Here is a 71,200-nt window from a genome sequence, read left to right as displayed (position 1 = left end):
ATGTACAGAAGAGAAAAAGAGTTGATTAGTTTTAAGTTAAAAAAATTATGACCTATTTTGAATGTAATTCGGATGAAATTTTTTGTTAATTGTAGTTCAGTGACTAGGTATCCATATCAGCTTACTATCTTATATTAGCATGATAAGTCAACTTCTACTTTTCTATATACCGAATTTACCCATAACAATATTACTCAAAACAATCAATAATTTATGAGTCAATTAATTGAGAGTTAATGCTGTTTTTCAGTTAACTTGGTATTACCATACCAATTATAATATGTCATCAACATAACAAAACCCTTAATTGATGCATCGTCATTAAAAAAAATTATAACTTAAATAAAATGATCATACCTTACCATCATTTTTCTATGAGAAGTTTTATGTCCACATCCCTATTTACTAGATACACACCCCAAATTTTTTTTGTCCATGTTCTTCTTCAAACTTCCTCTTCTACCCTTTTTTTATTTGGAAAAATTTATTTACACATATCTAATTACTTGATACTGAAAACCTGATACTATTATATGACCTTCCATGTACGGCCATCACTCACTACATGTTCTTCTAGTTTCAAAGAAGGTGAAAACGCAAAGGTTCTGGAGTGAAGTTAAAGGAGCAAATATACAATTGACCTTCACAACTATATCAAATTATCATACAAACACAATTAATAGAGTGAGGAATTGAGGAGATACTTGTTGTTGTCAGCATTTGTTTAATGATCTATCAAACATATCAATCCAATTGTTGTATTATTCTCTATTTATGTGTGGATCAAAATTAACCCAGAGATGTATCTATGAAGATTGAAACCTAGAGATGGACTCTATTCCATCCAATTTACATTCAACAATGTGAACAACTGGCGGTGGGTGGTATGGTAGAGGTAATGCGAGGATGAGGTGGATGGTGGTCAATTTAATGAATTGATTCAAGGGGCCGTAACCACTTACCCAATTTTAGTCTAAAAATTGCCCACTTACTCCAGCAAGAGTTTTTTAACCCCATTTACCCAATCTAACGGTGTTTGACAGTATTGCCCTCATTTTAATTTATAAATTACACTCATATATATATATATATATATATATATATATATATATATCTCTCTCTCTCTCTCTCTCTGCCATGGCAGCTCCAGCGCTCCACCACCGGCTTCGGGCCAACACATCCATCAAGTCTCCGCAGCCATCAGAGACAATCTCAACCGTCATGGATCCCACCCCAAGCTAGCCCCAAGATCGGAGCACTGCATCCGGATCCGAATTGAACCTCTGAGCGCCGCCGTCACCCAAACCACCGATCCAACGCCCATTGCCACAACTCAGACCCAACGGGGATCCGATTTCAATCCCAGCCCAATTCGACTCCGCTTCCCTTACACAACCACGCCCCGACCACTCCTTCCAACCGAGAAAGACGAACACGACCCGACTCTAGTATCCCAGCTTGAGATAAGCCAATCACCGGCTAATTCTCCAACCCCCGGTCACATCTTCCGCCTCCCAATCCAGACACGACCTCCAATCTGCCTCCGGGGAAGCACCGGCGAAAAAACCAGCTGGCCTCACAATCCGATGGGTGCCCAGAGCACTTTTTTTTTTTTTATATATACTTTGAGCTCCGAGAATGAGGAAGGAAAAAAAAAAGTGAACGTGTACAATTAAACATATAAATTGATCAATTGTATCTGTAGTGTATTCTTTTTGATTTTGGGAGTTTATGCAATTCACTTGAGGGCAATAATATGATTATTGGTGGGCAATAATAAGATTACTGAGGGGCAATAAAATGTTTATTGGGGCAATAATAAGATTATTGGGGGGCAATAATAAAATTATTTATTTGGATAAACCTCCGAAAGCTTTCAAAATTCAAAACATCTTCATTTTTCACTAATTATTGATCCCAATAACAAGTTTATTGGGGAGCAATAATATGATTATTGGGGGGCAATAATATGATTACTAAGTATTATTGGGGGGTAATAAAATCAGATGCTGGAATCTGGTTACCATTTCGGCAGTCGGATTCGGGATTCCGGTAACTGGTTGTCGGATTCCTGTCACTGGACGCCGAAGACCGCAGACGGCCACTGGTCACCGGAGCACAACAAGGTGGAGGATGACTTCTCTCTCTAAGTGAGAAAGAAGGAGAGGGCAAAAAAGTCCCAAAAATAAATAAAAAGAATAAAAAAGAATTAATTGGGTATTAGGGAAATAATCTCTTAGAGTGTTTTGGGTAAATGGAGTTAAAAAACTATTAGTGGAGCAAGTGGGCAATTTTTAAGCTGAAATTGGGTAAATGATCATTTCCCCTTAATTTAAAAGATGAAGTTTAAAAGGAAAATTGGATAAAAACATAAGGAAATAGATATGTGTAAAAAAAATTCCTAATAAGAAAGAAGGGCAAAAGAGGAAGTTTAAGGAAGATGATGTAAATATATATATATATATATATATATATATATATATATATATTGGTGTGTATCTAGTAAATAGGGATGTGTATATAAAACTTCTCTTTTTCTACACCCTATATATATCTTGTCTCTTTTCTTCTTCTTTATTTTCATCACTTTCCTCTTGTTTTTACACATTCATTATAGAATTGTCATGTTGTTCAACTTCATTATACAATCAAATAGATATTTCATATGGGTATTCATAAGAAGGTTTTGATCCATCTAAAGAGGTAATATTCTACATTGTGCATATCTACCTTTTCACCTTAAGATAAATCGTATAAAGGAGAGATATTTTGGAAAGGGAGATGCATTTTTCATATCTTAAGGGAAAGGCAAGTTGTTATGGTTCTTTTTTTTTCCATACCTTTTGATTAGGAACAATGTTAAAACTAAGTTGATCTTTTTTCATTACCTTGTGCATAGATAGTGAGGTACAAGTTCATATTTCGTAAGCTTGAACAATTGTCAGTCAACAAAATGGCTCTCTGCCTCTCTCTATCTTTGCTAAACCCTAGCCACCATGGCCGGGGGCTCTATCAATGGTGCACAACGCCAACACCAAGCAGATCGACCCTCTCTGCCCCTCGCTGCCTCATCGCGGCAATCCAACTCCGACTTTGTTCGACGAATTTTCATTCGATTATTCTCTCCATTGAGAATTATCAAAATGAGTTCGGAGCAAAGTACGGGGGTACAGCTGCTGGTCTCTCCAGCAAGATGGCGGAAGATCGAATTTGATCCCGGCCAGGCAGGAAGCTACTGAAGGAGTAGATACAGGCGATTTGATCGGGGTAAAAGCATGGCCTTTGTACTTGGAGAAGAGTGGTGGCGAACCCTGCAGAGGGGATGGCGCTGACCAAAGCACCCCGTGGTGTGAAGATGAAGGCCAACCGCCGAGTTGGAGTGACGATCCGATCGGAGCCCCTATCTATGGCTGTTTTGGAGAGCATCATTGATCACCGATCTATTGGTCGAATGAAGGTGAGGATGTTGGTGATGGTCTGGAAAGTGGATCCTGCCAGAGAGGAGCTCCAATCTCAGATGTTGACGACCGGAAAGGCTACTTCCCAAGTGAACAATATCCTGACGATTGTGATGCTGCACAGAAGGGCAGATCAGCGAATAACCTCTTCCGATGACTGGCATTTCGATCTGCTACAAAAGAAGATGGTCTCAAGATGTCGATCTGTAAGCTCGTCGGAGAGGTCTACTAGTCGCGTGCATTACACGACGGCAATGGTGGTCGTGACCGGGACAAACGCCGGTGACGGAAAGGCAGTGGTGCCCAGTTCTTGTTGGGTGCCAAAATCACTTATGGGGCCCATATCAAATTGGGAGCCCAAAGAGAGTGGGAGGCCATGGCTAAGGGCCTGGAGGTAGGCTCAACGATGGACTCAAAGCTAGACCTGGGCTCTTTCATGGGTCAATCTGATGGATTCCTATTCTCTAAGATTTTGAATATGGGATCCTGGTGGTTTTGATCCAGCAAAATATGTTTACCTAAATATTTTTGGTACTAGCAAATCTTCTGGAATAGTACTAAGAGAGGATTCAAGCTATTTAGTATTGGCGGAGCACTGGTTGTTCAATGAGTTGACCTATCTCTATGTACCACCGTGAGTACTACCACATCTTCTTGTCTTAGCCTTAGATGATAGCAGAAGGGTATGTAATGGCCACTTTGGCTTGAGGCTAGCACAAATTTCAAATCATTTGTTAATACTCCTAGAACTTTTCTGGATGAATTACAATACGATTGTAACCGACTCTTTGAGTCTTTCTATTATATGAAGATAATTCCCTTATTCAAAAAAAAAAAAAAAAAAAAGACTTGTGCATAGATATGTTTACAATTTTGATCTTGTATAAAGGTAATTTCTTAAGGGGAAAGGCAAGCTACAATGATTCTTTTTTTTTTCCTACCTTTTTATTGGGAACCATGTTTTTTTTTTTTTTTTTTTAAATAAAGACCTGGTGCGGCTGCTCTCAAGCCTTGATTAATGAAAATGTCGAATACAAGGGGAAGACATAGAGCCTAAAACCCTAATTACAATAAACATCTAGAGTATGTCTTGAAATAATATCAGGAATCTCTACAAAGTACATGTATTCTAACAAGCACCAACTAGCAAAGAGTGCTCGACTGGTTACTCCATTTGCTTTGACATAACGGAAAGATAACTCGATATGTAACCCGATTACAATGTAGCATAATTACCAATTTCACAGCTTTCCTACGATGTTGCCGCCGAAAGAAAAATCCGACAACACTTAGTTTCACCCTGCCACTAGGAGGCAAGGACCATTTGACCAAGCAAGGAACTCGCCGCCTACCTAGAGCAGACACATTGCTGCAACTACGAGGTTGCGACCATTTGCCAAAGTAAGGAACTCGCCACCTATCTAGAGCAGACAAGACACACAAGGTGCAAACACCTAGACCAAGCCCACTGCGTTCTACCAAAAAATGGTAGTAACTTATTAAAACAACTACTACTATGAAAGCCAAACAACTAAATATTTTAAAATAAAAAACAAACCCTCTTCCACCTGGAGAAGTACCCCAGGCCCAACATAGCCCACCAGCGAACTAGGGCCAGAAGGGTCCAAAACAGGATCCCAGCCTAAGACATCTTCTGCCCAAGCAGCTCGAACACCTCCAGCCCTCCGCCACAACAGTCGCGCTGCCGTTCTACGACCCTGACCGCCATCGAACAACCTTCGTTGATAGAGCACTAGCAGATTACCCCTACCAGCACTGCCCTACCCCTTGGCATTCTAATTCCAGGATGGCAAACCAACCCAGAACCGCGCCGTCCTCCTCCATCACCCTCTGCTGCAAGATCCAATTTTAGTTCATCCCCAATCTCCAATGGATTCACGACAAGATCTGATCTGATCCAACCACAGACCCACAAACTAGATTAGGTGTGAACTCCAGCTACACAACCGGTCTCCACCATATGCCGCGATCCCAATTCCTGTGCAGCCACCGCCTCCTACTGATATCGAGGTAGAAAGAACCAACTCAGCCCCAATCGCCAATCAACAGATCAAACACCAATGCCAACATCCCGTCCGGCAGCACATGACGCCCTCCACCGAGGCCAAAAGCCTGCACCAGCGGCGCGGCGCAGCTAGACGAGCACAAGTAAGAAGAGTGACAAGGGTTTTTTTTTCTAGCGCGTGGAGCGCGTTTCTGATGAAACTTATTAGGAACCATGTTTAAACTACCTTGCTCTTTTTTCATTACCTTGTGCATAAAAGATTGCACTTTTCATACGTATTACAAAGGTAGAGTAGTATTAATTTATTTTTCCCTACATATTAAGTAGGAATAATATAAAAACTCAACCATAGACTAGTCTATTACTATATCTCAAAGTATTGCTATGTCAACGAAGCTACTTTTTTTTTTTTTTTTTTAAAGGGTGGCTGGTGCAGCTGCTCTCAAGTGTTGATTAATGAAATTGCATAATACAAGGGGGGAACGTAGAGTATGAACCCCATATTACAATAAGTATATAGAGAACATCCTGAAATAATACCAAGACTCTCCACAAAATCTATGTATTGTAACAAGCACCAATTAGCAAAGAGTGCACGAATAGCTACTCCATTTGCTTTGATATTGCGGTGACATACTGAAAAGATAACTCTATCACGAAGAACCATCATTATAAATAGCACAGTTTTCCCACTTGTTGCCGCACGGAATAAATCCGGCGACACTCAATTTCATCCTGCCACTAGGAGGTTACGTCCATTTGATCAAAGATGCTACTTTGTTTGTCTTATTTTTTTTCTTTTTTGACTCTATGATATAGAATATAGATACATTACATTGTTTGAGAATTTATTGACCTTTCATGTAGGTATATATGATATGTTTACATAGGTTTATTTGCCATATTATTCATTATAATTTCCTTGAGTAGATTTTAGAAATTTGAAATTCAAAATTTAAATATTTAAACTGAAAACAAAGTCCCCAAATTATGAGATTTTGATTTGTGTCCTATATTTACCTTGAGGAGCAAAATAGACAACGAAAAAAGTTGTTGGACCTCAACTAAAAATAATAAAGTGGCCGGATTACAATGAAAATTGATGTAGCAAATTGGACCTTGATTAAAATACCTCTTAGTTGAGTTTGGTTAGGGCTCATCGTGTCTTGTCGATGTTGCATGTGAAGAGATAGAATTTGAAACTTTGGGGGAGGGGAACATTTTAATATACAAAATCCCAATATTAATATTTAGCAACAAAGTACTAAATTCGAAGTTTTATGTATTTTTCTGTCCAAAAAAAGAAAAGTTCTATTTTGCACGCCTCATAATTTTCAAAAAATTCTAAATATTCAATTGAAGAAAATAATAAGGGTTAAATACTGTTTACTCCCAGAACTTTCAAGGAAAAAACAGTTCAGTCCCTCCCTTTTTAATTTCACACGTTTACTCCCTTATCTCTCAATTTTGGATCAATAGGTCCATCCGTTAAGTCTCCGTCCAATTTTGACGTTAAATCAAGGGTAAAAATGTCTTTTTCCTCTCTTCTCTCTCTCCATAAACAAATTCCCCTTTTTTTTTTTTTTTTTTAGGTCTGATCCCACCTCGGTGAGCTCGATGGTGGCGGAGTTGTACTCTTCATTGTCTTCCTTAGCCTCTTATGGCACAGAAGACTTGTAATCTCTTCATCCGCCTCAAGGACCTCGAAGAAGCCGCCCTAGCCTCTACACGCGCCACTCCATCCGCCACCACCATGCCCCCAAAATCAAAACCCCAAAACCAATAATCATTCCCACACTGGAAAACCCAACCCGGAAAACTGCAACAAGTCTTCTCTAAACCCAGATCGATTATACAAAAAGAAAAGAAAACCAAAACAATTCCATCAACAACCCATGAGCTCCCTGCATTACCCTGCTCAAAACCTTCTTTGAAAACCCCATTACCATCAAATCCCAATCTCAGGCCAAACAACTCCATGCCCAATCCACACGCCATCACCAATGCCACTGCTCCGCCGCCCAAAACCTTAATTCCCCACTTCTCCAATGGCCATCACAAAACCTTCAAATTAAACTTCCAAAATCAACAAACAAAAATTCTAATTCCAAAATTGATAAAAAAAAAAAAACCAAACTTCTAACCAAGACCAAAACTTGACCACTCAAATCGAATACACATGGGAGAGATTGGTGTATATGGTCTTGGCTTTGAAGCTCTGCTGCCAAGCAAGAATCAAGCAGAGAAGAGCAGTTTCCCTGTTCCGGTGGAGAATGAAGGTACAGATGCTGCCGTAGATGTAACCGGCAAGACGAGAAAGCAAATCCCAGCTGGCTAGCGGGGACGAGGCAGATGCAACCGACACCTGGTAGAAGTGACCTGATTGAGCGGATGAGACGGTGTGGGTCTCGATCTGGGTATCGAGGCAGGAGGCAAGGGGGAGAAATTGTCTACTTTGGCTTGCCAAAAAGTCATGGAGAACGCTGGAGAATATCGATATGGGTCTCGATCTGGGTGTCGACGCGGAGGCGAGGCGGTATCTGATATTCTGATGGTAGGGTGTGTGAGGAATTCGGATTCAGATGGGGTGTTTCAGCTTTACAAGGAGTTGAAGGAGAAGTTGGGAGGGGAGGTGGAGGATGGAGTTGTGGTTTAGGATCCACCCAATCCTATCGGTGGTGGAAGAGGAAGAAGATAGAGAGAAAAGCAGAAAACTCGGGACTTTGTGATCGGCAAACCTCCAAGTCTTCTTGGGATTCTCCCTGAGACGATAACCGAATTGCTCTTTCGGCCCGAAATCCAAAGACGAAAGCTTTGCAGTCCTAGTAACTCTAGCAAACTCGTCTTCTTCCATCTCCTGTTCTTTTTCCCGAGTTGGTTTCTAAGGGAAGAGAGAGAGATCGGTGGTGGAAGAGGAAGAAGAGAGAGAGAAAAGCAGAAGGGAAGAGAGAGAGAGAAAGGAAAAAAATAAATTAATTAAAAAAAAAGAATTGAGGGGTATATGAGACATTTTGACGTGGAAAGGATAACCACATCAGTGACTTAACTGAGAAATTGGACGGAATAGACCTATTGGTCCAAAATTGAGAGATGAGGGAGTAAACGTGTGAAATTAAAAAGGGAGGGACTGAACTGTTTTTTCCCTGAAAGTTCAGGGAGTAAACAGTATTTAACCCAAATAATAATGATGTCGAATAGACATTTCCAAAACCTTCTAAAATATATGTTAGGATTCTTATTTATTTTTTTATTTTTTCAATAAAGGGCTAGTGGCCTGATGCGGCTGCCATCAACCTTGATTAATGAAACTATCGAATACAAGGGAGCGACATGGAGCCTAAACCTCTTATTATAATAAGCATCTAGAGTATGTCTCGAAAGGATATCAAGAATCTCTACAAAGTACAAGTATTCTAACAAGCACCAACTAGCAAAGAGTGCTCTATTGGCTACTTCATTTGATTTTATATAGTGTGACATGATGGAAAAATAACTTGATATGTAACCCGATTACAACGTAGCATAATTACCAATTGCACAGCTTTCCTACTTTGTTGTCATCTGGATTGTTATCCCACGACGCTTAGTTTCACCCTACCACTAGTACGCTGCAACCATTTGACCAAGCAAGGAACTCGCCACCTACCTAGAACAGACACATTACTGCAACTAGGAGGTTGCAACCAGTTGCCAATGCAAGGAACTCGCCACCTACCTAGAGTAGTCAAGGCACACAAGGTGCTAGATCGGCACAAAGCCCACTGCATCCTACCAAAACATGACAGAGACTTATTGTCAAAAAAATAATAACTGTAAACAAGCACTTAAAAACTAAACAATTAGAAATCAAAGACCACTAGCAAGGACCTAAAGCAAAGGCCCGACCTAACCACCACTTCCCCCAAGGACCCAACACTGCAGCCCACCAAACTTGCTGCCAACGCCTTCCGGTGTCACCACGCCTCCTCCTTGCACTACTACATTGCCGCGCTGTAGCCCTACCTCACCGAACCTCAGCATCACGTCGCAGAACAGTCCAAAACCTGATCCCAAAAAGAGCCAGACCCTCTCAGGGCTCGTCACTGCCATGAGATCGAGATCCCAACCATTGCACAAATACCAATTGCAGCAGTGATGTTGCCAGCAAGCTACGCCCTGGCACTGCACCTTATCTGCTCTCACCCACGATCTAGGAAGAACATATTGAAATCGATCTACCCACTTCGAGATCAAGCCTCCATTCTCCAACCTTGGACCATGCTTCTGCCATAGAACCATGCTACAATCTCGGACCACCATCTTCTCTTGGACCGGAACGCAAGTGGGAGAGTGTCGGCAGCGTTCGGCCGGAAGAGATCACACGCACAAACTCTATTGTCTTTTCTCTCGCACATGGGGTGCATTCTAACAACTTAACCTAGTGTTTAATGATAATACGTATACCCTAGGATTCTTATTATATATAGCAAATTACTCATAAGTGTCTTTCTAAAACTTATGTTATTGATTAAGCCACCATATCTTTTTATCCATATAAGTGAGCAAAAAGTAAAAACATATGATTCACTACTGCATAAAATTAGTCTACTCTACCAAAATTAATGTATATTCATATGGTAATGTATGTAAAATTGGCCTGGACTTGTAATAATGCCACATCAAGTTTTTCATTTCCTCCACGATAATTCAATTTCTTGCATAACACACCACATCATGCTTAATCATACTGATCGACATTTCACAATCGGATGCCATCATCATTGGCACAAGTCTCTTTTCTAAGACCAATTCTGAGACAGCCTTGATTGCAAGAAGCTCAATCACTTGCCGCGAGTGGCCATTGCCTTACAGCTTCCTGCTTGGTGTTGCACATGGTAGCAATGGGAGATGTGGTGTTGTCATTGTTTTCGATACTGATATCGTCGTCTTTTTTCATGAGCATTTAATTGTAGTACTTTTTTATTGTACACGCCATGAGCGCATCGAGAAGACATTTTTAAAACAAGAATTGGTTATTAAATGTTTTTTTTTTTTTTTTAAACTGATGGCTTGGGCGAGATGTCCAACGCAAAGTGCAGTGGGATCTTCGATCAAAGAAAGCAGTAGCGGCAAGATACTCAGATCTCAGTTCTAAGATGGTTACGGCGATGATCGTCGTGCACTGCTCTGCAAATGCAACCATGGCGTCGAGTTCGGCGGTGGGGAAAACAGGTCACTCTGAAGGGGCAATCTGGTCTGAGGACCTGGCTGCGAGCAGTTCGACAGTAAGTGGACGATGGACGGCGGCAGCGTCGGCCTTGATGGGCAACAAGGCAGAAGTGGGGGTGCCCAGATCAGTGGCGGAGCCAGGAATTGAAGTTTACTAGGGCATAAAAAATATACAAAATTTTTAAATATAATTTCTATCTATTACAATGGTAATTATCCTTGACGAGATTTCATATTTTGAAATCGTTGCATGATAGTCTCATCATCTATACTAGTACAAATATTTTTCTCAATATATGAAATCAAACAATTATTCATAAACTCGTGATCACCCATTCGACTGCATAAACGAGTCTTCACAATGTTCATAGCAGAAAATACTCTTCACAAAAAGAATTAGTTGAGACTTGAGAATCATTACTTGACGACACACACACACATGTTATTGATATAATAAGATATTTTTTTAATCGTTTCTGTATTGGACTTGAAAATCTATAAGTAATAACGAAATAGGAATCATTAACTATAACCAATTGTATTATTGATGTTAAAAGAATTTGGGAAAGAAAAATATTATATAAAATATTAATAGTGATTAATTATCAATGTTAATTAGGAGGCTGGTCCGTCTCCTCAAACCCAAAAAAAAAAAAAGAGCACGTGAGCGTGCATCAGCATTAGTTAAAGTTAAAAAATTAATTTAAAAATATATTAAAAAAAAATCATTTTCTAATATAATATTAACATACTATATAAATAATATATATATTTTTTACAAAAACTAAGTGGGACACGGGACCCACTGGGCCCCTGCCTCCCTTTGCCCCTGGCTCAGATCATTTTGGGGGCCCAATTGGATTTGGTGGCCTGAATTAGTCTGGGTGCCCAAATCAAAAGGGTTTGGAGTGTTCAATGCTGATAAGAGTACCCTTTGGTTGTGGGCTCTTTGGTGGACCAAGCTGTTGGGCTCGGGTTCTTCAGGGTTTCGGCTTTGGGATCCAGGAGGATCGACTTAGAAAATCACTTCTACATTCCTTCCAAACCTCCTAGCCCAAGTGTTATGGGCAAAGAGAAAATTTAGTTTAGTTTTATTTCTGAACTTTGTCTAATTGCTATGTGTTAATTTTCATAGTTCTTAGGCTCACTGAATAAGTGAGCACTGGTTGTCTAATGAGTGGTGCTAGCATACCATGTCCTAAACTTGCCCTTGAGTTTGGCAAGAGAAAATATGTATCCGTGCCATTCTGACTTGAGATGAATGAATTACTTGGTTCAAAAAAAAAATTAAATAAATAGAAGAGGCTTTGTTAGCTAAAATTGAAAATTTTAACATATTTAACCTTGAAATATTAAAAAACTTTGAGAATAAATTAAATCACAAGAATAAATATGACAATTATAAAATAGATTTTTATTAAGAAAATTAAAAAGAAATGATTTCATAACTCCCCACTTTTCTCTCCCACTATTTTCTCTCTGCAATAACTATCAGTGAATCTATTTCTTCTGCAATAATTACCAGTGAATCTATTTCTTCTGTAATAACTACCCTTTTTTTTTTTTTTAAAACGAAAATTTTTCGTACACATGTAGAACATGTGATTGCAGACTAGTTTCATTTAATAAAAAGAAGTTATACATAATAATCACTCATATGAGCCGCTTCCTAAACAACCTCACATCTTCATACTACTGATACAAAAAGTCCTAACATTGCATGAAGGCCCGTCAAAAAATAGCCGCCCACAGCGACTACGAGAGCAGAAGCACCATTGGTAGGGACCTTAATAATGCAGTTAAATGAGTACCTAATTGGGCGGTGTTGGTTTAATATTATAATACCTAGTTGGTGGACAGATTATTGCTGATGGTTTCCGGATGCGTATGCTTTTCATCACTAATGTATGCTTTAATATCTGGTTCGTGATCTCTATTTCAATAGTACGTACTTATGCATTTTATATAACTAACAGTTACACATCAATTCTCTAGATCATACATATGTTACTGTCAAGCTTTATTATGAAATATGAACAGTACAGTTACCTTGAAAAGGCACTTTCTTGGATACAATTGTGGACCTTAATATAGTTGGGTGCCGTTGATGTAGCACAAAATCAAGGTTGATGCAAACCCAGGGCATTATCTTTTGACTAAACTAAATATGAATATTTTTCTTTTAATATATGGTTCGCGTGCAAATCATAAGCCCTTGCTTGCAATGTTTAGCTAGGTTTCCGACGTTCATTCGTAATTAAGCTGCCAACAATTATTTGAGTCTGATTATCCATTGTCTCTAAACCGGATATTATTCACAGAGCACGCATGCAAATCAACAAAGCCGTTTATTCGAACCATTAGAACCACCCAAAGAGCAAGTGGATCTCGGAGTTTATTCACTAATTCACAAACAGAAACCCCGGCAGAGTTCCTTTGGAACTATATTGAATGTTTTCTTACCCTTGTAAAGTTTAAATTAGACAGAATAAAACTTATAAATACAACACTATATTGTGTATACCTTTAAGGAAATGTGACGGCATGTCTATTGTAGGGGTGGGCGTGGGCCAGGATGACCATGATCCCAAACCCAAATCCGAATCTAACAACGGTACCGGATGTGATTGCTTTTTAAAAAAAAAAAAATTAATCCCGTCCTGTCCTATCCCTTTCAATTTCGAGTTCATTCAGGATAATTTAAGATTAGTACATTTTTAAATAATCTGATATAACTTGTATAATTCAACTTAGCATCAAATCATTCATGATCGATCATTCAAAGTTCAAAATAATCAAACACCAATATATATGATCATTATCCATACAAAACCATCAATCCAAGCTTTATGGCTTTACAACGCTTGAAAGATGTTCAAAGAAGTCCAAGCAAATTGAGTAATTAGCAAATATAAATATTTTAATAAAATTATCACAAGAGTTTTTATCACCACTAGGGTCAAAACTATCTTGCACCGCACAAAATGATACCAAACTTTCAAAAGTGATCAAAATAATACCTAAATTTTTAAAAACAAAATAACTCAATACCCAACTTTCATAAGTGATCAAAATGATATCTAAAATTTTAAAAACAAATCAACTTGATACCTCGGTTTATTTTTTCTAACTTCTTTGTTAAATCAAATGAAAAATCAAGCCCAAAAATTGAAGTGATTTGTGGTCAGAGACCCATCAACCATCTATAACTTAATCTTCTTCTTCTATAGAATTAAAAAAATCTTCCATTCAATTTCAATTTCTACCATCGATCGTAGAAACAAATAAAATTCAGATGTTTCCCAACTTCTAAAGAAACAAAGAAAAATGGGAAGAGAGAGAGAGAGAGAGTAGAGATAGAAGAAGAGAATTAACAAAATAAAATAAAAAATAATTGAAAAACAGTTTTTGTGTAAAATATTATTATAACCCAACAAAACACCGCACCACACGTGATCAATTTTAACAAAAAATAAACCGAGGTATCAAGTTGTTTTGTTTTTAAAACTTTAGGTATCATTTTGATCACTTATGAAAGTTGGGTATCAAATTCATTTGTTTTTAAAAATTTAGGTATCATTTTGATCACTTTTGAAAGTTGGGTATCATTTTGTCCGATGCAAAAAAGTTTTGACCCTAGTAGTTACCACATACAAGCTATAAAAAATTGACACATATTAAAATTTTAATTTTAATTATAAATATAAATATTTCAGGATGAGACGGATCAGCTTGGGATTGAAATTACAATCCCATTCTAATCTCGAAGTCTACGGAACCATCCCGATCACTAAAACAAAAATAGTGATTACGTCCCATATCACCTGGGACTGGATGAGACGGGGTTCAGAATTTCGGGTTCAAATGCTCACCCCTAGTTGCAGTGGCAAACTTTCCATACCTTGCCATAAATAACATTTGCTGAAGTATAGTTTTAGTCTTTGGCTACCCCCATGCGACGACATATTTACTCAGTCGTAAGACTTGCGATGGCATATCTTCGCCGAAGCGAAATGCCAGCCTTTGGTTAGCAAACTGCCGAAACCATTGCAATTCATTTTTATTGTGGGTTTCAATGGCGATCTTTATCGTCAATCACAACTCCAATCGGTGCGGTTTCTTTGTCCTTCAAGGGGAAGAAGGTGCGCCCCTCATACGGCATCGAATGCTGGCCTTCTAGGGCAAGACTCATGTGTCGCTCCCTAATCGACACGGACGCCTTGCTTCCAGGAGCAAGAAAGGTGCGTTGAAACTAGAGGGGGAGTGCAATAGCAGCCACCACTCATGGATCAAGTCTTTGATCTAATTGAATTTAGAAGAGATGAATTATCAGGCTAGATCCAGCCTCTCGAGATGGGACTTGTGGGCAGGGGAGGACATCCTAAGTAGAGGACATCCTAAGACCCCTGGAGATCGTAAAGTCATGCTTGATCGATCGGTCTTTCGAGATCTTAACTACGGATGCGGCTGTGCTTAAGTGTGGCACATGGTGGTTCTATTTGCAGGTTTGGGATGTGGTCGGATTTTCTCCTTGAGACTTGATCTCACGGAGTCACAGCGGAGCCATCCATCTTCTGGCTATAAGCTGGTGGCTGAGAAGCAGAGCAGGGCGTTGTATGATAGAATCTTGCTATGCTTAGAAGGTTGGCAGGCGCCGATGATGGTGATGGTGGGATGACCGTAACAATGCATTAATAAAAGAGGATTCAAGTGATTTTATATTGTAGGGAATGACTTTACGTAGTCATATAGGATCTTGATTAATTGAGCTTCAATGTACTAGTGATCGGTCCTAATTTTTCCTTATTCAGCCACTGATTTAGGATACAAGTGCATAGGGATCTATCGTATGTGTGATGTGTCGTCCTGACCTTCAGATTAATGAAATTTATATCTCGATTCAAAAAAAAAAAAAAAGTTTTAGGAAAGTATATGCTACCATGCCACATGAAAGGATAAAAATTCTAATTTGAAAACCAGACTCTTAGTTATCTCACATTTTGCATGTTGAAATTTTCTGAGTCCATACTCTTCTCGCATTTGACCCACTCACAGTGAAGCAATGAAGACATGGGAAACGCTTCTACCGATAGCTTTATTAGTGAGATTCAACTTCAGATTTTATTATAAATTATTATAATAGGAATATGTTTGTATATCTAATTTTCAATTTCGTTAATTTCGATTCTTTTTGATAAGAGGATGGTCACATTACTCTTTCCGCCTTCCCTACCTCCGTTTATTTTGTAACGTTTCCTTTTCATAAACTCTCCTCTCCATGAATCAATTGGCTGGCCATTTGATAGGTACAACTGTTTTTAATCTCCAAGGCGGGTTGCACTTTCCATTCACACACCTTAAAGTCGTCTTCCGTCTTCAACTTAAAAAGTGGGAAAAAGAATTAAAATAAACACATGAAAAAAGGAAAAGAATAATCATAAGAAAACCAGCTTTTTCATTTGGCAAGATACTCGGACAACAAGCCAATACAACATTTTTAATTATGCAATTCAACAATGCTAATGTTACAATCTAGGCTACACCAATTCCTAACTATCAAACTATGCAACTCAAAACTACATAATGAAAGTTAAAATCTAGGCAAGCCAATACATTAACATCCCTAACTATGCAATTCAAGACTAGATACTAAAAGTTAAAATATAGTGCCAAGAACAAGAAGTCTCCAGAGTAATACCTAATAAGCTTGACATCCCTTCTCCGAAGGAATTCAACAAATCTCAGCATGGGTTTACCACCCATCCAAGAAAACTAAGAATGTAGATAAGACTCAAGGCCTATCTCAATGGGACCAAAGCTGCCTTCTCAAAATCAGAACGTGTGTTCTTAATGCTTTCATTGATAGCATCCACACTCAACTGCAAGCCAGCAATGTCACGCTCTTTAGCCCCTATCTCTGCCTGGATCGATGCATGCTTCTCCTTTAACTCAATTATTTTTTTCTCGATGCAATCAGCCTCATCTTCAAGTTTTGATTTCTCTTGAGTTTGCTCCACCATCTTACTTTCCACGTCTTTTGATTCTCCCTCAAACTGTCCATGCCTTTGTTTGATAGACAAAAGTTCGTTCACACGCCCACGTAAAACGGAAACATTGAATCCATATTTTTCCAAGTCAAAAAGACTCTCCAGAATGCTATCAAAAACCTGTATAGGGTCATCAAAATGCAGACTCGATATCTTCTCCACCAAACTGGAAAAGGTCACCATATTGCCAATAGCAAATCCCTCGCGATATTCCTCTTTACATTTAACCAAGGGACGAAAATGTGGATTTTGTGGCATTATTCTGAATACGTCAAATGATTCAATTGCTTTCCAGATTGGGGAGCTCTTCACAAATGGCATAATTTGGTTATCATCTGGCACAGTGTCACTGACTGAATCAACTGGAGTAGAATCTCTGGCAAGCTCAACTTGTTCAACAGTTTTACCTGGGTATGGTCCAAAAAAGATAACAGATAAAGTCAAATTGGTTACTAGAAAAACGGACACAATCAATATATGAAGTAGCTTACTTAATTCATCCATGTTTGCTGGACCCTGTATTCCTCCAAACCATGTGGAGAGAGGTTGGTCATCTTCATCTATATTTTCCGATGCTTGAACACGGGTCCTAGCAGCTTCATTTGGTACGCCCCTTGTTCCAGGAACATCAGCTGTATTTCTCCTAGACGCATCTTGTGAATCTACACAAATGCCAGATATGATTTCAGAACGCAAGGTCAAAAGAATAAAAAAGCAATGCCTCTTTGGTTCTAACTATTCATCTGAGGGAGGAGAGTTCGATCCTGGCTCAGGATGAACGCTGGTAGCATGCTTAACACATGCAAGTCAGATGGAAAGGTTTTTATATATTACTTTTTTGGTTTCCCTTTTTTTATTCAAAGAGAAAATAGTTCTGTTACATTATGCAGATACTTATTGTCTATCAGAAACAACAGAGACATGGTCGTTCTCTTTGTTAACCACAAAGAGAGATGTTTTCTGGGCTAAGAGGAGACTTCTTTATCTTTTCTATTGACCAAAGTTCTAAATTTCAGATAATGTTTCCAAAGTATCTGGTGCTTCATGTCCTTCCTCTCTTCTATGAAAAAAATTCAAGTTGCTCCAAATACTAGAGAACAGCCAAATCATATAGCTCATCTGCGCTTTTCATGACTGGTAGGCTGAATATGAAATCAACTTACACACTCATACCTGAAGCATCTCTCCCTCCGGGCAAATGCAAAGCAACTTCATCAAGTCTCTGATCTTCTACAGCACTTTTGTCAGCAACATTTCTTGATCCATTTAGTTCCCTGACTGCAATTTTTTTTTTTTTGGATATCAGAAACAAACTTATATCACCATAAATATATACATTACATAGCAAGGCACTGATATCTATAACAAACTGAAAAACATATAAAAAGCATTAACAAGGTAAAACGGAAACTGAAAATGCCAAAAGCTCAACAGCATTACAATAAAAAAAAATAGCATTAAAATATATTTATAAATAAATAAACTCTCAACTTTGAAGAAACTGTTTCAAACCATCTCACAATTTTATCAATCTCCTCACCCCAAAGCTCCTGTAAGGACCTTCCTATTCTGCTCCATCCACCACCCAAAAGATTGCCAACACAGTACATCCTCCCAACACCAATCCTTTCTTGCTACTTAAAGGAAACATAAACCTCTGGCACAATAAGACAGTTCAACAAATTTGAACATATCATCTCACAATAAGCTCCATACCATCTTACATTAGACTCCATAACTATTTCTGCCACAAAGATGTAGCAATGGGGCAGTGGCGGAGCAGATGATCTGAGCTCTCAGCAAAGGAAATATTCACAAAGCATTGTTGTCGATGCAAAAATCCATTGGTCGAATTCAAATTAATAGGCAAAGAAATACCAATTTTAACCCCTATAGGAGGCTCACAGTTTGATTATGATCCATCTCATTTCAATGCGAACAATGCCAACCATATATAACTTGTATCACGGAATCAGGTTCATGTCATAATGGAGTAGGTAGTTCAATCACAACTTGTAGGTGTCTGTTTTTTGTTTTTGCTTTCGTCTTTACAAAAAGAAAAAACAAAAAACAAAAAACAAAACAAAGAACAATTTTGTATATTTGAATGCATCAATGTTGTTCATCTTACTATGTCCAATAACTTCTCCAAATGGAAGAAAGGATCCCCAAAATCTAAGATGATCTGAAGTTTACATGGGGCTGAATTTGCACCCAATTCATGGTTCCTCTAATTGGAAACTCTAGGATTAAATATTGATTAAATTGCAACAAGATGGGCCAATTTGACACAAAAGAAACTATATGGCTGACATAGTTCCAAAAACGCAAAAGGTACCAAATTTCAACTTTAGCAAAGTAGATGGGTACATATTTTAGCGCCGAATCTGAAAGATCACTCAAATGATTTAGAGTTCAAGTAATGTTTACCTCCCTGTGCGGCTTGTGTGATTACGATAAAGTTTTTAGGAACCTTTCTAGGTCTGCCCCTCTTTCTTTTGTGGCTGCTTCCTTCAGTTGGTTGCTGCTTAAAATCCTGCGCAAATAAACACAAACATCCATAGGCAATACCATTGAGATAATTTAGAACAAAAAGATGTAGACAAAAGATAAATTGTTACAGTGGATCTCTCACTCCATGATTATACCATGTCTGGAAAAAGAACCAGGCTACGGAGAAGGTTATCCAAAACTGGATCACTGCCATGTTCAGCTGACGTAACCTGGGTGTTGATAGCTTATTTTAGATAATATCCAATTATTGTTGATAGCTTAAGTCTGTAGAGCTTCATGTTCCACCTCTTCCCAACATATTTAACCAACAGTGCTTACTAGATAACTAATTAAATAGAATCTTAACATCTCCCAGCACAATGGCATTTTTAGCTTTTCATCATATATACTTTTTTCTTTAGCTAGCTTAATTGATTTGTGATCTCATTCATTTAATCAACTTACTGTCCAGCTATGCATGACCAAGTCCAAACACCAATATACTTCTCAAACCATCCAAATGAATTACCAAAATAAGTTCGAATTCATGTTTCCCTCTCTGGCAGAATCCACCTTGGAGTTTGATTTACAATTGCTCTTAATAACTTATTTTGACTTCTAGGGGACCAATTCTATAATGCTTACCGTGCTGTTTTCTTGTGCTGGACCATTTGCATTCTTCTTCTGATCTCTCACGAGCTTCAGCAAATCTTCGTTGGGAATCTGACATGGATATTCAGCTGATGAATCCTGCTTTCCATTGGCCTTTGACTCTATAGTGAGAGGCAATTCAGCTTCTTTACTTATGCCCTCCTTTTGAACAACATTTCCAGCAGAACCAATAACTCCATACCCTTCCTTACCTGCAACTCAACTCATTAAGAATTTAAGACAGAAAATTCTTTTAATTAAAAAGCCTGAACACTGCAGAGTTGACTGATAAACATATATACTTTTTTCCTTATGTCTCTCTTGGCTAGGAAGCGCACATATAACCGGTTCCCAGGCACTTCCAAATTGAGCCTTCGAACGCCTTCCTTCACTTTTGACAGTGCGCGCACTTTTGACAGTGCGCGCCCGGTGGTTTTCTAGCTCACCATCTTTCGCTTGCTTTGTCTTCTACACATATAATGTAAGAAATGGTGATCAGGAAAACCGTGTCATAGACTTTATCATCATCTCCCATGAAGGAAATAAAATAGAGAAGATATCATTGCACATGAACTACTCTCAATCAATTTTCTCACTTAATACTTTATAAGTAAACATTTTTTTATCTCTAATCTCTAAATAGTTGGGAAGAAGCATTGTATCACATTGACCAATATGAAACTATCAACCCCAACAAAGCCAAGTAACCATGGCATCAAAGTTGTTACAGGTCTACAATTATTATACAAGAGATGCTTGCTTAACCGTTGTAAAGTAAGATGTGTCTGTGTCTCTTGACCCACTCACAGTGCCAGCAAGCACCAGTATGTCATGAATGGCAGATTAAATCATGGTTCATGGATTTCGCATGTCAAAAACTCTTGAGCAGAACAGATAAAATTTAAGAGAAGACATCCAATAACTCACAACTTTCTTTTCACCAACCAAGCTCTCTACGTGAAAAAGCTGCTGACTAACAGCCGGTTTTCTTACTCGTCTTGATCCTCTAGTTCCACTGCTTTCCCTGGTCACAGTGGCTAATTCACATAGCATTTCTTTATCATTTGGAGTTTTCCTCAATTGCCGTGGTGTAACAGATAATGTAGCCTCTGGCACTTTGTCGTCCTTTAACTTTTTCAAAGGACGCGAGTCTGTAGCACCACCATTAGGCGCTACATCCTTGATGCTTGAGGTAAAACTTGACTGCTCCACAAGATTCTTCCTTAAACTAGTTGATTCAGGGTTATCCCCTGCAGCACCTGAAGTTTTCGGTTGTGCAGCCACCTCAGGATGGTTGGAATCATTTTGGACAGGCAGCAGTCGCGGCTGATGCTCTTCCGCTTGTTGAGAATCTGAAGCACTATGTATCTCCTGGAACAGAGCCCAATTAGCTACCAATGAATATAATCCTCAGGGGACACTAACTAGCCTCAACTCATGCAACAAACTAAATTTTTTGCTTTAATATGCATCATTTACATCAAAGTCAATATAAATTCTTTATAATTTATTAGGTCAATACTTAATAGTGAGCAACACCTGATATGGTGGTATATTAAAAGTTAAAGGCACCCCTATTATCTTAATATGAATTAGTCAATTAACCTATCACCAAGTACGGTGAAACAATATGAACTGCAAATGATATGTAGCAATATAGATTTCAATAAAGACTCCGCCACTTATCCTCTCTTCCACACTGAACAAGAGTAAACTGAAAACAGATCACACATTGGATCCATCAATGCATTTGACATCTTCCAATTCTACAAAGGGTCTTATGTCGATAAAGTAAGTTCCTTAGCCTCACCCACAGGCTTTAAAGCAAAGGTATGCATCCTCTCAACTAGAACATTGAAAACGATACCAAAAAAGGAAGAAAAATTGAATAAAACATCTACTTTCTCCTGCAACTCCTAACTTGTATTTGTGTAATGGGTAGGGGGAAGGGCAGATATGGTAGAAATCTGAAGTAATCCTGAACCCAATAACAAAACTATGGTGTTTAGGCTTATATGCATGAGATCAATGTCGAAAACTCATATGCAAACGAGGACAAGAATAGCATACCTGCTTGTCGGGGCGAACCCAAAAGCCGGCAACCCAATCCTGATGGAGTCGCAGACGGTCTCTCTCGAATTCCAGAAAGTCGGGCGGGTTCTCAAAGAAGATCCTATATTTGGAGTTCTTCTTGATAACCTTGTCAATAACTCCGGTCCACCAACCGTCTTTGTAGTCGGCGTCGACTATGTGGCCGTATTCAAGATCTTGGTCAGGCACGTGAGGCGGCAGAGGCCTTATGTAAGCGGAATCGACCTGTTCTTTCAGTGGCTGCTGAGACCCGTCTTCTGTGACCAAGGTCTTGTACTCCACCAGAGCCCTCTTCTTCTTCTTTGAGGCTGAGCTAGCAGCTGGGCTCTGAACAATGGTGGCTCTGAACCACGCTCCTTTGAACCCGTCCTCGTCGCTCCTCACTTCCACTTCTGACCCTACGCTGAATAGCTGGTTTTGTTGCTGGGATTCGGAGCCATCGAACCCCGCCATGGGTCTTGTTGATTAACAAAACCCTAGGGATGATGATGAGGAACTCGCCGGGTACTTGGGTGGTGGGTACTGCTTTCTTTACCAATCTAGCCAGTCAAACTGAGGCTCTGTGGTGGTGGATGCGAGAGAGACGCTTTTTACATCTCGGTAATGAGGAGAAGATGCACGACATTTGAGACACACTAACCACCACGTTTTTTACCCTCAAATCTGACCCAAAAAAGGAAACAAAGTGACTAGAGTTGTGCCTAGAACAATCCCTCATCCACGCGTGACCAAATACTCATTACTTCGATGTTAAAGATGTACGCATCAACGATTACAAATTGTTCACGCCCTTTCTATCGCGGCTTTTCATTCTTCCATCTAAATATAACCAAGTACGGTTTGTACTTAGAACAATCACTCATGCGCGCGTGACCGGTTACGTGTTACTTACATGTTAAAAATGTACGCATCGACGATTATAAATTGTTCACGCGCTTCCTATCACGTTTTTTCTTCCATCTAAAGGTAACGAAGTAGAGTTGTGCTTAGAACAATTGATCCTGAGCGTGTGATGAATGTGTATCGTGTAGATGTTAGATCTGCATGAATAGACGGTTACAAATTGCTGATGCACCTAGGAGTAATTGATCATATACAAAGGCAATTGTTCTAGATAGGTATTTTTCTAAATATGCATTGTTAATTGCGGTCTACGAACTCACTTATCACATGGGATTTCTTTCCTTTTTAATTTTGTCTTAACTAATTGTTTATTTTAGAGCGTCCTTAGCAGCTTTCCTAAAAATTTCTATTTTTAGGAATTCAAAAATTAAAATTTCTATAATTTTTCTTCCTTAGTTCTAATGGCTTCTCTATCATATTCTATATAAGTTAGTATCCACAAGTCCACAATGAAATATGGTATTATTTTCTTAATTAAGAAAATGTTAAATAATTAATGATGGAAATGTATAAAATTTGAAGAGAGAAGAGAGAAGTGGGTAGAAACTTTCATAAATATAATTCCCTGCAATCTTGAGTTTATTGTGAATATAGAGATTTTTGTTTTTTCTATCTTCACTTTCTTAAAAATATAGAATAAGACAAATAATAGAAAATCTCTTAGAGATGCTTGTATGTCCTAATATACATTGTCTATGATGAATTATGGTAGATTATCATCCCAATTAACAGAATTAATTTTAGTCAAACAAAGATATCATAATTAAAAAAAAAACTTCATTATATAATTATATTAACTAGACAAGGTTTTCAAAATTACTGAGGTGCCTATCTACCTGGTAGATTGATCTTTGATAACACTCTGGTAGCTACTGAGGTAGCTCATTTCATGCATAAGCTTCGCAGGCAAGAAGAAGGTTTTATCTCTCTTAAACTGGACATAAGCAAAGCTTATAACAGACTTGAATGGGATTTTGTAAGAGCCATGCTTTCAAAATTGGGATTTCAAGCACAATGGATTAATACTATTATGAAATGTGTGGCATCGGTGCAATATTCTATTTTGATAAATGGGCAACCTTCAGAAGCAATTGTACTGACCAAGGGAATTAGGCAGGGTGATCCTTTATCACCTGTACCTTTTCATTTTATGTGCAGAAGGTTTTTCTGCTTTGATCACAAAGGCTGTTAACATGGCACAACTACAAGGTCTAACTATGTGTCCTGGAGCTCCTACCTTGCATCACTTATTTTTTGCAGATGACAGTTTCATCTTTGGAGCTGCAACTGAAACAAAATGCTTTACATTGAGACATATCCTCAACACGCATCTGGCCAGAAGATAATTTTTCAAAAAAGTAATGTTGCTTTTAGTCGAAATGTAGCTCCTGATATTCAAGAACATTTAGCTTTTATTTTGCAAGTTCAAAAAGTTGAGGAGCATGATCGATATCTTGGGTTGCCACTGAGAGTGGGAAAATCAAAGGCTGCAAAGTTTGCTATATAAAGGAGAGGCTTTCAAAGAAGCTCATTGGCTGGAAATCAAAAATGCTCAGTTCAGCTGGTAAGGAAATTCTAATTAAAGCTGTTGCTTAAACATTGCCTTCATATGCTATGAATTGTTATTTGCTTCCCAAAACCTGGTGTGATGATATTCATCAGATGTGTGCCCAATTTTTTTGGGGGGATACAGATCAAAAAAAGAAAATTCATTGGCGAAGTTGGGGTAGACTTTGTTTGACAAAACAGGAAGGAGGCTTGGGTTTCAAAAATCTTTTTGCATATAATCTTGCTATGTTGGCTAAATAGGCTTGGAGATTGGTTTCAAATCCTCATTCTCTGATAGCCAAACTGTACAAGGCTAGATATTTTCCAAATCACTCTTTTTGGGAAGCAGAGTTGGGGGAAGCTCCATCTTTCTCTTGGAGAACCATTTTAGAGACTAGACTTGTGCTTGCTGTTGGTGTAGGATGGAAAATTGGTAATGGAGCCAAGGTGAATGTGTGGAATGATAGATGGATACCGGATTGTCCAGATCATTTATTACAAAGACCCTTGCATACAACTGTTCATAGGGTGGCAGATTTAATTGAACCTACAACTAGAAGCTGGAAACATGAGGTTTTGTGTGAAACTTTTCAGCCTGTGGTTGTCGAAAAAATACTTAGTATCCCACTAAGTTGAGCAGCAACTGAAGACCAATATAGGTGGATGCCTGAGAAAAATGGTTAGTATACTGTCAAATCTGCATATTAGATTGCGAGGGAGCAGGTGATGGGTAGCTTTCTAACATCCACTTCATCTGGAGATCCTTATCGAAATTTATGGAAGATAATTTGGAATGCTAAGGTTCCTGGAAAAGTGCAAATCTGTGTCTGGAGGGCTGTCAACAATATCCTACCTATAAGAGAAAAGTTGGTTCAAAAAAGTTACACTGGTCCTGTTAATTGTTTGTTGTGCAATGAGGTGCTTGAAACAAACACACATGTCTTTTGTCACTGCCATATTGCAAAAGAAACTCTTGCTGCAACAACCATTCCAATTCAAAGCACTATGCCATGTACTTTTAAGGATTGGATGTTGACTCAAGGAGAGCATCTAAGTAAAGAAGATTGGGAAAAGCTGATAATGATTGTTTGGGCTCTTTGGAAAAACAGAAACAGCAAATTATGGTTTGGTACTAATCAAAATGCACAGGCCATCATGACTAGTTCTTGACTTGGTATAAAGAATATTTACAAGTGCAGCAGTCGCATGTGGTACACACGACAGCCAAGTCTAGTAGATATTGGATCCCACCTAAACCACAAAAGCTCAAAATCAATGTTGATGGAGCTTTCCTGCCCTCAAAGAATATTGGGGGTATAGGTGGGGTTATCAGAAGAGATAATGGTGCTTTTGTTGCGGGTTTCTCTCACTCCCTTCAATTTGTGTCATCTCCAAAACAAGTGGAATTACTTGCCATTAGAATTGGTATTGATTTACTGCTGCAGCTAAGGTTACAGGATGTTTGCCTAGAGAGTGATTGCCAGATTGCCATTCAGGAGGTTGGTGTTGATGATTTTGAGTTGAGTGAAAATGCCAACATCCTTGCTGATATCCGAAATAGTAGTAAACATGTCAAGGACGTGTCTTTTATGTTTGCTCCTAGAACTGCCAACATGGTGGCTCATAGACTAGCTGCTTTTGCTTATGAATCCAATGCCAATCAGGTTTGGATTGACCAAGCTCCAGCTTGTATTTTGGACGCTTTACAATTCGATTGTAACCATCTACTTTAATTCAATGAAAGCTTTAGCTTTTTACTCAAAAAAAAAAAAAGTTTTCAAAATTACTTATTTTAGTCAAAGTTAATTATTAAACAAGATATCATAAATACAACGACTTTATTATAATTTTTAAACAAGGTCTTCTTAAATTACTTTTTTTATTCAAATAAATAACTCATATACAACAAATAAGTCAAACTCACGACCACTTATACCACTAAACCAAATGGTACTGAGTTCTCAAATTACTTGTTATTAATCAAAGTCAATTACTACTGTATTAATTTTTATAAATTCTTTAAATATTGGTTTGAACACCCTAGCATCTCAATATTCCCTACCATATTCCACATTTCATAACTTTATTATTTCATTCTAAAAAAAAAAAAAAAAGCTTTATTATTTTTTAGGCCACCAAAATATAATAAATATTTATATTTTGTTAAAGGAAAAGCACATTATGTGCATTCGTCAAAGAAACAGACGAAGATGGAATCAAGGAATTGCAATCACATCACAATCAGTATTTACTATCATTATTGTAATTGATGTTAATCGATATTTCCATTGTAATTTCATCCCTATATAAAGGGGCTATGAAATGAAATGAGTAGACCAATTCCAATCTCAATTTATTTTTACACGTTATCAGCACGCTCAGAGCCAATAGCCAAAGAAAAAAATTCAAAAAAAAAAAAAAACCCTAGCTTCGAATTCTTTTTTTTTTTTCCTTCTGCCGCCGGCCCTCTCGCTAGCCTTGCAGCAGCACGCAAGGCCCTTGCCCGTCACCGACCTCTTGCCTAACAACCACCTTGCTGCCCAGCCCAGCGCACAACCCAGCTCACCCTCGGCCCTCCCTTCCGCACCTGCCCGACCTGCACCCCAGCCCCCGCGCACTGCAACACCCTGCCTCCACCAGCTGCAGTAGCCCATCCTCGCACTGCCTCCACCTTGTGCGTGTCACCTAGCCTCATGCAGATCCCGCACCATTCCCTACAATCCCGGCCTCATCCCAGTTGCATAGCCCCCTACGCACTATACCCAGAAAGAAGATGCGAATAAGAAGAAGAAAGAAATAAAAATTAAAAAAAAAACAGAGAAAAAAAAGGTGTGACCCGGCCCAAAGAAAAGGACCCGGCCCAACCAAAAAAAAAAAGCAGGCCTTGCGGCCCAGAATTAAAAAAAAAACAAATAAAAGTAGGCCTGCGGCTCAGCAGAAATTTAAAACAAAAACAAAAGAAGTAGGCCTGCGGCCCAAAAAATAAAAAATAAAAAAAGAGAAAAGCAAAGAAAAAAAACAAGGTCTTGTGGCCCACTACTGAAAAAAAAAAAAAAGCGGCCAAGTTTTTCTCAAGCCTAAAAACATCGCTGCACACGCCTGCATCAACACGCGCATGCGTTAGGATTGTTTCGTTTTCTCGAATCCAAGTATGTTTTATTTTATTTTTTGGCTGCCTTATTTATATTTCATTTTTCGTGTATCTTATAATATGTGTTATATGTATTCATGGAACCTAAAGCATGTGAATTTTATGTTTTCTATTTTTAAGCATGCTTTATATTTTATTGTTTATGTTTTTATCATGAACTTTTGAGCATGTTAGTTAGATAATATTGACATTTTTAAGCATGTCTTGTTATTTATGTTTTATATAATTATCTTTAAACATAATTATATATTTTACTGTTTATATTTTTGTCAAATTTCAAGCAAGTTCTGCGAATTTTATTTACATTTATTTATTTATGCATGATATATTATTGCTATTATTATGTGTAACATATATTTTGTTATATATATATATATATATTTGTGAAATTTGAGCATGCCATATACTTTATTTTTATATATGCTATGGTTATTTTTAGAATACAACATATAAACTCCATTTTGCCATGATAAAGAAAATCCATGCGCACACACTTACCGTGATAAAGCATTTTCACAGAGCATCGAAAAATGTGACCATTATGAATCTTGGTCTAGAAATCTAATTCACATTTTTAGAAAATAATTTACGTGGATGTCTTTATGACTGCGTAATTTATATCTTCTCTCTTGTTTATGTAGATAGCTGATCCAACTCGACCTGAATTTGACATTTTGGACTTAGAAGGACTTGAGTACCACCGTTGGGTTTCCGATGTAGAAACTGCCTTTGTGGCAAAAGACTACACTGCCACCATCAAAACTCCCACTAACCCTAAAGATGATGGACCGTCTGACAAGGTGAAAGTAAATGCCTTAATGTTTCTGAGGCGACATATTGATCCTAACCTATGTTGGGAGTACCTTCAGTTGAAGACACTCAAGGAACTGTGGGATGCCCTTAAGGAATGTTTTGGGAACATTCAGGACACTTTACTGCCATAACTGACCGTTCAGTGGAATGAAATCCGCTTGCTTGACTACAAAAGGGTCAACGACTTCAACAAGGATATGTTGCGCCTAAAGGCACGTCTAAATTTCTGTGGAAATGAACTCACAGAAGATGATATGATCCAGAAGACTCTTTCCACTTTTCCCACTTCAGCACTTATACTAGCAAACCAGTATAGGTTAGAGTATGACAACAAAAGAATCACAACCTTTAATAAGCTGATCAACCTACTAAAAGTGGTTGAGAGGCATAATGAGGTTCTCTTGAACAACAATGCCAGGCCCATTGGGATAAAGAAAATTCCAAAGACTAATTATGGACAAATGAAATGTGGAAAGAACCCCAATGCAAAGGGGGTTGGACGTGCTAATCCCTACCCACATGGCAACAATGCACCACGTGGCAAGGGACGTGGGGGTCGTGGTATGGGCCGTGGAGGCCCTCCCAATGTATGGCGTAGACTAGTGATCATGGAAACAAGGTGCTAGGGCACCTAAGAACCCTTTTGTCAAACAAGAAAGAGTTGATAAATTAGATTTCTGAACAAAACCTCGATTTGATTATCATTGGCTTGTTAATAAATTTCGGATCTTATTTTGAAGTAATGAATTCATTCGATTTTTATTTACTACACATATTTACATGGTTCGAAATATCACTATAAAGATGTAAAGCAATACATCCAGAAAAAAAAAATTATTAGAATGAAAAGAATACCATTCTACGCAAATAGAAATACTCTAAAGAATATGAGATATATTTTCGAGTTAATTAACAATACCTCCCATCTATTTGTAGGAATGAATCGAGGAGAACTTGAGTGCTTAGTTGATAGTGGGACTACCCACACCATATTAAGGAATAGACAATTATTCATTGAATTAATAGCCTATAATTCCTGTTGGTATATACATACCTCCTAGGCACAAGTATCGGAAGCGCAAGACTCGTATCGCCAATATACCAGCTAGATAAGCTCTGTAGCCAAGGGTTCCGATACCCCTCGGGCGATATCGAGATCTTGAGCGTCCCACACCTAAAGAAACTGAACCAAGCTCCCACAAACCTCCTACATTAAGGTCATCTCCAACACCCTAAAGAGGTAACTGTTTACTATCACTTTCCATTATCACTATCTTACCCAATACTGACTTAGGCATCGGAGCGCTGAAGGCCGGCACACCCTGTCTTCCCTCTGACCTTCTTCTGTTTTGCAGATAAGCGAGACCGATAGCGATAGTAGCAGACCGATACAACCCGTGTTCAGTTGGACCAGAATGCTCTCGAGACCATTGTAACATTTGGCGCTAGAAGGACTCCCCTTGCTCCTTGCTGGCCGGACAACACACCCATGACTACCAGCAATCCCGATACCAGCAACAACGATCTGCCGCATGAGGCAACGACCCGCGAGGTTCAGCGCACTCTCGAGTTTTAGAGCCCGAACACCGAGACTCGATCGGTCATGACTACTGATCTAACCACCGCACTACATATAGCGATGCGCGACCTTAGGGAGACGCGTGCACAAGTCGAGGCAGAGCGCGCAGCGGCCATGGCAGCCCGCCGGGAAGTCGAAAATATAACCAACCAGAATCGGACCCTACGAGAGGCACTCCAGTGACGGGTCACGCATGACGACACCTTGGACAGGGCCTACCCGCAGGAGACCCCTACACCAACTATTGGCGGTGTCCCCACACCAGGACCAATTCTCACTGCGGACCCCTCCACCGGCCTCTCTGGCACCTTCGTGCCCCCGAACCCCACGTTGGGAGGTCCCACTGGCCCCACGCATGGCAACACCAGCACAGACCCTCAAAACTATCTACCTGAATTCCCCTATTTTTCAAGGCCAACTTGGCGCCGCACCGCCCCGCCCCGCCCCCCCCCCCAACCGACTACCGGCGCGGCTGGAACCTCGGATGCCAACACTGCTACGACTGCCAACATACCTCCACCCGATCCCAATACTCGGCTATTGCTCCAAATGAGTGAGGCCATCGCCTCCTTACAGGCACGAGTGGAAAGCACCGAAAGCAGAGCCTGCTGGTAGCCGATCACGGCTAGTTTCCAGGGAAAGACCTTCACCGCCCGCATACAGGCTAAGAAGCTCCCACCAGAGGCCAAGCCCCTCAAGATCGAAAAGTATAATGGGACCCGCGACCCATACCACCATTTAGAAGTCTTCCAATCCATACTCCACGGAACCCGATACACCGACACCATGGCCTGCCATGCGTTAGAGGAAACTTTGACAAGACGAGGCCTTGCGCTAGTTCCTAAACCTACCCACCAACCCCATTGATAGTTTCCAAGAACTGGGAGACAAGTTCCTGCGACGATTCATCTTGTGCGACGGTGGGTATTGTACAACACCTGACCTATTTCGGCTTAAGTAACGACTGAACGAGCGATTGCGAGACTTTGTTCTCCGATGGTAGAAGCAGGCCACTCAGTGCCGCTCCCTCGACCCAGCCCTAGCGGCATCAGCATTCAAGCAAGCACTCTAGCTTGGATACTTCTTGCTGCAGATCAACACCAAACCCCTTGCAACATACAATGACCTCCTCGATGCCGCTACCACCTTTGCTCAGGCCGAATACGATACCTTTGGCCGCAACACCAATGCCAATGCGCACCTGGTCACCGTACCTTAAGTGAATAACCCCGATACCAGGAACAAAGACACCAGCCGAGACAAAACTGCCCAGACAAATGACAAGGCCCCACAAGAGCAACACGACTATAACGATAGGAGGGACAAGCAATACAACAAGTGCCCCGAGAAGCCAAAATACAACTCATCAAGCATTCGACATCGCGATGCACCGTACGGTGGCACTCGAGACAGGAATGACCAGCGATTCGATGAACCCCGATACGAGATTTATACCACACTGACTGCATCTTATAAGGACATTTGGAACAATCACAAGGACATCATCCTGCGCCCACCAAAGTGCAAGCCCGGCCAATCCAAACCGCGAGATAACGGTAAATACTGCACATATCATGAGGAGTCATGCCACCCCACCAATATCTGCTGGGCACTGAAAAATGCCATCGAGCACCTCATTCAGAGCGGCCTACTCTAGCAATATCACTGTAACGCCCCAAACTACACCTCATCAGCTTGAGCACGTCACAGTGCCGCGTGTCTCTAAGACATAAACTGAATGTTCAGTTTACATCCTAAAAACCCGCAAGGCAATTTAGTTAAGTCGCTTTTCATAAATCGCGTAGCGGAAACGTCGAAATACCTTTTGAGGTGAAAACTTTTTAGAATCAAGTATCGAACTTATTCGTCTAAAGCGCTTCTAGATCACTACTAGGGTAAATAAGAATTGGTACACTCCGGTACAAGATGAAAAGGAATAACAAGTTCCAAATTAACGACTCTCAAGAGATAGAGTTCAAGACTAGACACGGAACCTGAATTCAGTTACTACTATTCACCGAAGCTATCTCCGCGCACCCTGCTCCGTCCGTTAATCCAGTCATCAGTGCACAGTACCTGCATCCACACTGTTGTAGGGGTGAGCTTTCGTCCTCGCTGCTCATTGGGAAATCATCTCGACTAGGTTTGAAAACAATGTAATATTGCTTTGTGGCCACAGTATAAAAACATACTCAAAACCATGTCATTAAAAGAACGACAAACTTTAAAAGAAAAATATTCTCTCTTGAAAATCGATGCATGTTACTCAAATCAATACGTGCGCACCAAATATTACCTGATGGCCGGTCCCATAGACCCACTACACGACCTTACCTCAAATTAATTTATCACCAAGTAAGCGTAGCGAGAGCGTCCGCTACCTAGCTACACACACGGATCGGGTCGTCATTGCGATCGCGCACCGTCCGACCGGTGTAACTAACCCTCCGGAGGTTTTGGGGATCGAACCCAAGGAAGTCAGAGCCACCCTTCGCTCTCAAGCCATCACATCTCTCACGGTTTGGTTAGTACGCATTGCATTTTAACATAACCAAACCACAGACTTAACATGCATCATTTAAACAAAAGCGTAATATAAATAAACCGCTAATCGAGAAGAGTCCCGAATCCCCTACCTGGATTCCGACGCTTTTCTTCACATACTCCGAGAGTCACGAACCTTCCGTTTCTCGGGTAACTGGAGTCCTAGATTCCGACACAATTTCATATCAATAACACTTTCTTACGGAAATAATTATATAAAGCTCGACAAATTAAATTGTCCGACCATTCCCTAGTTTGACCAAAATTTACCAATAAATATATGGAGTCTCTGTCCAAGCTTATAAATTAAGCTCAACCTTGTATTTGTATTTAATTGTGCTGCTCACTGCACATATATTAAATAGAACCAATCTCTACATTTAAACCACTTAATCCCAAGGATTGAACAATGTGGTACTTAACTCCTTTAAAGGCAACGCGACCTTTTTAACATTTTTGTCACTACTTGCATAATTAGGATATCAATTCCACCTTACAAATAGAACTGGTTTGCAACTTTTGTCATTCTTGTAAATATGATGCAGCATATTACCAATTGATCAAAACCATATCAAGTGATCATTACATACGTACAGTAGCCTAGTAATACTTTCACAGTTTCACCAAAATATACCCGTGCCACATAGCTAACATTAATTGTCCAAAGTGATCTCCCACTTACCTTATAAATTCTTTATTTTAAACTCCTTCTTCCTGCTGCGTTTTTGGACCAAGCAGCTGAACATTCTCTACTCTGGTTCCATGGAATAGAAATACTAATCATCATCACCGAACTTTAAAGTACTGAACTCATTCACTTTCGTAAAAGGATCTTACCTCTTTCTGTTTCCTTCTCTGTTTACCTTCATCGTCCACCGCTCTCCACCCTTCTCAATTCTGACTTAATGGAAATCCTTATATTGCTTCTCAACCCAATTAAGTTTCAGTTTCCCGTCATCACCGTGTACAGTGAGCTCGTCGATATATACCCGGAAACAACCAAAACATCAATTCATCAAAATCCATCCAAAACTGAAAACTAAGTATACCAGTATGTAGTGCTCACCGAGAGGATCGATTTCCATACCACATGCAGCCCTGAAGATCACCGGAAATTGCAGGAAACTTCGCCGGAATAACCGAAGCTTTAGGGCTTCGATTCTCTCTCCTCACTCCATGCATGGATGATCCGTAACCACAGGAGGAACTACGACGACGAGAGCCGTCGAAAGTGACCGGTGCACCGCCGTATCCTCGCCGGAAGAGGAAGTTATGGCCGGGTTCAGTCGCCGGGTCGAGAATCCGGGTCGAAGAGCCCAGAGGCCTCTCGATCATTCTGGGACATTTAATCTGATCCAGCCCTATTTATAGCCTCCCTTAATTGAATTTCAACGGCTACGATGAAGCGGTGAGAATTTGGACGCCTCAGATTGCACCGTGGGTTTTCTCTTTACTTAAAATGAATTTCTATAATTTTCCAACTTCAGAAATTCATTATAAATAGCTCTCGTGTCCGAAAAATTCTCCGAAAATTACCACGAACTCGTCGTGTCGTGTACTTTATTATCACACTCTTAAATCAAGGATTTCACCTTATGAAAAATTCTGAAAAAAATATTCTCGAACACCTTTATTAATTACAGAGATCGTAAATTAATTCCTCAACGATCTCAACTTAGCTTGACAATTTTACCGGGGCTCACAATCACACTCCCGCCACTGGCGCTAATGCCATAGAAGTCTACGGCCAGGTCCTAACGATACACGACGGCGCCCCATGGACACCCGAGACCCACCATGCACAAAAGCGCTAATGCCCTCTGGGCCAGGAGATATTAGGACTCAGCCATGGCTGCCACACACCTCAGGTCGAATGGAACTCGATAGCCTTTAATCACAGCGAGGACACCATCTAGAAGCACCACAACGACCCACTCTTAATGACCATGGTCATCGACCACTATCGATGCCACAGGGTCTTGGTCGACAGCAGCGCTGCGGTCAGCGTCATGTTCGACAGCTGCTACGAGGGCCTCAACCAAGATAAGAAGAAACTCACCACAGACCATGAACCCCTAATCAGCTTCGCAGGAGATATTACACAGCCCTTGGGATCCTATAATTTACTGATCACACTGGGCGGCGGCAGCACGATCGCCACCATAAAAGCATACTTCATCATCGTTGACTGCCCCTCCTCCTACAACGTCATCCTGGGACACGACGCCATATGGGGACTCCAATGCTTTGTGGCAGGGCACATGCTAATGATGAAGATACCTACCCCGGGTGGCACCCTCACCGTCAGAGGCGATCAAGAGCTCGCGAGACAATGCAACTCCTTGACTGTCAGAAGGGGACACGGCAGGCGAGATGTACTTCTAACTTCATACCTACCCTCCCCATCCGACAAGCCCGATGATCCAAGGGAAGATCTTGAAACTCCAGCTGATCGCTATACACGCAGCAAAAAGAAGGACGATAAGCGCAAGCTCAAACACCCGAGACCAGATGCTTTGGAAGACCTGATATCGGTCTCCATTTCAGATGCACACCCAGAAAGAAAAGTTAAGATCGGGTCCAAAACGGATCCACAGTTCCAGGCGGAGCTAATCACCTTCCTCAAAACCCTACAGGAAGCGTTCGCATGGTCATACGCCGATATGCCAGGAATCTAGCCAGAGCTGTTGACCTACAAACTCACTATCTCACCGGACGTTCCCCCAATTCGCCAAAAACGAAGGGCCTTCACGGAAGAAAAATATAAAGCAATCCAGGCCGAGGTCAAGAAACTCCAAGACATCGGGTTTGTCCGGGAAGTCTCCTACCAGACCTGGCTCTCCAATGTTGTAATGGTAAAGAAGCCCAACGGAAAATGGCGCATGTGTGTCGATTACACCAACTTGAACAAGGCTTGCCCAAAGGACAGTTTTCCCCTCCCATGAATCAATCAGCTAGTTGACTCCACCGCAGGCCACAATCTCCTCAGTTTTATGGACGCCTTCTTGGGCTACAACCAAATTGCCATGGAGCCCTCAAATCAGGAGCACACATCTTTCACCACAGATAAGGGCTTGTATTGTTATAAGGTAATGTCGTTTGGTCTAAAGAACGCCGGGGCCACTTACCAGAGACTGGTTAACGCCATGTTCGCAGATCATACCTGTAAGATCATGGAGGTATATGTGGACGACATGCTCGTCAAAAGCGGCACCATTGAAGATCACATTAAAAACCTGGGCATCATCTTCGACATCTTACTCCAATATGGCATGCGTCTCAACACAGACAAGTGCGTGTTTGGCGTACTGGGAGGCAAATTCCTAGGTTTTGTAGTCAGCGAGAGGGGCATCGAGGCCAACCCCGAAAAGGTACAGGCAATCCTTGATATGGCACCACTAAAAACAGGAATAAGGTCCAATCCCTCACCGGGAAGGTTGTCGCTCTCGCCCGATTCATATTGCATTTAACAGACAAAACTCACCATACCGAGACAATCAATTGGGGACCCAAACAAGACAAGGCTTTCCAGGGCCTCCGAGACTATCTGGCGTTAGTACCCACTCTTTCGAAACCCATCCCAGGAGAAGTTCTGTACATCTACCTCGCCGTATCAGTCACCGCGATCAGCGCCTCCCTGGTCAAGCGAGGAGATAGCAATGAGCTGCCAGTCTATTACACCGGCAAAGGGTTCAACAATGCTGAGTCCAGGTACTCTGATATCGAGAAATTCGCCCACACACCCCTCACGACCGCCCGGCCATTACAGCAATATTTCCAAGCGCACACGATACATGTCTTGACCAACCAACCCCTGAAACAAGTTCTCCAGAAACTGGAATCTTCAGGAAGACTGGTAAAGTGGTCCATCGAACTCGGCGAATTAGACATTTATTACACACCACGAACAGCAATCAAGGGGTAGGCTGCCGCAGACTTCATCACTGAGTTCATACCCCGAGAAGATACCGCACCCTTGGACGAGACTGTCTCGGAACCCCATGCCATGCCCCTATGGACTCTCTATATGGATGGATCCTCCAACAGTAAGCTCAGTGGCGCCGGGGTGGTCTTGACTGACCCAGAGGGGAATACATACGAGTATGCGCTACAATTCAAATTCAAAGCCTCAAACAACGCAGCAGAGTACGAAGCACTGATCGCCAAGGAATTAGGAGTCACGAGACTGGCAATCTTTAGTGATTTCCAACTCGTCGTCAACCAGGTCGGCGGCTATTTCCGAGCCAAGGAGCCGTATCTATCCCACTATTAATCTCTCGCTAAGACTTTACTCCAGCGATGTCTCACCAACCATACAATCACCCTGATCCCTTGGGCATAGAACAGCAAGGCAAACGCCATCGCTAGGTTGGAACATCGCCCTTAGACACCGATATGGGAAACCTCAAGTTGGAAATCCTAGACAAACCAAGCATCGATAAGCCATTCTCGGAGATATTCCTGACCAAGAGCGAGCGTCCACCTTCATGGATGGACCCTTTATCAACTACCTCTCTAGGGGTATCGAGCCCCAGGACAAGATTATCGCCACCAGGCTCCGCAGAAGAGCAACGCTGTACACAGTTCGAGATGGCAAACTATACAGGAAGGGCAGGTCTTTCCCCCTGCTAAAATGCATCTCCCTCGAAGAGAGACAACGCGTCTTACTATCGCTGCACAGCGAAATTTGAGGCAATCATGTAGGTGCGAGGAACCTGGTGTTTAAGGCACTGCGTACAGGGTACTATTGGCCTACCATTGAACAAGACGCGAAACGTATCGCTAGCGCCTGCCTTAAATGCCACCAGTTCGCCAACTCCCCTCTTGCACCATCGGTACCACTCTCGATCATCATCGTCCCTTGGGCATACTACCAGTGGGGCCTAGACTTCATTGGCAAGTTCCCAACAACACCGGGACAGCTCAAATTTTCCATCGTGGCAGTGGACTACAACACCAAGTGGGTCGAAGCCGAGGCTTTAGCCACGATCACGGTTGCCAAAGTCATTAACTTCCTGTGGAAGAACATATACTGCCGATTCAGAATCCCCGAGACCATCATCACCGATAACGGTGCCCAATTCGATAATGATACTCTCAGGGGCATCGTTGGCCAGTATGGCACACAGATCCGTTATGCCTCCCCCGCACACACACAGACAAATGGCCAAGTCAAAGCTATCAATAAGATAATTAAGCAGAACTTAAAGAAGAGACTCGACGACGCTAAGGGCTTGTGGGCCGAAAAACTCCCTGAGGTGCTATGGGCGATAAGAACGACCCCGACAGAGGCTAATGGCGAGTCCCCTTTCTGCTTGTCCTTTCGCACCGAGGCCGTGATCCCTATCGAGCAGGAGGTACGTAGTGAGAGGGTCGAATGTTTCGACCCACTCACCAACTCAGAAGGGTTGAACCTCGATTCTAATCTCTTGGAAGAGCGCTGTGAGCGAGCCCACCTCAGGAATATCAACAATAAGCAGCGTATCGCTCGCTATTATAATGTCAAAGTCATGCCTCGCCTCCTCTCCGTCGGGGACTGGGTGATGAAGGAAAAGATGCCAACCCCAACGGGGCTCAAGGCCACCTGGGAAGGGCCGTACGAAATCATCGAGGCTGTCGGACCCGCTGCCTTCTACTTTAGGGGAACAAATGGTATCACCTTCCTACATCTGTGGAACATCCAGCATCTCTGATACTACCCCAAGTAGGGCAGGGGTTCCAAGCTCGCCTCTGCAACGCTATCGCATCCACCCCCATGCTTGTAAGCGTCAATATTATCTCCTTTTAACTTGTATTTTGCTGCTGCCTTCGCGCGGTACTATATGCTATGATATTACGTATATATCGCATGCTTTTGTAATGAGTGCAACACTCCTAATCGCTACACCCACTTAACGTATCAATAGAATGTTAACGCTTATCGCCTTCCGACTCATGATCGGTCACTTCTCTTTCGTCATTATCGCCATAAGCCTTATGATGGCCACCATAACACGCTACAGGCAAGGGCACGCTATACAGCAATCCTAACTTATTTCTTATAAACTAACGAATGAAAGAATGTTAATGCGATATTGCTCACGGCCGGTACCGCTGACACAGCAAAATGCTGTCCCTCGCGAACCCTTGCGCTGCCAGTGGCGATCCAATTAATGAACGAATGAATGTTACGCGATACGCCAATGAACGAATGAATGCCACGTGATACTCCAAAGAATCCAACAAATGAAAGAATGTTAATGCGATATCGCTCACGGTCGGTCCCGCTGACACAGAAAAATGCTGTCCCTCGCGAACCCTTGCACTGCCAATGGCGATCCAATGAATGAACGAATGAATGTTACGTGATACGCCAATAAACGAATGAATGTTACGCGATACGCCAATGAACGAATGAATGCTACGCAATACGCCAACGAATCCAACGACTGAAAGAATGTTAATGCGATATTGCTCATGGCCGGTCCCGCTGACACAGCAAAATGTTGTCCCTCGTGAACCCTTGCGCTGCCAATGGCGATCCAATGAATGAATGAATGAATGTTACGCGATACGCCAATGAACGAATGAATGTTACTCGATACGCCAATCAACGAATGAATGTTACGCGATACGCCAATCAATGAATGAATGCTACACGATACGCCAATCAATGAATGAATGTAACGCAATACCCCAATCAATGAATGAATGTAACGCGATATGCCAATCAATCAATGAATGTTACGTGATACGCCAATCAATGAATAAATGTTACGCGATGCACCAACCAATGAATGAATGAATGTTACGCAATACGCTGACCAATGATTGAATGCATAATAATGAGATATTGCTCGTGGCCGGTTCCGCTGAGGAAGCACAGTGCTGTCCCTCGCGAACCCTCGCACTGCCAGTGGCTACCAAATGAATGATTGGGTAACGCTACGCGATACGCCACCGAATGAATGAATGAACGTTGATGATATGCGATACTCCGCAGTCAATGAATGATTGCTACGCGAGTCTCCAAGAATAAATACCTAAATGATACGCAATACGTCTCCACGAATGAGTGCATGAATGTTACGCTATACTTCGCCATCAAGCAACTGAATGAATGGTGGACGATATGTCACCACGAACAAAGTTATTACCACATGACACATCGCGATTCCTAAGCCCCATAAACACTGCAAAGATACGCGATGTAAGGCAGTAACAAAAAATGCCAACGCGGTACCACGCCAAAAGGTATTACCCAATGTTAACGCCTCGCTACTCGCTCTCGCCTCCAGCACTGATTATACCACCTTGAAATATGGCGCCTACACTCGCACTCCACTACGGTGATAAGCGATACACAATAAAAGCTCATACAGAAATAAAAGGCGATATCACAATGAAAGGCGATACATACTCTGAAAGGAATGTTCATTGCAAAGGGCTTTGCGGCCAATAGCGATACATCAATTGCTACTTCACACAAATGCGATGCACAATAACATTACATAATTCATACAAAAGCGATAGATATGCAACTATCCTCGCGTGTCCTCCCGAGTCCGATATAAGTTGTCTCCGATCAAGTCTGATTCTTTGGAATTTGAGGAGCTTCAGCAAAATATTGAAGAGGGTTGATAGGCTGGCCGATCAATGGTGGGAAAGACTGGGGGGCAGTACCCGCTCACCACTCTTCGCCGTATCACCACCCACTCTCCAGCATTGTAGCCCGCCACACCTCCAACAATCTTGGTCCTTGGGTTTCTCACTTGGACGACTTTTCAGTTTCGCAGGGACACAGATTGCGCAATCCCCAAGTTGGTGATGAAGCCGAGTCCTTGTGAGATTAGGCTATAAAGCCCATAACCCAGATGAGATTAAGCTATAAAGCCCATAAATCTGGCAGCACACAGTGCCTAAAGGGAAGAAAAGATTTCAGAAGCAAGTGCACAATGAAAAACAAAGCAAGCGCCATGTTGAAAATATGATCAACCCATTTCCTTACCTCCCTGTTTATAGAGGAACGCCACCACAACCACCCGACTCCAGAAGACCAATCGTCGCGCTGCCTTAATGACCTGCATTAATAACAAGGCAACCAATCGACAAAGCAATAAATATATTCAACGCACCGGGGACTATCGCCCAACACCATCAATTCCCCATAAACTTTACGTGCCCCAATACCAAGCTGACATTCTAAAAGTCAAACCACTCGGTCAATTGTCTCAACAAAATCCAAAGCATTTACAAAGAAGAGAACACCTATTGCTAGCAAAAAAAAAACACAGAAGCTAGGTCTCACCCTCGGCACTACGTGTCTGCTCCTTTACCCGATCTCGCCCCTCCACTCCGTCTCGCTCTCTAGCATTCTCGCCTTGTACATCACCCCTGATATCCGCGAGGGCCTCCCGCTTGCCAATAGCACCCTCCACCTCGAGATCACCAGCTTGTCCCAATGCACGCTCCGGCACAGGGGCTCCCGGATCACGATCCCAAAACTCCAATCACCATTCGCTGCACTGGCCTGCAATCTCACTGATTTCTTGGCATGTCACGCACCATCTTCTCTTGGTCAATCCACCCAGCAACGATACCATCTCTAATCGAGTGCAAGACCCTATCCGAGAAGGCTTTGTTCATCTTCTCTTGGAAATGGCTTGACCGGAGATAGACATCCACCATCTTGTCTGCCACATCCCAACTGGCCTTGCAGAGCTTGTCCCGATGTGTCTCGGCAGTGGTGCGCAGGCGAATGCATTCTTCCGCAAAGCCACTCAACCGAGCCTGTTGCTCGCCTACCTCCTTCCTGAGCCGCTCCATCTCTGCCTCCTTCTCACTTGCCTCAAGCTCAACATCCCGTAGACGGTCATCCTCCCTTTGCAGATTACCAACCTACCTCTCCAAATCCACCACACGATCGGGATAGGGAGCCAAACTCTCCAAGGCTGCCGCACGGAGCTCCAACTCGACATTGAGTTCTCGGACCTACCTTTCCAAGTCCTGCAAACGCTCTTTAGCCTCGCTAACCCGGGCCCTGACTTGATCAACCAATCTCAGACCATCCTTCGCCCGTTGCAGCTTCCCAGTAAGATCCAGGTTTGACTCACTCAATGGAGCGATGGCATCCTCGGCCCCTTGATGGCTAGCTTCCTCCACCGCGAGCGCTCTCTCCAACTCCATTCTTCTCACTATACCATCGTCGATTGCTCACCTCATATCATCGCATTCCACCTGACCTTGGTCTAGCGCACTCTGCAGCTCATGGGCCCGCTCCCTCTAGATATTCAGCTCCCCCTGCAGCGGGGCTTTCTCCCTATCAAAATGAGCCACCAACTCGCCAGAGGCGTGGTAATTCAGGTTCACAGCTTACATCACACACCATTGTCAACATATCTACATGAATGCAATAAGAAACAAGCAAACTCATAACGATATGTACCCTCATCAACCTCTCCTGAGCCTCTCGATACCCCAGGCGTGGGTCTTCAGCACTCACCCGACTGCGGTCGAGATGACAGTTTCGTAGGTCCACAACCATATGAAGGATGGTGCCGTCAGTAATTCCAATCTCACCCAGGGTAAGCGCGAGACCCCCGGCAACCTCATCGCGAGAACCCCACGAGACCCCACTAGTAGATCTCGAGCGTGATACACTATCAACCCGAGACCTCTTACTTCCACGAGTGTCGATAGCAACACCAACTGGGGGAGTCCCGAGGTGAAGCTGCGAGGCCATCCTTTTCCTCGACCCGACCCCATCCGTACGGGCACACGTGTCCGACACTCGGGCTCCTTCCCCCTCGCCATCATGGGTCCCTGTCTCGGTAACTTGGGCAACCCCGATTATACCCTCTGCAGGCTCAGGTTGCACCTCATGAACCTCAACTGTCAGACCTGTCTCGCCAACAGCCTGGCTGGTCACATCCGCCTCTCCACTGTCCACCGTAATCACCTCCCGTAAGACAGGATCGCCAACCTCATCACCAAAAATGGTTTCCAGCTGTTCCAGAACCGCATCCTGCACCAGGTGCACACGAGCGCTGGTATTGCTCTGACGCCACTTCACCTCCTCCAACAAATCCTCGACGGAGATCTCCACCTCCACCGTGGGCCCCGAGGCCCGAGCCATGTCACCAAGATCCTCCCCTCCTGTTGAGACCCGAGGGGACTACCTCGTCACTTCCCGAGTCTCGGGGGACTGACACTAGCCACCACGCACTTGGGGACGCCCACTCGCCTCACTAGTTTGCATGGGCGGCCCCTGGGCATCTCGAGTCGGCTCCCGAGCACCGCCACCCTCATGCCCCTCATCATCATCTTCTTCTTAGGCCTGCTGATTGAAATACTCCAGCACGGCATCGGGAACCTCAGATACATCTCATCAGGCAGCGACATGCTCACCCGATGATCAGTCACACGCACTTTATCCGGAAGGTCAACATCTACTAGCCTCGCCGTCTGCGATTCTCGCAACAATCCCTGAATAATGGTATCGGGATCGATGTCACTTTTGCTAGGGACCTCGTTCGACATATCCGCTGCGAAATAAGAACAATGTCAGCAAGCATACCACACAACATACAACACCACACCAAACAAAAAAAGAATCCCATTTCTCCCAAAATCAGAACGGTTCCAAAATCGAAACCATCCCAAAATCCAAATCCTCCCTAAATCGATCTAGGGCTCCAACGAAGGTAAGGTAGGAGACGAAGCAGCTGGCGGAGCGAGGCGGCGAAGCAACTGGAGAAGGGAGGCTGCAAAGCAGCCTGCGAAGTGAGGCGGTAAAGCCGCCGGCAAAGGGAGGCTGCGAAGCCGGCGAAGCAAGGCTGCAACTCGGTGAGTCTGAGTCTGAGTGATGGGTCAGGGACTGAGTTGTGGAGTGAGTGACGAGCATGGGCTCTTCATATTGCTCTGCTCTTCATATTGCTGCCGCTAATGGCCAGATCGAGGTGGGTTCTTCCTTCTATTTTCGGTGATTGCGTTCAAGAATTTTGGAGAAATGGGGTTTTCTGGGTTTTTGTTTCTTGCTGGGAAATCAGTGTTCTTTTTGGTTTTTTTGGTCTAATGATTTTGGGTTTGATTTGCAGATTCTTTCTCTGCTGTTGGAACCATCTGTAAATCTTGATGCGTTGAATCGTCACAAGCAGGTGATGTTTTGGCTCTGGATGTGAAAGTTTATTGCTTTGAAAATGTTTGATCTTTAGTTTTTGCTGGATGTAAAATGCTCATGGTTTGTTGGTTTTGAATGGTTTTTAGACTCCGCTTATGTTGGCTGCAATGCATGGCAAGATCTCATGCGTGCGAAAGCTTCTTGAAGTGGGAGCGAAGTGGGAGCAAATGTATGTGAAAAATCATAGCTTTGGTTTGGTTTGGATTTCTGAATTTTTTTTTTCCTCCAGATATGGAGTGTGAGCTAGGCTAATGTGTGCTATTGTGTCAGGTATTAATGTTCGATTCCCTTCATGGAAGAACCTGTTTGCATTATGCTGCTTACTATGTCCATGCCGATTGTATGTCAGTAGCTATAGTCCGATTATCAGTTTTATATTGCAGGTCAGTAGATTTAGTTTTGTGTTTATGTTAGTTTCTTATGGGATTGGTGGTGTTGTGTAATGTTTTAGTTTTGTGTTTATGTTAGTTTGACAAAAAATTTGTTGCTTTTTGTGGTTATGTGTTCTTCCAAGTTCATGGATTAGTTACAAAATTTGCCGCTTGTATCTTCTACTTCCTTTTGTTTTTTCTTTTCCAATTTTTATCTAAGAAATAAATGGAAGAAACTATAGAGATTGTTAGAGATTAGGCTCCAAGTTTAGTGATAGTTCTTATGTGTTTGAATGCTATGATTTTTGAAGAGAAAGGATTAGAGTTGTTTCAACATATTTGAAGAGAAAGGATTAGAGTTGTTTCAACATATTTGAAGAGAAATGATTAGAGTTGTAATTGCCAAAACAGTTTTGGGCACAATTTGTTATCCCTTATGCTCTGTGTTGTCGGTTGACTTACAGGATGGAGCTAATGAAAGCAATGCTAAAGCGAGCAAATGCAAGAAGGTCAGGCTAGTATACTACTGGAGATCAGTACACTACTGAGGGTCAGTATACTACTGGGGCTAGTATACTAATGGGGGTCAATATACTACTGAGGGTTAGTACTCCAAGAAATCCTGCTGGAGAAACTTCTTCACCATGAGAAGAGGTGAAATTCAAAGCAACTTGTATGTGAAAGCAGCAAAGCCAAAGATAAAATAATATAGTGTTCAAGTTTCATATTGTAATATTATAAATAGTTTTTGGAATTATTAAATAAATGTGTTGTTTCTAAGAAAAACAAAGACAGAATATAGAAATATTATTTTTTTCCATAATGCTACTGACATTCAGCAGTGTTAGTTCACATTATCAAACCCACAAGGGCAGATTTGTAATTTACTTGCCAATAGAAATAAGGGAAAAACTTACAAACAGTACCTGAATTACAGGCCACTAATAACTTTCGTACCTCAACTTCAAAAACTATCACAATGGTACCCAGATTATCTAACACGACCTAACATTCATACATGTCGTCCACTTTGCCGTTAACGGTGTTAAATTTACAAGGGTAAATCTGTCATTTCACTGTTCATCTCTCTTACCATGGTACTGTTCATTTAAAAAAAAATTTCCTCTCCTAAAAAAAAAAAAAAGAACAGTACCATATTAAGAGAGATGAACAGTGAAATGACAGATTTACCATTGTAAATTTAACACCGTTAACGGCAAAGTGGATCCTAGGTATGAATCTTGGGTCGGGGTGAAAAGTCCAGATATCAAAATGATAGTTTTTGAAGTTGAGGTACGAAAGTTATTAGTGGCCCATAATTTGGGTACTGTTTGTATTTTTTTCCCTAGAAATAATTCAAAAGAATTTTAAAAAACACGTCTGCTGATGGTAATTTATGAAAAAAAAAATGTAGGTAATGGTAATTTGTTAAAAAAAATTGCTGCCATATTAATTTTCCCTAACCAACCGTAAACTACTGGAAACCATGACCCACATTTATATTCGACACGGACTATCAGACCCAGACACAAGCCATCGCATTTTGCCTGGACGCTCTTGCTTCTTCCTTCATGGCGTCTCTCACCACCTCCTGGTTGCCCAAAACCCCAATTCCTTCTCCTCAAATCCCAGCGAAATCCCATCAGTCCCCACAACTTATGCTTGTAAAACGGTGCCGTTTAACTCCTCAAAGAAGGATCTTTCTGGGTTCCGCCATTAGAGCTTCGAACGCAAGCGCTGCCGCCGAGTCGTCTTCTTCTTCTTCTTCATCTTCTCCGGGACTCTACTCGGCCAAGCAATTCGAGCTCACAGTTCCCAACGTCGACTTGGTCCTCGAGGACGTCCGCCCCTATCTCATCGCCGATGGTGGAAACGTCGACGTTGTGTCCGTCGAAGACGGCGTCGTTTCTCTCAAGCTCCAAGGTGGATTTCATTTCCGTTTTGTTTTCCCAATTCTGAGTTTTGGGTTCTGTTAATTTTCAACTCGTACATGTAATTTGATCATGAAAGAAAATCAATGTTTTAGTTTCAATTTGCGGTAATGAGAATTTGTGATTTAAAGGAAATTAACTTTATGAAACAGGGGCTTGTGGAAGCTGTCCTAGCTCAACAACCACCATGAAAATGGGGATTGAACGAGTGCTTAAAGAAAAGTTTGGAGATGCACTCAAGGATATTCAACAAGTCTTTGATGAAGAGAACAGAGAGACCACAGTTGAGGTGAGAGTTTTCGATTTCTCGACATGTTCATTCTGTGTTGATGGATTTTCGTGAGGAGTGAGTTCATGATTGTGTGCCAAACTTGTAAGTGCAGGCAGTGAATGGTCATCTCGACATATTGAGGCCGGCGATCAAGAACTTTGGTGGAAGTGTTGAAGTGTTATCAGTTGAAGGTGGGGATTGCCATGTAAAATACGTGGGGCCTGACTCCATTGGATCAGGAATCAGAGCAGCTATTAAGGAGAAGTTCCCAGATATTGTCAATGTTGTGTTTACAGGATAGCTAATAGCTCGGCTTGGTCAATCAATGGAGATGTTGTTGGACATGGAAATCTTGTTGCTCCAGGTCTGATGTATAGCATGATTAACCTCGAATTTGTATATGTTGTTGAATAAGTGGGTTGCCATTATTTTCAGCAAACATGAGTATGTTTCTATGTAATACAATTTGCCAGATCAAATCTGGGACTTTCTCAACTCCAAGCCTTCTACTTTGCTATTGTTACATGTAAAGACGTTTGAAGATGGAATTTTCGTATAATGTAGCAATTCAAAAGTTCGGTACATGGAAAATGCTGTTTTGAGTACAATGGCTTGAGGCCTGAGGAAGCCTCGGTCTTTTTACTAATATGAGACTGTCTCTAAGAGGACTTGTTCTCCGTATTAGTAGAACTGATCACTGATTTCAGCCAGCGTGAAAAATTGATCAGAAACAGCGTGTAAACAAAATAGCAAGTGAGTGTCCAAGTCACCAGGCCCTGCAACAACTCAAACGCATCAGAAAAAGGAGCACCCGAATGTGGACAGTCATTTCGTTCTGCAATAAAAATTTGTTCAGTTGTTGGTTAGAAAAGTTACCCACCTGGCCAAAGATTTCGATATTCGCTTGTGGATAATACCAGAGGTTGAAGAACCTAAATGTTAGCATCAGACAGTTCCATCAACATTCTTATGGCATGTATATGAGCAGTTTGTGATGATTCCCTAGACAGAAGGATAGAGGAGGAGGAAGCCTTACTTCATTAAGGGTATCTCGGCCAGCGGGCAGGCCAGACCAACTATGCTTGCGAGAAGGAAGCCAAACCATGTCCGATCCACAGAAAACCATATAAACTCAGCCGCTGCAAATAGTATGTATGCTTCTATATTGTCTGCGACGCCTGCTTTATACATCTCGGCGCTCAACTCTATAAATAGCACGAGTGCTCTGTATCGAACAACAATGTACTTCATTATTGGCAACACATGAAATTGAGCTCTCTCCTTGTGGATTGTGTTCACATGCAATTGAAATTGTGCATAGATGTGTTTACTTTTCTTTCATGAACTGTGAAGAGCACTAGACACTGGAAAGAAGAGAGAATGGAAAGCAGAAACACATGTTACGGTAGCTATTGCATATACTTACAATAAAGAAGCAAGCATTTTCTGTTGGTTTCCCTCTGGAATCTTTAAGGAGGCCCTTTCATCCAAGAAGAGTTGAAGCAACCCGACAGTGCAGTAGAACAGACCAAGTAAGACGGGAACCTATCGACTCAAGAAAACCGGCATTCACTAATTTTTTTTTTCCAGAAAAAGAAAAGAGAAGATGGCTTATTAAGCAGATCAAATGCTGGCAAGTTTAATGTTTACCCAGACGTTTGTGTGAAGAGGACCAATATTGATTGAGCCATTTTGGTACACCACAAGTTCTACCCTTGAATGGATTCCATCAATCAGAGGACCGAGGACGAAACCGGAACCGAAAAGTGAAAATGAGAGGGATGGCCAGGTGGTTTTGAGGCTGCTGCTGCTGCTTCTGGTTGTTGGTGTGCTTTGCTTTCTGATGCAGCAGGAGGGCCTACGCCTAATAAGTAAAGTTTGTTTGCATTGGGCATTGTTAGGGAAATTGTGAAGAAAGATAGAGCCTGGAGCAGTGCCAATGAGGGCTCGCATCTAAGAATTCAGATGAAAGGGCAGTTTTGATTCATTTCCCTAGCAGGCAAGGTTATTTGTACCTCACTAAATTGTGAACCACATAGTGCAATGGATATTTTGGAGGCCTTTGTCCTTTCCACCATTTTCTAAAGTGATGTTTTTCAACTCTTTCAGACATTAGATCAGTAGTCCACTACTTAAGGATGCGTATCATGTTCGTCATTAGTCTAGTGACTCTAGTCTAGTCTTAAAATATTCTAATCTCAATTGAGTCGCTGTAAGTCCTTTGGAAATTGGAAATTGGAAATTGGAAATTGGAAATTGGAGACATGATAGAGACCTAAAATGAGATTAAGCTAGATAAGAAATTCAGTCTCCTTTTGTGTAAAATAAAATAAAATAAAAAAATAAAAATAATAATATTGAGACACTAATTCAAACAAAATTTGGCAAAATTAGTCATTTAGCACAAATTCTGTAACTATTTTGTTTCTATTAATGTTTTGTTTCTGTTAGTTCTCCGGCTAAGTGAACCTGTAAAGAGAAATAAAAGTTAAAGGGAAACCAGGATTGCCGGCCTATAACCATCCGATGCCTAAATCAGTTATCGAGAGATGATGTTGACATAGTAACTATATAAAGAGGAAATAGTTGCCTATTTTATAGGAATGAGTTCTCTTTTTATTGAAAGTGTTGGGACTTGTGCCCTGTTTATTTCCGTTGTGGATAGTGTGCTCTTCCCATAGATGGAAAGGTAATGTCTGCACCCATGTTGCGCCGACCACAAAGGGCAGTTTCGGTCAACATGGTTGTCGGTGACTAAGTCTGCCATGCAAGGCTGAGTCCAGTGAGTCCGGCGTGATTTTCGGTTGGCCCGATGGCCATGTGCTTCCGGTGCTTCTACTATAACGAAGCTAAAGGTAAATGTTCTTTGGAAAAAGTACCAATTTGAAATTGATCCTAGTCTATTCAAAATTCATTCGGTTTAGGAAGTTGACTTGAACAATACCATAAACATTTCCTCCTATTTTCATCACTCTCCCCTCCCTCCTTGTACCATATTGTAACCCTCTATTCAAGCATAAGGAGAGAGTACAAAACCAATAATTGAGGGCTACACAACCTTGTAAATTGAAAGAAACGTCATCTATGTACAGCACAACCTGACTGATAGCAAAGTACATGTTATACAGAATGTTTTCTTGTATAAATATAACATTCATCAGCATTTCTCATCACAGGAGAAAATATGAAACCTTCTACACAACCAAAGTTCAGCTCGTATAATTAAAAAGAAAATAAATAAATAAACAAGTAAAAGAGTCAGCTTAGTGCTCATGTTTCTGACTAACTACTACACATAATCTAAAGTTTCCTACCAGCAAATCGACTTCCACTTGTGACATGCACATAATTCGGTGCTGTTAAAAGGATGAGCCAACTCATAACTTACCTTCTAGGCAAGTCCATATAGCAGATTCACTGGATCTGCGTCGCTAGTTACAGCTAACTATGAAACACATGAAAGATGGAACAGATAGCATGTTCTCCGATTTATAGCTCCAACTTTTAAAACTTCATCACCATAATTTAATTTATGCATCCTCCATTCCACCCAACTGGAGCTGATGTGCTTGTTCTGAAATTACAGATCCGTTGCCTTTAACTTTCTTGGCCTTTTAGACTGCGCAGGTGATGAAGGAGCTTCTGACACCCTACCAGGTCCCTAGAGAGTCGCAACAGTAACGAGCGTTATATCACATTTCACAGCAGAAGCAACAAAAGGGGAAAAAAGATAGAGGAATTGGTATGTAATTTACCTTGCGCTTCTGATCTCGTTTAACAACTCTTTCACCTGAAAAAGCATGGATATACATAAGTTCAATAGCAAGAAAATTTGATTGAATAAACAATAAAATTCAGGCATGGAAATATTAGAAACGCGATGCAACTAGATCATTACCTCCAAACATCATTGAGTCGGGAACAAAAGTGCGATCCTGATCAACACAACATGAAGACTGGGGTTTAGTATAGTCACAAAATTTTCAGTGTTTTCAGGATCAAGAAGGTTTCCAACTGACAAGCCCCATCACAAGAACAAAAAACTGACCTTCGGTGTGCCTGGTGTTTCGTAAGTACTGTCACGATAAGATGAACCATCTGCCTCCTTATATTGCAACTGATAACCCAAAATTATTGATCTATGTCAAAGAACATATTTAAGAAGAGAAAGAGCTAATCTATTAAATGCAGTTTAACGAACAAGAGGTTTAAAAGTGCACAAAAATAAATTGCAACAGATGAAACAATCCCATGGTTGCTCAAATTTGTTCAAGAGAGAGTTGCTTTAATTTGTTCAAGAGAGGGTACATTAGAGGCCATATAAGCAGTTCAATAAGGGACAAGGTTTACAATTTTTTAAACTGCAGTTTAACGACCAAGTGGTTTACAAGTGCACAAAAATAAATTGCAAGAGATGAAACAATACAAGGGTTGCACAAATCTGTTCAAAAGAGAGTACATTAGAGGCCACAGGCAATTTCATAAGGGACATTAGATATATATAAAAAAATACAACACCAATACAAACATATTAGTGACACATGTGGAACCGCATATTCAATACATTACTGTACACTACACATACACCAACGGTAATTACAGAAGCCGAGTATTGGTTGTTGTGTGTGTGTGTGTGTTTTGGGGGGGGGGGAGATGTAAGGGAAATAGCTAAGCAATACCTCTTTCTGAAGATTCAATAGAGTCAGTATTTCTTTTCTTAATTCAAGATGCTCCGAACAAACAGCTTTAGTTGGAACTCTTGGTTTTAAATTAACCTGTAGAGATAAATGCAGAATTTAAACTTGTTCAGCGGTAACAATGAGGAGAAGGAACATAATCATAGGACTTGTTGCGCTGACATAAATAAGTCCTTAACGATAAAACATGGCAATATTCAAAGGATTTGTGGCTCCAATATAGATAACTAGTCAGCATGAAATCAAGGACCATTTGTTGATCTCAATTGAACCATATCTAAAAGAACTTAGATATATGAGTATATCATGATACCTAACTTTCAATGAAGTAAAATATAATAATAGACTAAGCACAACAACCATGAACTATATGGCATGACTTTGGAGATTTTACAAGCTGTAACACCAAAAGAAATTGTTCTATAGTTTATAAACAACACTGAACGGAATTATTTCCAAGTGATCTAGCATATCTGATGATAAGTTTTGAAATTCAGGAAACTAGCATTGCAGGAGAAAAAACTTCTAAAAAGCACATTCCTAGAGTCAGAAGGAGATAAGCATGTATATTAAATCAAGTGTTCTAGAAGAATATACAGACCCCAAGTTCTTGTAAACTTTGCTCGACACGCTTGATAGTCCGAAGTCCAGCAGAAGAGCTTGCAGCTATGATCATCTGGTCAAGTGCGTACGTTCTAAGATACACTCGAAGCTGAAAATTTTTCTAAACCAGTCAGATTTGCTTTGCATATTTCAAAAAAATATACAGAATTATTCAGATAATGGTAAATTGATAACTTTTTTGGTCATGGAGAAGTAATAGATTGGAGTGGAGCCAAACTGTTCTAATTCCTACAATTCTAAAAGAAAATGTTCACAAGAAAAATCAATAGAGTAAGTTCAGTTGAGTAGGGAACAGATGAAAAGTTAACATTTAACAAAGTAACTAAACATACCAAGCGAAGAGTGCCTAGAGTCGAAGTATTATCCATCGAAGTTGAAGGTGCAACAGTGCTGGATAATGGTGATATACTTTCACCAGGAACAATACCCCTCTCATCATTGAATGTGACAGGCAACTCCAACTCTCTAGCACTCTAAAAAGGCCAAATAAACCAACCATAGGATTATGAACTGTTCCTTCCAATTATATACCACATAGGGACAATATGGTGATGCACAGTAAATACTAATAATGATTATTGAATGGATAGTGGTAAACCTGTAAGTTCACAAAACCAAATGGGGAAAGCAGGGCTTCCAGAAAATACATTAATAAAGGAACGAATATTTTGAAATCACGTAGTGTCTGACTCTAAATAACTAAAATGATCTCTAATATTCTAAATTCCTGATAATATTTGCTAACAAGTCCAAGCCACATTTTAATCCTTCCAATGTTCAGTTGACTAAAGTTTTTGCATGGTCGTGATTACTCATACAAGAACAGCCAACACAATCATTAAGAATATGAAAGTTGATTTTCTAAGTGCAAGCTTTAATTAGACAGATGAAAAGTAAAAACAAAAAGGAAAGATAATTCTTTGGTAATAATATTTTTGAAAGACATGGTGCTTAATCTCCCCATACACAATGGTTGATTGTAAAGTCACCAATAAGTTAAAAGAGAAACTCACTCACATACTATCCATCTGTAAGACTTACCCTTGCAACCATGCGTGCACGTGACTCGGCTATTCTCTTGGCTTCAGCAAGAACCTGAGAAAATATAAAGTGGATTAGACATGTTAATGAACACAATCTTTTCAGATTGTTAAATTTGAACATGAAATCTAAACCTCTGCATCTTTTCGCTCTTGATTTTTTGTTTGAGAAAGGACCATGGACAGTGCTCTCTTGCGCTCTTTCTCTTGTGTAACTTTGTACGGTTCCTATATCAAGGAGAAAATAATAGAAACCAACTAAGAGAAATAATTATGATATAACAAACGAACTTAATCACAATGATAAGAACTTAGCAACAAAGAAACTAATCAGAAGGGCAGGCCCAGTAGGTTTTTGAGAGTGCAAGACATAAATAGCTATACCCTCTACCCAGAGAGACTGTTCCCACATATGAAGAAAGAAAGCAATAATCAACTACAAGTTCAGTTGATAAAGTGAACAGACCTTAACAAGAGGGTGCCCTGATACATCTGCGGGCGATGCTGCTCTAGCAATTAATATATGTCGAGAGACTGCAATGAATAGAAAGTTATTTATCATCATCAAGAGCAGAGTTTAATATTATTTCTTACACTGAATCAAGTATAGACTCAAGCATAGAAATCAAACTGTAATGTGAGCATAATAGAAGATAATTAATTATACAGCAAGCAACAACATCCTAGTCAAGCAAAAAGATAGACATTACCGCTGTAATATCGATCCTTTAATTCCTCCACAGTACGAGATGATGGGAACCTGTCTGCTATCACAATGAAGCGGAGATCAAACTGTTGACACAAGTCAAACAACTGATCGGTCTCCTCTTTTGTCCAAATCTAGTGAAGATAAGAGATAAGAACAGAGAATGAGCTTATGAATCCACGTTGCCAATTGGAAAGCACTCTCACTATTAAGTAAAACAAGATCACACAAATAAAATACTAATTTGATACCTACAGGATCAGTCAAATACTTATCATACTCCTCGTCAGTGTATTTGATAATATCGACAGACTGCACAAAATAAAAAACAAAGATAAACAAATAAGAAAAGCTAGATATTCAGAGACAAAATGATGCAAAGGAAGAGAGGCCACTGAGGATACGTTTGTACATACCTTGTTATACTTGGCAAAGGAGTAGTCACCAGTAGGTGGGGCACCATTGACAACTCTAACCTGCAAAGTAGATGTCAACATAAACATCGTCCGAGCAGGGGGCTAGTATTACGAGGGGCACGTCTCATAATGTACAAAAACTCACCCAATGGTAAAGCTGCAAGTCATCTTTCCGAGCAGAATTCGTAAAAGGAAGCCACTGCCAAGTGATCTGAAAGCAGATTGACAGAACAAAGTTAACAGTGGCCCAGAAATTCGAAACAGCCTACACCAACTAGTAGCAATTCAAATCCAAAACAGTGACCAAATGCATAGTATCTTCTGCATTACAAATGTGAGCAAGTGAAATATCGAAAAACGGAATAACCTTCTCATCTGATGGAGGGCGTTTTTTGAGCTGCGAGGGCTCAATTGCAGGCATGAGAGGCGGCACACCGCCAATTAGGGCATAGACCTACAAGGCCAAACACATGGCATCAGTTCGATTCGCGATGATTTAGCCCATCGAAGAAATCAGTGAATTGTGAGATTACCTCGCGTGAAATGCCATCGGGTTTGCGCTGAGACTCCTTGGGGGGTCGCGATTTCTTCTCCTGCGATAGGGGATGCGTGGTTTTGGGCAAACCCAAGATGTCCTTGGCATCCATTCTGAATTTCCCCCAAAAATCTAGGGTTTTGTTTTTCTCTTGTGAAATTGGATGCACAGCCAAAAATGGTTTAGCAAACTAGAGTGACAGGGGAATTCGCAGTCAAGGGCTGAAATTCTGACTTCAAATTCCCCGCAAAGAGTCGTCACTTTACCCTTCTTCACAACCGAGCGGGAATTTTATCTCCAAAGCGCCAAATCCTCCTAAGCTCCTACTCTCCTAATACTAGGATAGCATATGAAGTCAATACAGTTTTTATTGGGTTCTTGACCAAAAGCCCCAAAATGAGCTAAAGTTATCCCACTTACCCCAGCAACAGATTTTCATTCTTACTAACCCAATTTAAAGAGAAATGACTATTCTGCCCTCTGCTTAATTAATAAATTACATACTGCCACTCGAGCTTCTCATCCCCGATCTCTCTCTCTCTCTCTCCACGCCAACTGACCTCTAGCTCCGGCGACGTTCCAGCCCCTCAGGCGCTCCACCCAGCCCTTTCGGCGTTAGGCACTTGACCCAGGCGCTCTTGACCCAGCCTCTCCGGGGTACGACGTAGGCCTTCCGGCGTTCGACGTAGGCCCTCCGACGTTCCAGGCCCTCTGGCGCTCGATCTAGCCTCTTTGGTGCTCGAAGAAGGCTATCCGGAGCTCAATCAAGGTTCTCCAGCGCTAGACCAAGGTTCTCCGGTGTCGATGAAGGCTTTCCGGCGCTAGATCAAGGTTCTCCGGCGCTCAACCGGAGCCAACGCCAGAGTTTGATGTTCAACCAGAGCCTGAATCTAAACTGGAATTACAACTCGGAACCAGAGTCGATGCTGCAGATCCGATGATGGAAGAGAAAAGAGCCGGCAGAGCTGGAATCGTGTTGATCTCCGGCGAAAGAGATCCGTTATCTCCGGCGTTCGCCTCAATTCCACTGCTGCCCGCTGCAAATCAGTCATCTCCGGCGAGATTCGGCGCTCGAGCTCGACCTCCAGTGCTCAATCCAGGCTCTCCGGCGCTCGTCACAGGCCGATGGCATAGGAGAACGTTGATCTGGTGCGCCGGAGGCGGAGGTGAACGACATTTTGGTGCCCAGAGCTTTTCTCTGGGTGCCCAAGTCAATTTCTTTCTTCTTCTTTTTTTTTTTGGCAGAAGGTCAGAATGAAAGAAAAATTAAAAAAAAAAGTTCTATTGGGGCAATAGAGGCTTGTTAAAGGTCTATTGGGGGCAATAGACATCTATAAGAGAGCAATAGACGTTTTGGATTGATGTAATCTTTTTTTTTTTCTTTAATCAAAGTTTTATTTGTCTAAATTTAGGGATATTAGTTCTCATTCCGGCAATTGAAAGTTCTATTAGGAGCCAATAGACGTCTATTGAGGGCAAGGTTTTAAATTTCTCCGAAACTGCCGAAATTTCCGTCGAAATTTCCGTAATTTTGAAGTACCGAAACGAAATTCATATGCTATATCATTTCCGTCAGAAGTTTCCCGAAATTTTCTGAAATTTTCCGTACATTTCCACGAAATTCTTAATTTCCGAAATATCTACACACACAATATATATTTAAAAATTCACACCGAAATTTTGTCCGAAATATCTCTAAAATTTCTGCTAAATTTTTATGTCACCTACAATGAATTTATACTTCATACTTTTATAGAGAAAATAAGAAATTATGATTTTTTTTTTTTTTTGCAATCAAGTTGAATACAACAAAAAACCTTTTTGTTTTTATCTGCTACAAAGTTGAATGCTCCAACAATAACATGATTTCCTTTTTGCTTCGTCTCAAATATTGTATGCTTCATACACTGTAACATCATATTAGGTAATTCCACAATATCCGATATATGGATTGCATGTGGAAATGGAACAACACGTACACATACAATAACCATGTGATGAAGTATGAAAATCATTTCCAAAATTCATGTACTTGGGAGCAGTATTGTATGATACTAAATGAAAGCAGTTCAACCAGTTAGATCGAACCACATCATTGTAGCTTTTATATTCCTTTTGTTGTACTTGTTCATTTTCATTCACGGAGTTTTGGTTTTACGTGCCCCACCCTGCCCCCTTGTAATTTTCTAATTATTAAAAAAAATAAATCATATTTACATTATCAATATACAACACATTATCAACACACATAGATAAAAACACTAGTTTAGCAACTTACTACAGTACTAGTTAATTACTCGTCCATATAAAATATCAAATTCTATTATAAAAGTATAATTTTAGAGTTGTTACATTGTAAATAGGTTTATTATAGGTTAGTTTAGTCTATGTAAAAGTTTCATTCAAAAATATCATTTTATAAATGCAATTAATTTGATTTCTTTATTTTTAACCGAAATTTCCACCGAAATCGAAACTTTCTCCGAAATTTCCTTAAATTTGAAGTACCGAAATCGAAACCGAAACCGAAATTTGAAACCTTGATTGAGGGGCAATAGACGTTTTGAATTGATGTAATCTGCTAGTTTTTTTTCTTTAATCAAAATTTTATTTGTGTAGTTTTAGGAAGATTAATTACCATTTCGGTAATTTAAACGTCTATTGGGGGGCAATAGAGGTCTACTGGGGGGCAATACATGGCTGATAGTCGTCTATTGGAGGGCAATAGACGTCTATTAGGGGGCAATAGACTATTGGGGCAATAGACGTCTATTGGGGGGCAATAGACATCTATTGCCCATCTATTAGGGGCAAAAAAATTTTCCGGTGAGATTTTCAACAAATTCCGGTGGGCGGCAGCTAGTGACCGGAATCCGGCGACTGGTGACGGGAATCCGGCGACTGGTGACCGGATTCCTGCGAAAGTTGGCTGGATTCCGGCGAAAGTTGGCCGGATTCCGGCGGCCGGTGACCGGATTCCGGCGGCCGGTGACGGGCTCCGGCGAAGTCTCCTATGGTTTCTCTCTCTTCCATTTTCTCTATCTCTCTCTCTAAGTAACAAAGGGGTGAGGGGTAAAATGGTATTAAAAAAAAATTAAAAACAAAAAAAAAATCTTAATGGGGTATTAGGGAAGACTCCCTTAGAGTGTATTGGGTAAGAGAGAATTAAAAAAACTTAATGGGGTAAGTAGGAAAAAAATCCCTAAAAATGGGGTAAATGGACAAAAACCCATTTTTATTTAGTGAGAGGCAATTATTTATTTACTTGCATAATAAACTGAAATTATACATAATGCTGCACCTCATAACATACCAAAAAAAAAAAAATTAGTATATATGTTCAAGTTGATGATAATTTTTTTTTGAAATGGAGCTAGTGCGGCTGCCCTCAAGCCTTGATTAATGAAATTGCAGAATACAAGGGGGGGGGGGGACATAGAGCCTGAAACCCAAATTACAATAAGCATAGAGAGAACATCCTAAAATAATACCAGGATTCTCCACAAAACTTATGTATTCTAACAAGCACCAATTAGGTTCTACAAAGTAGCTACAGTATTAGGGTTTAGTAAATCTTCACGGTCTAAAATTAGCTTGTAGTTACACTAAGTCCCTTCCCAAACGCTCTCTAGGCACTAGGGTTAGGGTTTCTTTTGTCTCGGTGACTGCCGGAGCAAAAGTTACAGTTGAGTTTCCGAGTTGACCATAGGTGTTCAGCGTATGTTGGTAGTGTTGTGGTGGATCTGGGAGTGTTGGCAATACGTTACAGGGTGGATCTGTACTATGGAAGAGGAATTGGGAACAATGGTCAGAAGGCTGGTGCTAACTGAAGCTGAGGCGCAGGAGGTCGTTCTGCTTGACAACCAGGATCTGTGGAAGCCAAAGAAGTTTCTTTTGGTTGGGAGGCTGATGACCGCCAAGCCTTACAACAAGGAGGCGTTGATGGGGACATTGAAGGCTCTGTGGTCTCCAAAGAATAACCCCCGGGGGCAAGCCAGTGTGACGGCTTGTACTCTGGATGGTTGCGATCGGATAGTGTTTTCCTTCTCACGAGAATATGATCGAAATAGGGTTTTAGCTGGGTGTCCCTGGCATTTTGATAAGGCACTATTTGCAGTGGCGGCGACAGATGGTAGAGATGATCTAGTAGGTGTTTCGCTAAATTGGCAACTATTTTGGATCCGTGCATGGGGGGTTCCGCCACTGTATATGGAGAAGGAAACAGGGGTGAGGGTCGGGAACTCGGTTGGGCGTTATGTTCGTATGGATGAACCAACTCATGGGGTGTATTTGGGTACGTCGTTGAAGGTGAGGGTGTTGGTCGACACAAGTAAACCCCTCCACAGAGTTGCGTCGGTGCGGCTTCCAGGGAAGGCCAAACCTTCTTTTTTTGAGATTGATTACATGAAACTTCCGACTTTCTGTTTCTATTGCGGTTTACTGTCCCATGACTCAAACCGATGTGAGATGCATCTGAATGGGTTGGTTCGGGAACCACAGTTTGATGCTCTGTTGTCGGCGGAGAGAAGGGATAAGTGGATGGTGGAGCAGGCCGCTTTGCGTCCGAGGGAAGAGCAGGAGGCTAACTGGACAGGATGTCGCTATGGGTTGGTGGAGAAAGTCAAGGCAGGCTGGTCCATACGGGCGCCGGAATTCACTTTGTCCGGTATGGTGAGGATGCGGTCGGAATGGGAGGAGGATGAATCACCACAGCAGGTAGGCGATGGCATGGAGGTTGATTCATTCAGCGATGGGTCGGTGCACAGGGGGAGGGGGTGTCCAAACGGCGGCGGACTGATGACAGGCCGGCAGAGGTAGCGGAGAATCTGGGATTAGCTGGTGCTTCGGAATTGCAGGAGGTTCCAATTATTGCTTGCCCTAAATTGACTCATGCTTTAATGCTCGTTGAGGGTGGTTTTGGTAAGATGGGAGCTAAAATTGAGGGGAGGAAAAAATTACACGGAGTTAACTCCGATTGTGAGGGATCTGGTGTTAGTACTTCGCTGATTGGGGAGGGCATTGTAGGCACGCAGATGGGGACGGCGGATAAGGACGGTGTAGCTAGGCCATTTACATTGGGCCATGCGATTAATGAGGTGGAACACTCATGTGATTTGAAGGATAATGGTGGGGCTAAGTCTGTACCCCATAATAGTGGAAAAAAAGGACCCCGTAAGAAGTTGCACGTGCATGATGGGAGTTTGCATGGTGGTCCACTAATTGGGGACCAATTAAAGGATGCTTTGTCATTGGACTCTCATAGGCCAAATGGGAATGAAGCCATGCAACGTAGTGGTCAGGGAAGGAAGGGGTTTCCAGTGGGAGGTCGTCGTAAGAAGGGATCTAATGGTGGTGTGGTCGTTTCAGAATCTGCTAAATCGAGCCCTGGGCGTGCTCTGAATTGTCCTTCCGTGATGGGTCCGGGATTGACCCATCACGAGAAATGAATATATTATGTTGGAACTGTCAAGGGATCGGGAACCCTTGCACAGTTACGGGGCTCAAAGGGATAGTTTCCCTCAATCTTCCCGATTTAATTTTTCTTAGTGAGACTAAATGTACTACTGCGGAGTTTGTAGGTATTCGTGGCCAACTAGGGTGGCAACATGGGTTGGTAGTGGACTGTAAAATATCCACGAAAAGAAAGGGTAAAAGAAAAAGTAGGTCTGGGGGCTTGGCCTTGATTTGGAAGGATGATGTCAAAATAGAGTTGATTTCTTTGTCGGACAGTCATATTGATGTGCTTGTGGGTGAGGTTGATGATCCGAAACGGTGGAGGTTTACGGGGCTCTACGGTCAACCAAAGTTAGAGAATCGTCACAAGACTTGGTTGCTTCTGAGACAACTTAGCCTACATGGCAATGGTCCATGGGTGGTGGGAGGCGACTATAATGAGATTACTTCTTTAGCTGATAAAATGGGGGGTGCATTGAGAAGTTCGAGCCAGATGGCGGGCCTCCAGGATACTCTGAACTTTTGTGAATTGGAGGATATCCGGTTTACGGGACCTCGGTTTACCTGGAAAGGCACGAGAAATGGCGAAGAGGTGAAAATTAGGTTGGACCGGTTTACGGGTAATCAGAATTGGAAAAGTATGTTTCCTGCGTCTTCGGTGAAACACTTGAACCCATCGACGTCAGACCATGTTCCTATTATCTTGGAGGTTAGGGAGTTAAAACGGCGTAGGAAGAAGAAAAAGAAAAAGAGATTCAAATTTGAGGAGTTTTGGTTGAGGGAGGAGACGTGTCGAGAGGTGGTTAAAAGCGGTTGGGAGGGTGCCATGGGATCTGACCCCTTCTTGCAGTTGTGGAACAGAACTCAGAATACAAGGAGGCTACTTGAAGAGTGGAGCTTTGATCAGTTTGGGTCTTTGACTGCAGAGATTGCGTTGACCAGGGCCCAACTAGCTGTGTTTTTTGATAATTCCCCCTCAGCACCACCGGATGGGACAAGGGTCCAGCTCGAAACAAAGCTCCATGATTTACTGAGAAGGGAGCATGATTATTGGAGACAGAGAGCAAAGGTTTTTTGGCTGAAGGATGGTGACCTTAACACCCGTTTTTTTCACCAAAGGGCGTGTAATAGAAGAAGAAAGAACTCTATTGTGGGGCTCTATGATAGTGATGGGGTTTGGTGCACTGAGGATGAAGATATGGAAAAGGTAGTTCTTGATTACTTCCAGACTCTCTTTACTTCTTCCAACCCTTCAGGGTTCCAGAACATTCTAGAAGCCTTAGTACCTATTATCACGGATGAGCAGAATGCCATGTTGACCAGAAGTCTAGATAATGAGGAGATTTTTGCAGCGTTGAAGGCTATGCACCCTTCGAAGGCCCCGGGTCCAGATGGGTTCTCGCCAGGATTTTATCAAGTCTTTTGGGATTTGGTTGGGTCTGATGTGGTTGAAGCTGTGAAGGTTATTGTTGGGTCGATGGAGAACCTGAAGACTGTGAATTGTACGTACGTCACTCTGGTGCCCAAAGTAAAAGTCCCACAACATATGCACCAGCTGCGCCCAATTAGCCTCTGCAATGTCATCTACAAAATTAGGTCTAAGGTGTTGGCTAATAGGTTGAAGCCTCTTCTTGATTCGTTTATCTCTCCATTCCAAAGTGCTTTTGTGCCTGGTAGGTTGATTTCAGATAATTCGTTAGTTGCTTTTGAAGTCTCTCATTGCCTAAAAAGACGAAGGAGTGGCAAGAAGAAATATTGTTCTCTGAAACTTGATATGAGTAAGGCGTATGACCGGGTAGAATGGGTTTTCTTGGAGGAGGTGATGAGGAGAATGGGTTTCTGTGAAGTCTGGGTTAGAAGGGTGATGGATAGTGTCAAAACAGTGTCTTATTCCTTCATTGTCAATGGAGAGCCACGAGGACGTATTATTCCTTCGAGAGGGTTAAGGCAAGGAGATGCCATTTCTCCTTACCTATTTCTCTTATGTGCAGAGGTTTTGTCCAAAGTTATTATACATGCTGAGAGTAATGATGCATTGCATGGAATGGAAATCTGCAGGGGGGCTCCTAGTGTTAGTCACCTCTTTTTCGCAGATGATTCTTTTATATTTTGTAAGGCGGAAGTAGCTGATGTTCAAACAGTGAAGAGTATTCTTAGGGACTACGAGCTGGCCTCAGGTCAACAGGTGAATTACCAGAAGAGTTGTATCTCTTTTAGCAAAAATGTGGACTTGGTTTCTCAGGAGGAGTTGGCTGCTTTGCTTGGGGTCACTAGAGTGGAAAAACATGACAAGTATCTTGGGTTGCCCATTGAGATAAGCTACTCAAAGGAGGAGGCTTTTGCTTTCTTGATCGACAGAGTCCGCTCTAGAACGCAAGGTTAGAGGGAGAAAACGTTATCAGTGGCCGGCAGGGAAGTACTCATTAAAGCGGTCGTTCAGGCTATTCCTTCATATGTGATGAGCTGCTTTGAACTCCCTAAACATATGTGTGAGGAGATGCACCGGTTGATGGCACAATTTTGGTGGGGAAGCTCGGATGAGGTCCGAAAGATACATTGGCTCTCTTGGAATAAATTGTGTCGACCTAAAGCGGAGGGTGGAATGGGGTTTCGAGATATGCATTGTTTCAATCTTGCGCTATTAGCCAAGCAAGGGTGGAGGTTGGTACAAAAACCGAATACATTGATCGCACAGTTGTTGAAAGCAAAGTATTTCCCTACTTGCTCCTTCATGGAGGCGGAGTTAAAAAAAGGTGCTTCCTATACGTGGCGTAGCATCATAGCGGGACGAGCAGTATTACAAAAGGGTATGAGGATTCAGGTGGGTGATGGTGCTACTATTTCTCTTTGGGATGACCCATGGGTTCCGGTTCCATATTCTTTTCGTCCGTTCTCTACTGTGATGGAAGGGACCGAGTCCTGGAGGGTTGCGGATGTTATTGATTATGAAGATAAAGAATGGTTGACTGATGTTTTGGGGGAGTTATTTACTAGGGGAGAAGTTGCCACAATTGCTTCTATTCCATTGAGTATCTGAGGTGCTGCAGATAGATGGGTATGGCATTTCGATGCGAAGGGGATATACAATGTGAGGAGTGGCTATCATGTGTTTCTTCATTCGTTGAAAATGGAGCAGACTGCGTCCTCGTCGGCGTCGGAGCAGGGAGGACCCCTGAGGACATATTGGACCAAAATCTGGCATGCTAACGTTCCACCCAAAATTAAGGTTCTGGTTTGGCGTCTTGTGCATGGCATTGTGCCAACCAGGTTAGCCCTTCTTTCACGTCATTTACATATTCAGGATGTTGCATGTGTGTTTTGTAAGTCCACCAATGAGTCAAGCTTGCATGTATTTAAAGAATGTGATGCTCTCCAATGCTTTTGGAGGTTGGGCCCACTGAAATTGAAAGCAAAGGAACAGGCAGCTGGGGACTTGAAGAATTGGTTATTTGACGTTTTGGATATGTTGAATAGTAATCAGGTTGATTTCTTCTTCATGGCCCTTTGGTCTGTGTGGACTGAAAGGAATAAAATAGTGTGGAATGATGGTTGCTTCCAACCTATGCACATGATACAGTGGTGTACTAGCAGTTTGGAAGAGTTCCAGAAATATCATCAGAAAGTTGCTTGTAAAAAGAAGAGGCCATTAACAAAATGGCAGTGTCCCCCTCGGGGTAGACTTAAAATTAATATTGACGGAGCTTTTCAAGTGGACAGTGGTGTTGGAGGTATTGGGGTAGTGGTCAGAGATGACTTGGGCACGGGTATTGCCGCTATTGCTAGGCCTTTTTTGCATGCTCACTCAGCGATTAATATGGAAGCTGAGGCGTGCAGAGCGGGTCTTCTGCTTGGTATTCACCAAGGTTGGTCGGATGTAGTTATTGAGAGCGACTCTGCCCTTCTGATTGCTGCACTCAAGAGTGAAGAGGATAATTTCTCAGAGGTAAGTCGGGTTTTTGACGATTGTAAAGATTACTTATCTGCTTTTCAGTCTGTTGAAATTCGACATATTTACCGTGAAGCAAATGGTGTTGCACATAGACTTGCACACCTTGCTAGCTACTTGTTGCTTGATGATATTTGGTTAGATGAGACACCTGCTATTATTCAGGATGTTCTCTACGAGGATTATTGTAATGTTTCTATTGTAGCACGGGGTTCAGGTTTTATGTCCCCCCGTTGCAAAGTTCTAATATTAATATAATAAATGGAACCGGGCGTGGGGCTGAGCCTCCCAGCTAGGCTGGGTTCCAAACCCCTTTCAAAAAAAAAAAAAAAACAAGCACCAATTAGCAAAGAGTGCACGAATGGCTACTCCATTTGCTTTGACATACCGGAAAGATAACTCTATCACGAAAAAGCATCATTACAAATAGTACAGCTTTCCCACTATGTTGCAGCACGGAAATAAATCCGGCGACACTCAATTTCATCCTGCCACTAGGAGGTTGCGTCCATTTGATCAAGCAAATAGCTCGCCGCCTCGCTAGGCCAGACAAGGCACACAGAGTGTGCATACCGAGACAAAGCCCATTTCGCCCTAACCAATAGTGGGAAGGAATTATTTCCGGCATAATGCCATAACATACTAAAAGGAAATAATAATTAAGCAAAACAGAAAAATAAGCTGGATTAAGGGTCAAAGCCCAGACCCAACGTTCAACCGACCCAAGCCGAGATCAGGTGCAGAACGGACAATTGGCTGACGCCTCCCCTATCGACCATCAACCTGCAGCAGCACCACCATCCACCTTCCGGCTAGCCACCCCACCCCTCTAGAGATCGGAGCCAGAACATCCCACCAAGTGATCGATCCGATCTGATAGGATCAAGTCCAACCGATTTGATCCGCCACCAGAGAATCACAGCGACGCCGTCGTCCGGTCACCACCCTTAGGCGATCTCCGATCCCACCACACCGCCGTAAAAGGTCCACACTCCTTCCTATGGTCAGGTGACATCAGCCCCGACACCCATCCATCAACCCGTCGCTACCCTTCGCCGTTAAATCCTCCAAACGCCAACGTCGCCATCCTGCAGCCTTCTCCCCAACTAGACCATACAATCCTGGCCACAAGGACCATTCTAGCCCGTCCGACGCCGCCGCCGCGAGGGCGTGCCGTTGGATCGGGCATACGCTGCAACTGGAGACTCTTCGCCGCCTAGGGTTTTGGAGAGAGACGAGTTGATGATAACTTTTTGAGTCGAAAAAGTCGTTCTTTATCTAATTCAGCAAGTGGTACAATAATGACTTGTCAATAAGGGACCGTTAGAAAAAAAACTATTATTTAGCGCACACTACTCTAGTATTACCCCTCTGACAAATATACTACAAAAAATATACCCTTAGTACACCAACTTTTTTGTAACCCCTAAAACATGAAAATTTAATACTCTGAAGATGAAAAAAAAATTAACAACAAAGCTGCTAATCTACTTGTTGATCTTCCCACTCATGCAGAAACAAAAACGGATGAAGGTTTCTCAGTTGAGGTAATCATCTCCTCAACTAACTTTGGAGTCTCCACCATGACTTCACCAACTTCCACCATAACTTGGAGAAATGAGATAACCACCCTCTCACCCCATTCAGCCATAATCACTGTTTCATAACCTTCACCAATTGAAGAGTCAGTTGGAACAGACTAGTCCACCAAAGCTTCCTCACCAATTTACTTCTCATCAATGAGTAGTAGCTCCTTCTTCTCCATTAGTCAGTTGCCCCCGAGTCTTATTCCTCAAGTAACTTCAGAAAACGTTTTCTACCTTTCAGCGTAGGGTGAGACTCCACCACTAAAGCCCCCTCCTTCTTGACTTTATTCTTTGAGCCTTTGGGCGTCCGAGCTTTTTCTTCACCTTTTGTGGAGAAATTGTCAATCTGCCTTTTTCCTGTGGCAGTGATAAAAGCAAATCCTCCCCAACAGGCAGGTCAGCATCACCTCAGCCACCCTCTTATGGCCACTCAATCCCGACAGATTAATGCTGCTTTTGTTTTGCAAAAACTGAGCAGCCGTAATACCTCCCATCATCACCTCCTTATTAGGCTCCAAAATTGATCAAATTGGGCTCACCAACTTTCGCAGTAAACTTGCAGCTTGCAGCCCAGAGTTCAAATGCTCTAAGAAGAAAGCTAATTGACCTTTATGCATAGCAGCTTTCTGCACTGCCTCAGGGCTCAATAAGCCTCCAATTCTTGAAACCCTGGCAGCATTCAGCTCAAACAAGGTTAGCCTAACTATAGCAGCCAAAGCATCTTTCTCCTTCAAAAACATTTGGCAGCTGAAATGTTGTGCTCAAAGGGGCCACAATCCCTTCATAACCCCTTCACACGTTCATACACCAATGTTAGATCAACAGTCATTGAAGCCGAAAAAGAAAAGCTTCTGAAACCTAAAGCAACACCGAGTATCAATCTCTATTCTAATACGCTTCTCCTCCTCTTTATAGTTCAAAGTAATCTGATCAAAGCGTATGAGAAGCCCAATAGGAGACCAATAATAGACAGACATCCTGTTTCTCAAACCTGGTGGTAACCCCTTCACAGTGAGCCAAATCTCCACCGCTTTGAGGGGAATTGTATCAACTGTCGAGACTCCAACATACATAGCAAGCACCAGCATAGAGTTACATTAAAACCACAGACCTCCATTCAAAAGCTGATTTTGATCCCTTTCTTTGTCAAATTGAAACACAAAGCGATCCCTCACAGCACAAATGGAGAGCCCGGATCTTATACGCTAAACAATTAGCAACGTTCCAATGAAGCTAAGAACATTAGGTCGTTGAGTGGACAATCTTTCTACCATGTAGTAGTGGTTGTCTTGAAGTGCTACCTCTCTGGCCAAGCCAAAGTCAACATGCGCGTCATTAGATAGAGTGAAAGCAACCGGAGACTGCAGATTGGATCCGTTATGATTGATGGAGGGAGATTTGTCGATGACGTTATGTCGAAGAGAAACCTAGCAGAGCCTAAGCGCAACTAGGTCAGAAAGAAAAAGATTATCGAGTTGGTGATAACTGATAACAAGTATAAAAGTAGGAAGTTTAGTCTTTTGTTTTAGCTTTTTAGGGGAATAAATAAATTTCTTGATTGAAAATCATATGACATCAAGCTAGAGTACCATAAATACTAGAGAGAGACTTCATTTACCGAAGCCACATAGGGCTAGACCATAAGTCTTCCTAGCTAGTAATACTCAATACAACTAGACATGCACACTTAATCAAATGACTACATAACTAAAATCCAAAAAATAAAATTAAGCTCTAACATAAACTGGGCTGATTATCCCAAATTTGAATAAAATGCAATCACCTAAGGACATATATACTATTGTACACCAACATGAAACAAATAAGGGAAGGTCACCATGAATCTAGTTAAGGTTATAATGCGCACCCTAGTACGTTAGGGATGTTATTCCATTCCCAATAGGACCCTGAGAAGAGATACCAGCAAAAGAACTCAAGGACAACACCGATGATGGAGAATAAGTCTTGGGATTCACCTTGTTTGGTTTGTAGTGTTCCTTCGACCACGAGGGTGGCCTTTGTTGCATTTTGGAACCTCAGCTGTTGTGATAATCACCTCATACAAACCTTCAACATTCCCTTTGAGCCCGAGATTCTCAGGTTAAAGTTCTCTTAGTGCCAGCTCTAACCCAGGAATGGTTACCATCGTCATCCTCCTCCTGCTCCTCACAACCTCATCTCACTCCTAAGAGCTTTAAATGCTTCACCGGCTGCTCCAGAAGAGGGCAGATGGTAACTCCCTATGCGTTTTTTTTTTTTTTAGGAACAGGCAAAGGGAGTTGTAGATTGGAAAACAAAGATGTAACAAGCATTGCAGGGATATTAACCCGAAAAACTAATAGCGAAGCTATCAATCCCAGCGTCCTAGTTGTCGCTGTTGTAGCATGTTCTTCCACCACCTTCGCTCTTAAGCATAGGGCTGCCACATGATTGAGCAATAGGCATACATGGTATCGCCTTAGTACTTGCTCATATCATAATCCTATTTTTAGAACTTTAGTTAGGGAAACCATAACCTGCCTCTCATATCACACTGGATCATTGATGAACTGCTTGATGTGAACCGTAGATATCTCTAAGCCCTTGTTGGTCCACCTAGAGAACTGATCCAAGAATCTCTCTAATCAGTTGGAGAGTGTCCTCGGTGAGATATGTTAGTTGCACCCCTCACAATTGAACCCATATCTAAATGAAATTCAAGGGCACTGTGTGGATGTCCAAAAAGTTGTTGTAGTAGTTCAACAGTTAAAAGCACCATGCCCTCCTTTCTTCACCCTATGAATATCCTTCTCATTGGAGAAGATGAAAAAAATCAGTTTCCCTAATCCTGCACATTTACTGTACCATTGAGCTTTACATAGACCGGATTGCACTTGAAAAAATCAGCATTAAATGCCCTACAGGTGGTAAGGCGCCTAACCATAAAATATATAATTGGGAGATATTAAAGATTTCCTCAAACCTACAGGTTACTGGACTCCACTGACTCCTCATTGTCTTTCAGGAATAATTTGGAAGTCAAACAGGCGCTCATCGATGTTATAGCAACCATGTGAATTTCTGCCACAAGACCATAATCCCAACCCTAGCAGATGAGATTCAGAGAAAATAGGTCACAATATTCTATGTAATAAGAAGTTTACCTAATTATAAATCAAATTTTGAAACTAACTGAAAAATTTCTAGTAACAATTTTGGAACATGAGGGAGTCTATTATCTCTCAATAAGTTGGGGTTTTGTTAAGGGTTTCACTTTATAGAGATCTAGTGTCATTGCCAATCAAATCCTTTGTTACTTTATGTGGTGGAGAATTTGATTGGTGTGGTGGTGGTGTTTTATTTTGACAAGTTGGTTGTGCGTGATGAAGGAGTCCTTGGTGGATCTGGCCAAACATCTGGTGCTAGAAGATGAGGATATGGTTTAGATGGAGAACCCTACAGAAGTTGAAGCCAACTAATTTTGGATGGTTAGTAACTTTTCACTGCAAAGAATTTTTGCTTTGAGGCTTTTAATGGTACGAAGCGATTATGGATGGTTCGAGAAGAAATCTAGATTTTCCGAAAGGGAGAAATTTGATCGTATCATCTTCTCTTTCACATCGAACTCAGACATGAGAAGAATACTCCAAGGAATCCCTTGGAATTTTGACCATGTTTTACTTATCTGACCAGAGATGGATAGTTGATCAGATCTAATGTCCATACTTTTGGATAACTAAGCACTTTGGATTAGAGTAAGAGGAATTCCACAGGTAAAGGTCTTATATCCTAACTATACAATTTATCCTTCTCATGTACAAATTTAATATGCAGGACTCATTATGTTCTAGAAAATAAGGAATCAAGCAAATCATTATTATTTCTCAAATAATAATATAATATACAATTCTTAATCACATGAAGTTAATTTGAATTACACCGTGGTAATTTCTTTTATCTAAATTATTTTCTAAAATCCCATAACTTCGGAAAATTTCTATAAATAGCTCGGGTATCCAAAAAAATCCCCGAAAATTTCCACAAACTTGTCGTGTTGTGTACTTTATTTTTCAATCCTTAAATCGAAGACTTCGCCTTATGAGAATTTCTGAAAATATTCTCGAGTACTTTGATGCTTATCAAGATTGTTAAATGATTTATAGTACGACCTCCTCTAAGCACGATACATTTTTTTCCTCACACCAGCACCGTCAAGGCTGTTACCTCCGGGAACACCGTCAGACAGGTTATCACCTGAGCTCATGCTCAGGCCAAGATCACCGTTGACGCGCCGTCACGTGCCACATCTAGGTCACCTCCCTAAGACATCAAAAACTGCAAACTGACGCACATTAGTCCTACATCGAAAGCAAGGAAGAGATCAGTCTCCTCCTCACCTATAAAAGGTCTATTCCTCTCTCCTAATTTACTATGCATTTATTACTTACCTTATTGACACTCCGTCAACTTTTGCTGTGCTTATTTATTAGTAGATCCTATGCTACTGCTACTTTCAAATGCTGAAATAACAAAATATTTTTGTGACAGAGTAATGGGCACAAACTAAATTTATTTATTCAAGCATAAATACAGATACATAACCCATAGCCTCACTCTTAGGCAAACAACTAAAACTATTGTTAATGCTCAAAGTCCAGCGGTAGCCGATCTTTCGTTTAATGCGGGTCCGGTGGGCGGACCGCTACTCTAAGGATTTGATGGCCTCCGCTAGCTGTCACACGAGAGACAGGGCGTTAGAGGGAGACCGCGCTGGGTGGTCTTTACTTCTCCGATGCCTAAATCAGTCAATGCAAACAGACAGCATAACAATGAATGAGTAATAAATGCATAATTAATGAGGAGAGATGAGAGAACCTTTTATAGGTGAGGAGAAGGTTGATCTTCTTCTTGTTTTCGATGTGGGACTGATGTGCTTTGATTCCCAGCGTCTGGAGCTTCTGATGCTATCTTGGCGCGGCGCGTGGCAGCGCGTCAGCGGTGATCTAGGGGCGATCCGGGGCTCGGGCGGTAGCCCGCCTGGCTGTGCCTTCGCAGGTCACTCCTTTGGTGAGAGTCGGTACCTCTGGCTGTACAATGAGCGTGGCTCATTATAGCTAATTATGCTTGCAAACGCACATGTAGGTATAAGTCCCCCAAGTCCCCAATCAAGGAGGGCAATCTTGGTTGGGGAGTTGATCGGCGGTGTGAAGCGTTACCTCCGCTAGACTTGCAAAAGCATAATTAGCGTCAGTGCGTTGTCAACCATGGATTTACTGAGCGAACGCTTTATACCCTTTCGGGTGGGCCCCTGCTAGGCCCGCCAGGGAGTCCCCCATTCCCTAGCCAAGACGGACCTCCGGATGGTCGGCAAATTGTTTGTTGAGGGGGAGCTGCACGGGGCAGAGGGTGTTGGGTAGCGAGCCAAATCTTAGTACCCAAGTGACGGGGGTCAACGTACCTGATCAGGGCCGTCGTAGACTATTGACAAGTCCCCGTGTCCCGTAGGGACGATCTGACCGTAACGCCGCCTGGCGGTCATTGTCAGAGTGAGGCGTAGCCTCGGGATTCGCTCGCTGGCGGATACTCCCCGCTGGTTGTAGCAGGAAACAGCGTCGCGTAGACGTGCTTGGCGGTATCTTATTGAGTGGTGTTGCGCTCAGCAAAGTACGAGGTTTGCAAGATGGAGAGGGAACTCTGCCGGCAGTGTTGCGTGTAGTAGAGGCTGCCTCTTGTAAGTTGGTGAGTGGGAGTTCCGCTAGCGGGGATTCGCTCAGCGGAGACTTCGACACTTGGAAGGTGACAAGTGAGAAGTTCTGCTAGCGGGGGTTTCGCTCAGCGGGGACTTCGACACTTAGAGGGTGACAAGTGAGAAGTTCCGCTAGCGGGGTTTCGCTCAGCGGGGACTTCAACACTTGGAAGGTGACAAGTGGGAAGTTCCGCTAGCGGGGTTTCGCTCAGCGGGGACTTCGACACT

The 71,200-nt window shown here is 41.8% G+C and overlaps 5 protein-coding genes across 10 annotated transcripts; 2 read left to right on the top strand and 3 right to left on the bottom strand.

The window, feature by feature from the left end:
• Positions 1-16,130: 16,130 nt before the first annotated feature.
• LOC112192266 (DUF724 domain-containing protein 3) lies at positions 16,131-22,602 on the bottom strand. 6 transcript variants are annotated; one of them, XM_024331921.2, is made up of 9 exons: positions 21,954-22,602; positions 20,877-21,254; positions 20,186-20,351; positions 19,878-20,095; positions 19,388-19,462; positions 19,170-19,275; positions 17,913-18,017; positions 17,231-17,401; positions 16,131-17,146 (listed from the first exon to the last, which is right to left on the bottom strand). In XM_024331921.2, the coding sequence occupies exons 1-9, from the start codon at positions 22,425-22,427 to the stop codon at positions 16,491-16,493; spliced, it is 2,349 nt and encodes a 782-aa protein (XP_024187689.1). In that variant the 5' UTR covers positions 22,428-22,602; the 3' UTR covers positions 16,131-16,490. The 6 variants fall into 6 exon arrangements, with proteins under 6 accessions (XP_024187689.1, XP_024187690.1, XP_024187688.1 ...); XM_024331922.2 differs by having other exon boundaries at positions 20,186-20,348; XM_024331920.2 differs by having other exon boundaries at positions 20,186-20,348; positions 20,811-21,254; positions 21,954-22,601.
• Positions 22,603-45,612: 23,010 nt separating this feature from the next.
• Positions 45,613-46,825, top strand: LOC112192235 (nifU-like protein 1, chloroplastic). Its single transcript, XM_024331883.1, has 3 exons — positions 45,613-45,964; positions 46,125-46,261; positions 46,356-46,825. The coding sequence occupies exons 1-3, from the start codon at positions 45,613-45,615 to the stop codon at positions 46,542-46,544; spliced, it is 678 nt and encodes a 225-aa protein (XP_024187651.1). The 3' UTR covers positions 46,545-46,825.
• On the bottom strand, positions 46,779-48,208 carry LOC112192234. The gene is made up of 5 exons (XM_024331882.2): positions 47,894-48,208; positions 47,670-47,788; positions 47,280-47,468; positions 47,124-47,175; positions 46,779-47,019 (listed from the first exon to the last, which is right to left on the bottom strand). Exons 1-5 carry the CDS (start codon positions 48,194-48,196, stop codon positions 46,903-46,905), a joined length of 780 nt encoding a protein of 259 aa, XP_024187650.1. The 5' UTR covers positions 48,197-48,208; the 3' UTR covers positions 46,779-46,902.
• A 1,120-nt stretch (positions 48,209-49,328) lies between these two features.
• Positions 49,329-54,606, bottom strand: LOC112192233 (SWR1-complex protein 4). The gene is made up of 16 exons (XM_024331881.2): positions 54,260-54,606; positions 54,094-54,180; positions 53,872-53,937; positions 53,727-53,786; positions 53,566-53,622; positions 53,315-53,444; positions 53,071-53,138; positions 52,740-52,832; positions 52,606-52,659; positions 51,897-52,037; positions 51,542-51,652; positions 50,923-51,018; positions 50,292-50,360; positions 50,142-50,178; positions 49,999-50,033; positions 49,329-49,904 (listed from the first exon to the last, which is right to left on the bottom strand). Exons 1-16 carry the CDS (start codon positions 54,371-54,373, stop codon positions 49,824-49,826), a joined length of 1,299 nt encoding a protein of 432 aa, XP_024187649.1. The 5' UTR covers positions 54,374-54,606; the 3' UTR covers positions 49,329-49,823.
• A 7,711-nt stretch (positions 54,607-62,317) lies between these two features.
• On the top strand, positions 62,318-63,908 carry LOC112194478. The gene is made up of 4 exons (XM_024334712.1): positions 62,318-62,744; positions 62,852-62,913; positions 63,017-63,658; positions 63,867-63,908. The coding sequence occupies exons 1-4, from the start codon at positions 62,318-62,320 to the stop codon at positions 63,906-63,908; spliced, it is 1,173 nt and encodes a 390-aa protein (XP_024190480.1).
• Positions 63,909-71,200: the final 7,292 nt, after the last annotated feature.

The sequence above is a fragment of the Rosa chinensis genome, chromosome 3, assembly GCF_002994745.2.
Source record: "Rosa chinensis cultivar Old Blush chromosome 3, RchiOBHm-V2, whole genome shotgun sequence".
NCBI classification, from domain to species: domain Eukaryota; kingdom Viridiplantae; phylum Streptophyta; class Magnoliopsida; order Rosales; family Rosaceae; genus Rosa; species Rosa chinensis.
The sequence above is the reverse complement of the archived record's forward strand: the minus strand, read 5'-3'. Positions and strand labels throughout refer to the sequence as shown.

Bases quoted from the DNA above. Each gene is read 5' to 3' on its own strand.
- LOC112192233 (XM_024331881.2), bottom strand. From the start codon at position 54,373: ATGGATGCCAAGGACATCTTGGGTTTGCCCAAAACCACGCATCCCCTA. The intron at 50,179-50,291 runs GTCAGTTTTTTG...TGTGTTGATCAG, and splicing joins AAACACCAGGCACACCGAAG to GATCGCACTTTTGTTCCCGA. The intron at 50,034-50,141 runs GTAATGATCTAG...ATGCTTTTTCAG, and splicing joins CGACTCAATGATGTTTGGAG to GTGAAAGAGTTGTTAAACGA.
- LOC112192235 (XM_024331883.1), top strand. From the start codon at position 45,613: ATGGCGTCTCTCACCACCTCCTGGTTGCCCAAAACCCCAATTCCTTCT. The intron at 45,965-46,124 runs GTGGATTTCATT...TTTATGAAACAG, and splicing joins CGTTTCTCTCAAGCTCCAAG to GGGCTTGTGGAAGCTGTCCT. The intron at 46,262-46,355 runs GTGAGAGTTTTC...TTGTAAGTGCAG, and splicing joins ACAGAGAGACCACAGTTGAG to GCAGTGAATGGTCATCTCGA.
- LOC112192266 (XM_024331919.2), bottom strand. From the start codon at position 22,427: ATGGCGGGGTTCGATGGCTCCGAATCCCAGCAACAAAACCAGCTATTC. The intron at 19,463-19,877 runs GTAAGCATTATA...ATCAACACCCAG, and splicing joins CAGCACAAGAAAACAGCACG to GTTACGTCAGCTGAACATGG. The intron at 17,147-17,230 runs GTAAGCTACTTC...GACCATACCCAG, and splicing joins AGCAAACATGGATGAATTAA to GTAAAACTGTTGAACAAGTT.
- LOC112192234 (XM_024331882.2), bottom strand. From the start codon at position 48,196: ATGCGAGCCCTCATTGGCACTGCTCCAGGCTCTATCTTTCTTCACAAT. The intron at 47,789-47,893 runs GTAAACATTAAA...TTGAGTCGATAG, and splicing joins CTCTTCACACAAACGTCTGG to GTTCCCGTCTTACTTGGTCT. The intron at 47,176-47,279 runs GTAAGGCTTCCT...GCTAACATTTAG, and splicing joins GCCGAGATACCCTTAATGAA to GTTCTTCAACCTCTGGTATT.
- LOC112194478 (XM_024334712.1), top strand. From the start codon at position 62,318: ATGGGGTTTCGAGATATGCATTGTTTCAATCTTGCGCTATTAGCCAAG. The intron at 62,914-63,016 runs GCATGCTAACGT...TTACATATTCAG, and splicing joins ACATATTGGACCAAAATCTG to GATGTTGCATGTGTGTTTTG. The intron at 63,659-63,866 runs GTAAGTCGGGTT...TTTCTATTGTAG, and splicing joins AAGAGGATAATTTCTCAGAG to CACGGGGTTCAGGTTTTATG.